This window comes from Lissotriton helveticus, chromosome 5_1, assembly GCF_964261635.1.
Source record: "Lissotriton helveticus chromosome 5_1, aLisHel1.1, whole genome shotgun sequence".
Classification (NCBI taxonomy): Eukaryota; Metazoa; Chordata; class Amphibia; order Caudata; family Salamandridae; genus Lissotriton; species Lissotriton helveticus.
Window position 1 is genome coordinate 1,938,845,981 of NC_136065.1, and position 72,089 is coordinate 1,938,918,069.

General features: G+C 47.4%; 1 long non-coding RNA gene across 1 annotated transcript; it reads right to left on the reverse strand.

Moving 5' to 3' along the window:
* Positions 1-29,322: 29,322 nt before the first annotated feature.
* Positions 29,323-43,829, reverse strand: LOC144756067 (uncharacterized). Its single transcript, XR_013595065.1, has 2 exons — positions 43,378-43,829; positions 29,323-31,049 (listed from the first exon to the last, which is right to left on the reverse strand). It is a non-coding gene; the product is annotated as an uncharacterized LOC144756067 (long non-coding RNA).
* Positions 43,830-72,089: the final 28,260 nt, after the last annotated feature.

Genomic DNA, 72,089 nt, shown 5'->3' on the forward strand with positions numbered 1-72,089 from the left:
ACTGGAACTTTCTGTCCCATCTTTACATTCAAACTACAAACAGATTTTCTGTGTTCAAGTAGTTCACTTCTGTGACCCAGTAGTGTAACACAGGCCCCTGCAGCCCCTGCGGTGCAGAGAGGGGGGCTCTCAGGGGGCCCTCTCAGGACAGTACTCTGATCGGAGAGCTCCCGAGTGAGTCCTGAGGGGGCCCCTCACCTACCTTGCAGGGAGGCACCCTCAAGTTTCGTTATGCTGGTGCTGTGACCGGTTCTGAGCAGTTCTGTACTTGTGATATTTCTGTGCATAGACTTTATTCATAATGTGAGCAGGAAGGTGGGATGGACCTGGGAGTCTGCAACCAAGGACAACACAAAACAAGGTTTACAAGAGATATCCAGGCTCTCCCACTCACCTGCCTGTAAGCTGGGTAAGGGCAGGCCTTCGGGAAGACAATGAGCAGGAAAGAGCAGGGGGAAACACCCTGGCTTCAAAGGGATCCAGTACCTCCTCTTCTTACCACTTTTCGGTGTGACCCATCTCAACGATCCCTAGAAAGTCTGAAAAGAGCCCTGAAATCCACATCTGTTGCAATGGCTCTCTTCAGCCCTCCAACCTAGGTCCAAGTTGAAGTTTCTAGCTTACGCAAAAGAAGCTAGTATTGTCAAGTTTGCACTCTGCAGGATCCTTATGCAGTAACAATGCTCCACCTCCGGACCCTCCGAACACCCCGATTATAATACACAGGGTGTTCAGACGATACGGTGAGGGAAAAACCCCAAAAAGGGGAAAAAACCCAAAAGAAAAAGATAAGAAGGGAAGGGGCAGCAAAGGAACAGAAGCTGTAAGAAAAAACATACAATGGTTAACATAAATTTATAATTAACCCCTACTCTCTGTACATTCTCACTAATAAGCAATACGCATGATTCACCTGTAAGAATGACTTGCGCCAGCCTTCCTACTTAGTCTTCTGACTTCCCATGTATTCTGTACAAACACAATAACAACAGGTTAGCATATGGAATCAAACCCTCCCATAGGAATTACCAGTGTTCTCATGAAACCTACCCCTTCTCTCTTAACTGAGGCTCTAAACAAAAAGGGATCTGTAAGAAACAAATAAAAAGCCTTTTGCATGAGATTATTGTGCCATTTCTTAGTATGCAAGCAAATGAGTCTTTGCTTAACCATAAATGTTTTCCTAGCACAAATGAATAACCCAAATACGGCAAGGCGTAGTTATATCACTACTACCTTCCGCTATGGTATTTGTAATCCTCTGAGTTTAGCAGATCAAGTACTCGTCATGTATTCATGACGGTAATGCGGAGGTATTTGACTCCACCCCCTGCATTCCGCCACACCATAATGATGATAACAAACAAAATGAAATAGAAAGAAGTTTGTTAGTCTAGGAAGCCAAGCGCCAGATAAGTCAAATGTACGGAAAAGTAATCACTCCTCGCAGCCGCGAGGGAAATCCAATCTTTGGAAATGTGATAGTCTAAATGTACACAGAGAACAAACAGCAAACACACGCGCATAGCAGCGCACGCTCCTTTACCGGAATGGCGTCTTCCTTCACGCACTGGAGAACAACGATCATCTGACCGGCCAGGGAAACCAGGGAGAAAACGCCAGGAACCTCAGGACAGCCGTCCTGACACAAGAAAACATGGAATAACAAGCACCGAGCCTCGGAACCCGCCCTGATTTCACCACTACCGCCGGGGCATCTGGGTAGTGTAGTCGTAAGCCTGAGCTTCATGGGAATTGAAGTCTTTAGGCAGGCGCGCTCGTTCCGATCCTGACAAGTATGGTCATTCATTCAAATGTGCCATGAGTACTTCACAAGCGTTTATCACACATGTGAACAAACACACACATGCAACACTCATACCTTGTGTAAATAAGCAAAGGGTCCAGTTGCAGGGAAGTGGCAGACACGTTGAAAATGCAGAAGATGGCAGGGCCTTGCCCTAAAAGGTGGCAGGAAGAAATGTCTGTTCTTCACCTAGAATTGGTATCACTGCCACTACTACCTGTCATCCACAGCCCATTGAGGTGACAGAAGTCACACTCAGCGAAAGAAAGATGCCATCTGACCTAAGAGCTCTGGTGGCCTTAGTGCATGTGAATGATTGTGTGTGTGCTGAGGTAGAGTTCAAAAACACTACAGCTTTCTATGGTGAATGTGAGGCAGGGGTACACGGTTTCCGGAGTCATGCAGGGGCTCTTTCTTCATTACAAAAGATGGCCTGTTGCTTTTTTCTTTTCTTTTTTGCACTTCCTTGTGTTCAATCTGTTGATCTCCTGGTAGTGATGTGCTGAGAACCACAAGACAGTGAACTTATCTGTCAAACAGACAGGGCTTCTTGTTGTTTTAGCTTTGCAGCTGATACAGCTGGTTTTGAAGATGGAGCTGGCTGACAAGGAGAGCCAGTGGAGTTCCATCAGGATGGGGATGATGTGGTCCTTTTCATTGAGGCCATTGATGAGGCATGCTGGAGCCTGTATGGGGTTCTTGTGGAGGACTGTGATGGTGTGAAACTGGGCGTGAGTACGAAGGCTTAGACAGCAGTTCTGAAGTTGCTTTCTGGGAGGAAGGTTTTGACTTACTTCACTGGAAAGAGGTGGTACCAGATCATCTTGATTTTATTGGTGATGTGTTCCTTGCGTGTGATATCTGGAGTTAACGATATGTTCAGGTTGTGTTGTCAGTATATTAGTGAATTTTGATACTGTTATTGGTGAGCAGAATCTGAAGGGGCTCCGTGAAGATGAAAGGGGATAAATGGAACTCTTGGGGATCATCTGTGGCCTGGATGTGACATATAATGTTGCTGTTTTCATGATGTAGTATGATCTGAATTCAGATTGGTAGTCATGCAAGAGATGATTGGCACTGATGCCATCATGTTATTATGCGTAGACTTCTTTTCAATGATCTTGAAGGTGGATGGTGGATGAGTGATAGGGTGGGAGCTAGAGAGGCCATCAGTCTGGTGTAGGTTTCTTCAGGACTGAGTGGATCTGGCCTGCCTAAAGAGCTTCTGAGAAGATGCCTTGAGTGAAGGAGGCTTTGACGATAATGAACAGCAGGTGAGAAACCTTGTACGGACAAGGTATTGTTGAAGGATGGCATCTTCAAAGGGAGGTGATGATTTTGCTGAGGTCTGTGAGTGACAGGCTTGAAGAATGACCACTGTGAAATGCAGTACAGACGGGGTAGGTGTCAAAGGCGGAGCAGGCTTGATGTTGTGGATGTATTTTCCAACCTATATATATATTCCTTTATGCAGGACAAGAGATTCCTGGCATTGCATTTGTCTGGCGAGTGTGGGATTGGAGGGTCAGGTAGAGGGTTTGAGTCAATGTTTGTTTATTTTGAAGGACATTCTGCTTCTGTTGGCAGCTTCATTGATGATGTTGGTATAGTATTTGGCTTGGCTATATGAATAGCCTAAGCATTGCACAGACGGGCTTCAGTAGTGTGAGGGGTATCGGGGTTCCTATTTTCTTTCCTGTCAGCGGATCAAGCATTTGTTGCCTGCAAGGTATTTGGAGTACCTGAGTATTAAAGGGTGCAGTTTGCATGTTTGTATTTTAGTTGGAGCGTGGATGTTCACATTGTTTTCCAGAATTGCACTAAAGTCGTTTAGAACTGTGTTGACATCAGATGTGGAGGGTTAGTGGAAGAGATGAGTTTGATCTTAAGTTTGTCAATGGTCAAGACTTTGAAGGATCTGAAGGTTTGTTTTTCTCTTTTGGGTTGAACTCGGAGTGGGATCATGAAGATAGAGGGGTAGCCAGCCAGTTCAGGGGTTTGGGTGGTTTGCATTTGACAGTTGGTGATATTGCGATGAATAGGTCAAGGATTTGTTGCAAAGAGATAGAAAGTAGTCAATCCAGTTCAGGGATATGTGAGACATGTCATTTCTGTGGGCTCTTTTTATTATGTATAGTCTTTCTGAGGTGTAGAGGTGTAGTAAGGCAGATGAAAATACTTAGATTGAACCAGACACAGCTTGGCAGAAATTCCTGATGTCCTAGGCACCATTCTGGCCTCCAGACAGCCATCATCATCCAATGCCTCAAGGTCAGCCACCCATCACTCTCTTAAGGACTTAAGTGGGTCCAGTGTGTTGATCACCAATGCTTTATTCAGCCTCAACACTCCTTACTTGATTTGAGCTGTTTGAAATAGGCAAAATCCAACAACAATGGAGATATACCAAGGAGCAGTTTTACTAAAAGTTCATGCAACACAGCAAAGCAAGTTGCTGCACTGCATTGCAGGAACATGAGAGAGCTAAACAGCACCCTTTTTGCAAAGATATGGCGCTGTTCATCTTTCTCCCTGTGCTGGTGCCCTTGTGGCTGCCTAGCACCAATGCAGGCAGTCTCAAGCCATGTTACAAGAGTGCCTGCGTTGTGTGCAGGATAGTTTTTGTGCAGGATAGGCTACCTACCGTCACAATAACAAACCTTATAGACTTATTCCTCTTTGGATGTGTGCTACAGAGAGCATTCTCTTGATTATGTTTTTTTACATCTCCCACTTTTCTCTTCCAAAAGATTGAAATGTATGTAATTGTGATGTAAAATTGGTTCGCTAATGGAGCTGGCATACCACACATCGTTTGTGGTAATTTTCAATTTCAACATAAATATCTAACCAGAACACCTTCTGTAAATGTATCTGCTGGGTTTTCCTGCCCCTTATTGTGTGCTGGTCATGTGACTCTAAGCAAGGTTTAATACTGTGTTCCTGATCACTTTCAGAACCAGCAACTGTTATGAAGATCCGGTGTTGTAAATTAGCATGATCTTATTGACTCACCATCTGATCATCTGGAAATAGTGCCCGATTGATGTGGGGATGTATAACTTTTTTCTCTGGCATAAAAATGGTGTATTGCAGAATTTGTACTCTCTGAGTGGGATATGCTTAAGAGTCTCCAAGGTTACAAGTCATTGCTGTGGACTTAGGGGCCGATTACAAAGGTTGTCGGAAACCATTGGAAAAGATTCTGAGCGAATCGGATTCAGGGAGTCTGACCGACCGATTACGATGTTTCCGAACACCATTCGGTCGGACCCCCATTGACTATGTTCCGACCGACTATACAGGCTCCCATTGAAGAAAGGGGTGGGTGTGGAAAATCATGCACCCTGTAGCAGGCACCTCATGGTGCCTGCCACACTGTGGATGGTATTGAAGAGCGGCCCCATTCGGAAGGCTCCAGTGAAGGGGGCCTGCAACGGGCCCCCCCAGTCAGATGCTGACAGCCGATCCATGTCGAAACAACCAATTTAGAAAAGCTGTCCGTATCCGAAATCGTAATACGTCGATCGGAAACGTGGTCCGTAGACCGGTATGAGTTGGCTCCGAATGACCCGGTTACTGGTGGATAAACCAGACACTCACTGGTGAATAAACCAGACACTCAATAGTGGATGAAACAGACACTCACCAGTGGATGAACCAGACACTCACTGGTGGATAAACCGGACACTAACTGGTGGATAAATCAGACACTCAACAGTGGATGAACCAGACACTCACCAGTAGATTAACCAGACACTCAACAGTGCATGAACGAGACACTCACCAGTGGATGAATAAAGCACTTAACAGTGGATGAACGAGATACTCAACATGGCATGAAAAAGGCACTCACTAGTAGATGAATGAGACACCAGTGAATGGATGAGACACTCACCAGTAAATGAACAAGACACTCACCAGTGAATGAACCAGACACTCAACTGTGGATGAACCAGACACTCACCATGGATGAACCAGCCACTCACCGGTGAATAAACCAGACACTCACCGGTGGATAAACCAGACACTCACCGGTGGATTAACCAGACACTAACTGGTTGATAAACCAGACACTCAGCGGTGGATGAACCAGACACTCACCAGTGAATTAACAAGGCACTCACCGGTGGATAAACGAGACACTCACCAGTGGATAAACCAGACACTAACTGGTGGATAAACCAGACACTCAATAGTGGATGAACCAGACACACACCAGTGGATGAACCAGAAACTCACTGGTGGATAAACCAGACACTAACTGGTGGATAAATCAGACACTCAACAGTGCATGAACGAGACACTCACCAGTGGATGAATAAAACACTTAACAGTGGATGAACGAGATACTCAACAGTGCATGAAAAAGGCACTCACTAGTAGATGAATGAGACACCAGTGAATTGATGAGACACTCACCAGTGAATGAACAAGACACTTACCAGTGAATAAACCAGACACTCAACTGTGGATGAACCAGACACTCACCATGGATGAACCAGCAACTCACCGGTGAATAAACCAGACACTCACCGGTGGATAAACCAGACACTCACCGGTGGATAAACCAGACACTAACTGGTTGATAAACCAGACACTCAGCAGTGGATGAACCAGACACTCACCAGTGAATTAACAAGGCACTCACAGGTGGATAAACGAGACACTCACCAGTGGATAAACCAGACACTAACTGGTGGATAAACCAGACACTCAATAGTGGATGAACCAGACACACACCAGTGGATGAACCAGACACTCACTGGTGGATAAACCAGACACTAACTGGTGGATAAATCAGACACTCAACAGTAGATGAACCAGACACTCACCAGTGGATTAACCAGACACTCAACAGTACATGAACGAGACACTCACCAGTGGATGAATAAAGCGCTTAACAGTGGATGAACGAGATACTCATCAGTGCATGAATTAGGCACTCACTAGTGGATGATTGAGACACTAGTGAATGAATGAGACATTCACCAGTGAATGAACAAGACACTCACCAGTGAATGAACCAGACACTCAACTGTGGATGAACCAGACACTCAACAGTGGATAAACCAGACACTCACCGGTGGAAAAACCAGACACTCACCGGTGGATAAACCAGACACTAACTGGGGGATAAACCAGACACTCAGCAGTGGATGAACCAGACACTCACCAGTGAATTAACAAGGCACTCACCGGTGGATAAACCAGACACTCACCAGTGGATAAACCAGACACTCACCGGTGGATAAACCAGACACTAACTGGGGGATAAATCAGACACTCAGCAGTGGATGAACCATACACTCACCAGTGAATTAACAAGGCACTCACCGGTGGATAAACAAGACACTCACCAGTGGATAACCCAGACACTAACTGGTGGATAAACCAGACACTCAATAGTGGATGAACCAGACACACACCAGTGGATGAACCAGACACTCACTGGTGGATAAACCAGACACTAACTGGTGGATAAATCAGACACTCAACGATAGATGAACCAGACACTCACCAGTGGATTAACCAGGCATTCAACAGTACATGAACGAGACACTCACCAGTGGATGAATAAAGCGCTTAACAGTGGATGAACGAGATACTCAACAGTGCATGAATTAGGCACTCACTAGTGGATGATTGAGACACTAGTGAATGAATGAGACACTCACCAGTGAATGAACAAGACACTCACCAGTGAATGAACCAGACACTCAACTGTGGATGAACCAGACACTCACCAGTAGATGAACCAGCCACTCACCAGTGAATAAACCAGACACTCACCGGTGGAAAACTCAGACACTCACCGGTGGATAAACTAGACACTAACTGGGGGATAAACCAGACACTCAGCAGTGGATGAACCAGACACTCACCAGTGAATTAACAAGGCACTCACCGGTGGATAAACAAGACACTCACCAGTGAATGAACCAGACACTCAACTGTGGATGAACCAGACACTCACCAGTGGATAAACCAGACACTCACCGGTGGAAAAACCAGACACTCACCGGTGGATAAACCAGACACTAACTGGTGGATAAACCAGACACTCAGCAGTGGATGAACCAGACACTCACCAGTGGATAAACCAGACACTCAACAGTACATGAACGAGACACTCACCAGTGGATGAATAAAGCGCTTAACAGTGGATGAACGAGATACTCAACAGTGCATGAACTAGGCACTTACTAGTGGATGATTGAGACACCAGTGAATGAATGAGACACTCACCAGTGAATGAACAAGACACTCACCAGTGAATGAACAAGACACTCAGCAGTGGATGAACAAGACACTCCGCAGTGGATGAACAAGACACTCAGCAGTGGATGAACAAGACACTCACCAGTGGATGAACAAGACACTAACTAGTGGATGAACGAGACACACAACAGTGCATGAATAAGACAAGCTACAAAGGATGAAGTTATCACTCTTCAGAAGGTAAAAAAGACACACAACAGAGGATAAATGAGACACTCAGCACAGGATTAACGAGACATTATATAGGATGAACAAGACACTCAACAGGGAGTGAAAAAGACATAGCAGAGGATAAATGGGACACTCAACAGAGAATAAACGAGGTACTCAACAGTGAATGAACAAGACAAGCAACAAAGGATGAAGTTGTCACCCTTTGGAAGATGTACAAAACACAGACAACAGAGGATGAATGAGATACTCAACCCAAGATTAACGAGACCTACACAGGATTACATAGAAACTCAACAGTGGTGAAAGAGACTCAACAGAGGATAAATGAGACACTGAACAGAGAATGAATGAGGCATCAACAGGGGATGAACGACTAGTGTCAGAACTGGGTGTTTGTGAGGTGTCAAGTGCTCATATAGTAATCGCATGTGTGTATTATAGAACAGGGCATTGGCCCGCGGTGCGTTCATTGGCGGGAAGATACACCCTACTCCCCTGGTACAATCCTGATATTAATGAGCAATGAATAATTGTATGAAGCACACACTATTTAAATTAATTACACTTCTCCTGTGTTTCTTATTCATGTGCTATTGAGTATCTCAGTCATTTGTTGCAGAGTGTCTCATTCATATTATGTTGTCTCGTTTTGTCTCTGTTATGTGTCTCATTCAGCTTCTCGTCTCATTCATCCTCTGTTGTGTGTATCACTTATCCTCTGTAGTGTGTCTCATTTATCCTGTGTGGTGTTTCATAAATTCTCTGTTGTGTCTCATTCATCCTATGGAGTGTCCCATTCATCCCCTGAATAATTGTATGAAGCACACACTATTTAAACCAATTACACTTTTGTTGAAAAAAACAATCAAAATTGTGAATGAGCAAAGGAGATTTCTTTACTTGTCTTCAATGTTGTTTCATTTTCTTCAGGTGACCTTCCTTTAGCCAACACATATTTAGTCATTTCTGGGAGATATCCCTACGACTTCGTCAGGGTTGGTCTGTTGAAAGGATTCAGTGGTCAAACCTCCTGACTAGAACGAACTACTCGCCAGAGTACCCCCAAACAACTTAAAAGTGACATTAGCACTAGACAAATATCCAACATAACTTCATTGGGAACGAAGGGTCCAGGTTAGCAGCTAAAGAAAGTAAGCAATGTTAGGTTTCAGAGGCGGGTTAGCCCTAAATGCAGTTTTTTAAACTGCAATGTTTTTCCACATACACAACACACATTACGTGATGAACTGCCTCTTGCTGTTAAATTCATGTTATGCTACTGAGCTCTGTATAACACTTTATTGCTATTAGTATGGCCTTGCAGTGCTGTTGGGTAGCTCCATGGCCTTCCATCGAGGACTAGAGACAGAGTTCTGTTTGTTTGAGTTATTATTATTATTATTATTATTATTATTAAGTGTTCTTATATAGCGCTCGATTACCCGTAGGCATCTCGGCGCTTGCCTTGGGAACCCGTCCTGGTTTTTCCCTGTGAGATACACGTACTGGGCATCCCCAAGGTGAAAGCCAGGCATCCCGCCACGGGGGGCCATAGTGGAGATTAAGCAAGCTAATGCCCAGAGCTGCAGAGTGTTAACCTGTGACTCGAGTAGGCACCGAAACGAGAATTATCAGGTCCGTGGATATTTGGGCTCAAGACCCTGCCGCGTCGGGAATTGAACCCTGGTCCAGGGTCTGACCTCTGCTTCAGGGTCTGCCGCCTCTAACCAGTGAGCCACACTTCTGTGGTTTTAGTTAATGGCCTGCATTTGTGTATATGTTTTGGTTGTATGAGTGTTATCGTGGTTGGTGTTGTTTGGGTGTGTTCACCAGAGGTCATCTTGAAGGGTTGTATGAGCTCTGCCCAGCTTAAAGTATGCATATGAGGTAGGCGAGACACTGTTCCTGTGTGTGATGAGCATAGATTGGGAAAGAGTGCTTGATTACGAAAAAAACTAGGGGGGGGGCGAAAAATTCCACCCTGCCAGTGGATTTTGCTGAGTTTTGCCCAGTTCTGGCAAAACTCCGCCAACCAGCTCATGTTGGAGTTTTTTCTCACATGCTGCTCGCAGAGGCAGAGACCCGGTCTCACTTAGAAGGGAGAGCAGGGACTCCCTGCAGGAGGGTGAAGTGAGTGAATGCATCTGCCTGCTGGGACCTCGTCCCTCTCCTTGAAATAGGGAATCTACAGAGAAGACAGTGTCACCACCTTGAAGGAAAACATTCTTGTCGAGTCCTTACAGCTGCAGCCACCATAGAGCAAGCTAAGAAGCAACAGCCCCACACTGCTTAAAGGAAAACATTCCTTGTTCTACATTCTAAGTTAACAAGGATAAACAATAATAGACAGACTATACAGAATCAAGACGTAGCATATCTTCCCCATTAACAACAATAACAAGAGTTAGTTTACTTTTACACATACACAACAAACCCAGTCCTTAATTTGAGCCAGTGGTTTCCTGTGCTTGCACAGTCACTTAATTGTCTTCACTGGTACTTATTAGTCTGCCACATGATGGCGCTGTCCATCTAATTTTGAAATGTGCACAACAACAGTTTTTTAATACACAATAAAAACGAGTAATATGTGCTACACAAGCCATTCTTACAGCTTTTGGAATAGTCTGAATTTTCACTTGTACGAGTGTGAATTTAATAGTTATATTGGTATCATCATTGGCAGGGGCAACCGGTGGTGCAAGCTGTAGTGACCTCCTGACGGTGCCCCTGACAAATTTTTTTAATAAACTAAGCACTGTCCAAACCAGACACAAGCACACGCCCTGGGTATCAAAGAACCACACACACGCGTCCCAAAATGCAATACTACAATACATAATCTCAGAGCTTGTTTGGAGGAGTACACTTTCAAGATGACTTCCTTGTGGTGCTCTTTCTGGAAAATTCTCCTATCCTGATGTCTCCTCCATCTTTGAAAGTACCAGGGTTACCACAGCTCTTTAGTAAACACTGAGCAGTGCCAATCTTTCGCAGCACCATTCTACCAGAAACAGTAGAAGTAATCAACAACTTCTCCTTGTTCCAGCTCTTTCCATCTTCTGACACAGTCTTTGACACACACTACTCTTTTGGGAGATGAAATAAGGGACAGCCTTTTGGTGCAAGCTCTGGGCAACTTGACTCTTACCAGATCTTCTACATGCACATGTATGTCTCAACCATGAACACCCTCATATTTCACTGGATCTTGCCCTTTACTGTGTTTCATGCCGTGCATTTTCTCCATTGGTCGACCCCTCTTCATCCACAGCCTATTTGTCATTGAGAGAGGCACTCCTCCACTCAACAACACAAAAGGAGAGACTTTGGTGTCATTGTTCGGGGTGGTGGGAACTTTTCAGTTCCTGGTTCCAATACAGGCCATTAGCCATGTTCAGCTGTAGGTTGTTCTTAATGACTCTGTTGCACTGTTCCTTCGGGCTATTACTCCTAGGATTGTATAACAAGGTGGTTAAATGTTTTATACCAGAAGTCAGAAAACTACCTTGAAGCAAACTGAGAACCATTGCCCATGACAATCTCATCAGATGCACCTTTCTGAGGAAATACATTCTCTAGGAATTCTTTGAGTTTGCCATCCCTGTTGCAGTTGGCAAAACTAACTTCAGTCTAACGGAATGATGATCTACAGCCTCTAGCCAATATTTGTCTACACCCTCCGGGACACTAAGAGAACCAATTGTATCAAAGTTGAACTTAGACTAGGCTTTCACTGGCACTGAAACTGTCTACAGAGGACTTGGAATGATGTCACCTCCATCTTTGAAAGTACCAGAGTTACTGGAGCTCTTTAGTGAACAATGAGCTCTGCCATTCTTTCGCAGCACCATTATACCAGAAACAGTAGGAGTAATCAATAACTTCACCTTGATCGAGCTCTTTCCATCTTCTAACACAGTCTTTGACACACATTATTCTTTTGCAAGCTGACATAACCAACTTGTGACTCTGTGCTTACAGCACGCACCTCTCAATGCCTGACAAGGTGTTCCACCGATTTGTCAAAACATGGCCACCAAAACAACTCTCTGACCCTTTTTTTCATAGCTAACATCTCCATATGACCCTCATGTGCAAATGAACTACCTTTGCCTGCAAGGAAAAAGGTACAGCTGGGATATCCAGTGTTCTCAGGAGTCCATTGACAATTCTTGTGAAATGTGGAAATAGACATCTACAGATGAATCTAAACATCTGGAGGCTGGCCACCCTCTGCCCATATTGGACAACCATCTGGAGGTACGTCAACTACTCATCCTCTGTGATGGCACCCTTAGTAGTGTTAGATACAACACTAACAAGAGCTTCATCGTCATCGAGCTTACTTTCACCAGCATAATCGAGCTCTAAGATGAACCTTTAGAGGCAGTCTACCATAAGGTTTCTGACTCCTGGAATGTACTCAATTTGGTAGCAGAACTCTGGTAACCTAAATTCCCACTTGACAATCCTTGGAGTGGATCTTTTGGCGCCCTTAGTGGTAAATAGATCGACTACAGGTTTGTAATCAACTGAGATCTTGAGCTCAGTGCCCCGAAGGTATTGCCTAAATTTATCACATCCACCAAAAGGCCAGAGCCTCTAACTCCACAACCGAATATGAAGGCTTCTCTCAAACCTCTACGAAGGAATGCCACTACTTCATCCTTACCATTCCTATGCTACGCAAGAACGTCTCCCAGAGCAAAGTGACTGGTATTTCTCACCACTATACTTGAAAATTGAATGTCAAACAGCTTGAAAGGGGAAGACTCCACTACATCCTTTTTAACTTGCGCAGACTCAAACTAAGTAGCTTATACAAGGAGCGCATCTTGTAAGCATAAGCCGTAATTAATTGGGCACAGAAAGGATCAAAATAAGGATCAAAAGTTCCCCTTGCTGTTTGACATGGTAGAATACACAATGGCCTGAACCAAATTTTATTTTAGTTTTAGTTTAGTTCAACAACTTCAGTGGATAGTTTATAGATAAGATAGCCCATGACAACCACGCCAAATGTGTATTTTTCTACTTCCAGGTTAATACATGTTTCCTTTAATATGGCTAAGCCTGTGCTATCCTCTTTTCATGCATGTCCTTATCCTCCACATATATCAGCAGGTCATCCTGAAAACAGATAACCCCTTCCATCCTTCTGAACAGCATTTACATCAAATGTTACAATATCACGGAGGCAGAGTACAGGCCGAAGACTAGTCCTTTAAAATTCAATTCAGTTCATGACATTTATAGACTCACACATACCTCCGAGGAGGTGGCCCAGCACTGGCAGAACGCTCGCGAGAGGGAGGGAGGAACTAATGATTACACGGCCACAAGAGAGGTATCAACCAGAAGGGTTTTAAGATTGAGTCAATGGGCTGCAGTGCAGACTGAGCAGCTATGTGTTCTACAATCTGGAGGCCAGAAATGTGAAGGAGAGCCCACTTCTTCTGGCTTTATGTATGCAGGGAACATGCAGTAATTTGAAGATAGAGAGGGCATTTATGAGTAAAGTCTCTAAAGACCAAAGTAAGTGCCTTAATCTGGATTCCTTGATGACAGGAAGCCAGTGCCCAGCCCCAACAAGCCCAGCAGAGGAATCGCCATAATATTCAAGGAAACCATCCAATGCTCTTGCATGAAAGATGACCCCAACACCTTTCATGGAGCACCTCAACTTCCTACTAAACATCAACGCCAAGACAACCATAAGAGGCACTCTTGCATACAGACCACCAGGACCCTGGCAAGCATTCTACGATGCTATCAGTAACACCATCGCCCACCTCGCCATCGACTCCCTCGACTACATTATGCTAGGCGACCTCAAATACGACATCCAGGACCCCAGGGACTCCAACTCCACATCCCTACTGGAGAACCTCAACAACATCAGACTCACTCAACTAGTCTCCGAACCTACTGACAGAGCCGGACACACTCAAGACACCATCTTCTCCTCCAGCGACATAATCAAATTCACCCACACCACAGAACTCTCCTGGACGGAGCATTAAATCATCCATTTTACTCTCTCGAAGGCCCAGTACACCACCACCAAGAACCAAAGCACCACCCACCGCAGTAACTGAGAGGCAATGGATGCAGACTGTCAGCACCACACCACTGACACATCAGTCAACATCAACCAGGCTCTCCACAACTTCTCTGACTGGATCAGCAAATTAGCCAACAAAGTCACCCCCCGGAAACAGGCAAAAACCAACAGATCGCCAAACCAAGCCAGCTGGTACACTCTGGAGCTCAGAACCACCAAGTGAAACTTCTACTCGTGACATGATAGCTTATCACCAAGGACCCCTCCGACTGAGCCGCACACAAAACAGCACTCAACTATTACAACCGGCACATCAAGGAATACACAAGAGCAGCCATCACGGGCCGCATCGACGCCGTAGCCAACCACACCAAGTAACTTTTCAAAATCATCAAGGAATTCTCCAACTCGACTGCCACAGAAAACACTGTACGTCCCTCCCAACAACTCTGCAACTCACTATCTGACTACTTCCACAGCAAGATTGCCAACATCTGCAACAACTATAACCCCCAAACCAACTCACTCAGCCTCGACAACCTCATCCAACCAGAGAAGCCCAGCCATAACTACTGGGTCACCACTCGACGTCTAGAACACCACGACCATCATGTCCTCCATCCATTCTGGGGTACCCACCAACCCCTGCCCCACCATCTCTCCAACCTCAGATCCAACATAATCAGCCATGAACTCACCAACCTCCTCAACACTTCCATCTACACAGCATCCTTCCCAGACAAATGGATGCACGCAGACATCAGGCCCATCCCAAAGAAGCAGTCAGCCGATCTCAGTGACCTTAAAAACTACCGACCGACCTCCCTGTTTTTTTACACCCAGCCAAAGTACTTGAGAAGGCCATCAACCGACAGCTCACTAACTATCTAGAACAAAACCACCTACTCAACGCATCACAATTAGGTTTCCGGGGCAACCAGAGCACGAGACTGTACTCATCGCTTCAATTGACGACATCAGAACCCTCTTTGACCAAGAAGAAACAGTGGCTTTGTTTCTCCTTCACCTGTCTGCTGCATTCATTACCGTTGCCCACCACATCCTCATCGACAGACTTAACAACATAGGCATTCAACAACTCGCCTGTAGTGAATATATCCAACGCCTTTATAGTTCTGAAGAAATCCTTTTATTCGAATACTCAAATAGGTGATACAACAGGTGAGTGCCAGGGAAACAGCCTTCGCTCTTACAGCTCCACAGCCACTGACCATGGAACCAGAATCACACATAACTATAAATTCCATAGTACTGGCACTGGCACCACTAGCTCCACGAGCACTTAAAGTAACACACATAAAAATCATAAATAAACACATAACACATCCCCCCCTTATAACAAAATTTAAAAAAAACATAATAAACATTTGACTACATAACATACTCTTTAAGCCAACCAGGTAACACTCTAGTTCTTTTTCCAAGTTCAGACCAAACCATCCTAGAACCATCACCTCCCGATACCACCACACCGGAACTACTATCTACAACCCTTCCCCCCCTCCTCACCGGAAGAGGACACAACAGCATGGTCACCAGACCGCTCACATGGGTCTCCCACATCGCTGGCCAACTGGGTTTGCAAACAACTATTCTCAAAATGATCTTCAATCCAGTCAAAATTATCACAATTAACCAACTCCTGAGAACCCCTAACATCATTCTGCTCAGGATTAATAGCAACGCTCTTGAGATTCCATACTTTGCCATCATCTAGTCTGACTGAGTTCCTCAAAATCTCTATTACTCGTCTAGGTGGATCATAACAGCTTTCACCTTTAGGTACCTTAAAAGGTCTCTTAACACATACCCAGTCACCAATTTTAACACCAACATGCTTGGTGCCGTGATGTTTGTCAAAAAATTCCTTACTCTTTGCATGAGCACAATCCAAATCATTCTTAACATCCACAGGAGACCATTGTGCGACCTTACCCTTTAACAACCAACTTGGATTAAATTTGCACCTAGGTGACCTACCTCTCATCATGACAAATGGAGATAAGCCAGTAGTAGTTTGAGATGTTATCCTATACGACCACACAGCTTTCTGCACTTGAACCTTCCAATCTAAATTCTTATTAACCGCTGCCTGAAGGATCCCCTTAATAACCCTGTTAAACCTTTCCACTGTGCCATTGCCACTTGGGTTATATAAGGCTGTAGTCCTATGTTTGACACCACATTTCTCAAAATACTCCTTAGCCAATTTAGACATGAACTGCACCCCATTGTCAGTCAAAATGCAGACAGGCAAACCCTCCATAATTAAAATTTTATCAAGGAACTTGAGAACAGTGTTTGTGTCAATCTTATCAACAAATCTAACAATGGGCCACTTAGTGAAAAGATCAATAGCTACTAACCCAAACTCCTTCAACTCACCAATAGGTCAACAATATCCACTGCAACAGTATCCCAAGGAAGATCAGGAATTAATCCACTACTCATTGCAGGTTTCAAGGTTTTAAGTGTCTTATCCGCCAAGTTACATACCTCACAACCTCTCATAAAACGTTCCACCTCCTTATCAATCCCTGGCCACCAAAACATTCCATAGACTAACATTTTGTTCCTTACAATCTCAAAATGCCCTTCATGGCACAATTGAAGAATCTTCTTCCTCAATGAAACCAGCGGAACAATTTTATCACCTCTCAAAAGTACGTCCCTCTCCAAGGACACCTCCATGCGAACTTCCCAGAAAGCATTCAATTCCTCCTATATAAAGTTCTTCCTAGGCCAACCCTTACAAATATACATCATAACATCTTTCAAAACCATATCCTTCTCCTGCTCTTCCATCCACTGAACCTTACTAATGGCAGGTGTACCAGAATCATGCACCAATGCTACACTAAAATTCCCCCAAGGATCATCCACGCACTCTTCAAGAGGAGACGGTAATCTCGATAGACAATCTGCTATGAGGTTTTCCCTTCCTGGTAAATAAACCATTTTATAAATATACTCCTTCATGCGCATGGACAGTCTAGCTAGTCTTGCCGAAGCTGCTGAAACACCATCACAAGACAAAATGCGAATTAAAGGCCGATGATCAGTACGAACAATGACCGGTTTACCCCACACAAAAGCCCAAAAATGTTCCAGAGCCCATGCACATGCCAAAGCCTCCCTCTCTATAATCGGATATCTTCCTTCCGCAGGAGTAAGTGCCCTCGATGCAAACAAAATTATCCTCTCTTTTCCATCCACACCTTTCTGCGATAACACTGCTCCCAGACATTTATCGCTAGCATCCGTAGTCAACAAACACTCTCCATTTGGATCAAAACTAGCTAACGCATTCACCTTCTGTAAGTCCGTCTTGACCATCACAAACTCCTCCTCACTAGCTTTGGTCCACTCAAATTTTGTATTTTTCCTGAACAAACCACGGATATTGTATACCTTAGATGCAAAGTTGTTGATAAACTTAGCGCAGTATTCTGCCATGCCCAGAAATGCTCTCACTTCCTCTTTGTTAGTAGGTGTAGATGATTGTACAATGTTCTCAACCAGTGAAGGTTTAGGACAAACCCCTTCTTCACTAATAATATGGCCCAAATAAGACACACTCCTCTGGCCAAACTTACACTTAGACAACTCCACTGTTAATCCAGCTGACTGCAACGTATTCAAAACCTGACCCAACTTCAAATCATGTTCATCCTTACTTGCTGCAGCCACTAAAATGTCATCTTGAAAAAACAAAACCATGTCCATATCCCCAAATAATCTATGCATGAGACGCTGGAATACAGCCGCAGCTGACGCCAGTCCGAACGGCATGCGCCTAAATTGATAACAATCAAATGGCGTAATAAATGCCATAAGTTTCTTAGATTCAAATTCTAATTCCACCTGATGGTACGCGGCCGAAAGATCAATAGTTGAAAACCATGTGGCACCCCTCAATGAAGACACCATCTCGTTGATTTTAGGAAGGGGAAATCTCTCAATCACGATATTATTGTTCAGGTGCCTCAAATCAATGCATAAACGAATTTTCCCATTGGGTTTCCGAGCAACCACAATGGGAGAAATCCATTCAGATGTTTCCACTACCTCAATTACTCCTTTTGATAATAACCCCTGCAACTCTTTCTTAACCTCATCCCTGATCAATATAGGAATAGGTCTGGCTCTGTGTACCTTAGGTTCCGCATTCGCTTTCAACACAATCCTGTGTTCAAAACCCTTTAACGCACCTAGTTCCCCACCAACCACTTTAGGAAATCTTTTACACATTACATCGCTAAGTTTGCTGCATTCATCCATAATTAGCACTTTCTCTATGCTATTTGGGTCCAATATTATGTTCAGGTTCTTTTGACCAAACCACCCAAGTACTGATGGCCCCACTTTTGATACATACAACTTTCCTCTAGTAGATCTACACTTGAATAAAAAGATAAGCCATCTAAAACCAAGCATTACAATACTCTCTCCAGTATAACTAACCGGAGAAATGTCCGACACACACAGTTGATCCCCAATTCTCCTAACAAATGTTTCCTACCAAAAGTCTTCATTCACAATGGTGTAGGGAGAACCAGAGTCTGCCTACACAATGACCTTCACACCTCCCAAGGGGATGTATGACGTTACAACGCATGCTTTTACCACGCATGCTGTTACAACGCAAGTATTACTACGCTAACCTTTACACGCATAGCGCTTAGGGGTGCTGGATAGTGAATAGTTTAATTTACTATTCCAACTCCAGTCCCCGTGGACACTAGGGAAGGTGTTGGATAGTAAATTAAAACTATTCCCTATCCTAGAGCGCCCCCAGTGCAATGCGTTGTAATGGTTTTCGTTGTAAAACCTGCGTTGTAAAAGCACTGCGTTGTAAAAGTTTCGTTGTAAAGGATGTTTCCTCTCCCAAGGATATCTCACACACAGGTTTACCCTCTAAGGATCTATCCATGATATTAATGACATAATTTCCTCTTGATACATTCATCATAATCCACTTCCTCTTCCAATTCGCCACCATCCGCATCCCAAATACATTTTACATTCTCTCGTCTCTTACACATTTTACTAAAATGTCCCATCAAACCCCACACTTCTTCTTTAATGCAGGGCAATATCTACTAAACGCTAAATGCTCTCTACTGTCACAAAGGTAGCATCTCCTCTCATCCATCTACCTATCTTTACTCTGAAATGTTGTAGGCTGAACTGTTCCTTTGCTCTGCCATTGCTGATGAAAACTCTTAGATGGCGCCTGAATTTTACATATCGCTCCTGATGTCTTGGCTAGATCTTTATCAGTCTCCTTAACAATCGTTGCACATCTGCCGGACATCTCAGATTTTCTCATTATAGCAATCACGTCATCTAATGGTGCATCCCCATTAACCCATAGTCGGTCCTGTAAAGTAGAATTGTTATTGTGCATGACCAACTGGTCACAAATCAAGTCATCGTGTAATCCACCAAATTTACAGTCGATCGCTAGTTTCTTCAAATCATTCATCCATTCATCCACTGTCTCTTCCTTCGTCTGCTTCCTCTGGAAAAACTTGTGCCTTATAACCCCGATACAGACATTTGGTGCAAAGTATTTATCCATATCTCTAATAGTGTTTTCAAACACATCCAAATCCGGGTCCAGCTGTTTACTCATTCTTGAATGTGTTTTCAACCCAATAGGCCCTAAGGAATGTAACAGAATTCACTTTTTCTGCTCAGCCTTCATCTTTTTCGCCTCATCAATAGCTTCATTATAATTAATGAAATATTCCTTCCATTCAATCCATTTCAAAGTGGGTAGTGAACCAGTTGCCCAAAATGGTTCAGGAGCGCTAATAGAAAAGTTCTGTTGTGCCATGTCTTTGCTTCTAAACTCAGAACAGTCACATTCTTCCATGCACCAAGTGAAAAAAATAAAGACTACTTCTTGCACTAACAATTCCCAGTGACAGATATATCAGGTCACAAAAATAAACAAAAATACAACTTCTCCCCGACTTCCTCACCTGTTGCTTACACACTTTTATCAATGCGTCAGTAAATGACTCCTTAATCGCTGGCAATCCGCTTAAAATAATCAATTAATGATTCGAAGTCGATAAATATCTCAAAGACATCTCTTCCAAACTTCTTGATGCCTTCAAAATGGCCGCCGTGCAAGGTCACGCTGCGTGACCCTGCGTTCTGACGTCATTCTACTGAGACGTTCAAGCTCAAGTCCAATGACGCCAAGACACGCGTCACCAATCTGTGAAGAATCTCGCCACAGCACGTGCCGAATCTCACCGCTGCTCGAAAGACGCAGCCGAAGGAAAAATACAACGGTCACTGTACAGACTCAAGAAATAAGGTAAAGCTTACCAACGAAGTTGCCTATGATGGATGTGTAGACCAATTTTTTTTTTCCAGATGAAATCCCACCAAGTTTTGTTCTTCCGTTTTCTATCCTTTTTTTTTCCCTTTTCAATGAACCACAATAAATATTGTCAAATTCCTCGATTAAATCGCTTAAATCCACTGATTTTCCCTCGTCGCCAATTTGTAGTGAATATATCCGACGCCTTTATAGTTCTGAAGAAATCCTTTTATTCGAATACTCAAATAGGTGATACAACAGGTGAGTGCCAGGGAAACAGCCTTCGCTCTTACAGCTCCACAGCCACTGACCATGGAACCAGAATCACACATAACTATACATTCCATAGTACTGGCACTGGCACCACGTGCTCCACGAGCACTTAAAGTAACACACATAAAAATCATAAATAACCAACATAACATCGCCCTCTAGTGGATCATCTCATTTCTCTCAGGACGCACCCAGCGCCTCTGTATACCTCCTTTCACCTCTGCTCCCATCATATGCGGTGTGCCCCAAGGATCATCCCTCAGCCCCACTCTCTTCAACATCTACATGATCCCCCTTGCGGACATAGTCAGATCCCATGAACTCAACATCATCTCCTACGCCAATGACACTCAGCTCACCAAAGACCCCTCTAACACCAAAACCAACCTCCAAAATGCCATGACCAGCATAGCTGCCTGCATGAGTACCAGCTGCCTCAAACCGAACTCTGTTAAAACTTAGGTACTGACCTTCAGAAAGAACACCTCTGCCTGGGACCACAGCTGGTAGCCGGAAAAACTTGGACACAAACCGACTGACCACCCTCGCAACCTCAGCAATATCCTGGACAGCCAACTGACCATGACAAGTCATTGCAGTTGCCTCTTCCTGTATCCACACCCTCCACATGCACTGCAAATGTTTCAGATGGATCCCAGTAGACACCAGAAAGATCGCCACACAAGCCCTTGTCACAGCCGCCTCGACTATGGCAACACGCTCTACACTGGTATCTCCACCTAACTCCTCAGAAGACTCCACACAATACAGTACACGACAGCCAGATTCATCCTGGACCAGCCCAAGTGTGCCCACATCTCTCCTCACCTCAGAAACCTCCCCTGGCTCCTTGTCCAATCAAGATGCCTGTTCAAGATGCTCACACACCCCTACAAAGCCCTCTACAAACAAGGACCTTCTTACATCAACCAACTGCTGTACCTCCATTTTCCCTCGAGACACCTGCGCTCCTCTTCACTCGCCCTCATGCATGATCTTGCATCCATCGCACCCGCAGTGGGGGTCACACATTCTCCTACATCTTCAACAGCGCCTCCAAAGCCTGGAATGATCTCCCCCTACAACGCCGAACTGAACCCTCCCTGGCAGTCTTCAGAAAGCAACTCAAGACCTGGCTTTTGAAAGTAGACACACTAACCTCGGCACCAAGATACCCCTACGGGTGATAGTGCTGCGCTTTAGAAATTATTGATTGAGTGATTGAGTGAAGATGGCGCAAGTGAGGAGAAACTGGTGAACTTGAGGGATATTCAACATGAGGCGTGCAGCAGAATTCTGGGAAATTTAGAGCCATTGGATTAGAAAAGCCGGGAGGCCTAAATATAAACTATAAGCATAGTTCAATTTTATTAGAACCAGAGTGTGGCCAACCGTTTTTCGGTAGTCCACCACAATGAGGTGGAGCATTCTTCTGAGAGATCTGAGGGTGGTAATGCAAGTGGCGAAACAGGGTCCTAATTCAGGACTCAAAGGTAAAATGTGTGTTGAATTTTACCCCAAGGTATCATAGTTGGAGGAGGGGCAGCACCCAGTACAGGTGGCCACCAGAGACTGGCCTTGGGGAAAGACTTAATGCCAAAAAAAGGACCTCTTTATTTTCTGAGTTCAACTTAAGATAGCTTCCCTCCATCCATTCCACCACAGCCTTCAGGCACAGATTGAAGGAGCTCAGAGTTGCAGTTGGGGGTTTTCATGGAAGGCCAAAAGGAGTTGGGTGTCATCCGTGTAGGAGACCACACGTACCCCTCAGGACTCCACCAGTTTAGTCAAAGGCTCAAGATAGATATTAAAAAGAGTGAGGCTAAGTGCGAAACCCTGAGACCCCGGGAAATGCTCCTTCAGGAATGGCAAATGAGGGAACGTGGCAAGATTGTCTATGTAAGACTTTCTGATGGTACGCTGAGGACATGTCCACTGTAGTGTAGACTTTTACTCTTTTCAGCCGTGACAGCATCTCTGCGATCTTTGGTAAGGTGTGTGTGAAATTAAAAGTAAAAATGAAACTACAGTCAGATGTTCGGACTCATAACATAACTCTAGTCTTCTGACAGAGAACACATAAACATCTAGTAGAAATACACAGAGCACATGGTTACATCAAAAACCTCATACATGCAAGATAGAGAATATCATATATTTTCTCCTTTCACAAGCAGGAGTAATCAATTGACACTGAGACCATTTCAGTCCTACAGTTTGCAAGTTACCCGTTTAACTCAAGAGCTTCTATGAAGCGAATGATCTATTCCATTATTCAAGTCATCATGAAGACTTGTCTAACGAACATTTTAGTTAAATGGTACCCTTCGATATTCAGTGTGCATGGTTCCACGATGACCAACATTTTACGTTTACAATACCCTGGCCATGCAACGTTCCTCCTTATTCAAATTTTTTCCACACTTGGCTACATTCCACCCCTGACCATCAGCAACACACACAGCATTGCCTTTGACATCCACTACTTGTATTGGATCCCTGAATTTGGAAGACCATTTTTTCAACAAAAGAGGATCCTTAATGCAACATAATCACCCACACAAATCCTAAGAACAGTCCTTTTCCCCCACAAATCTATCTGCTCACATCGTGTGACATTACATTTTTCACTACTCCCCTTTGCTTTATTGCTTAACAATATCACATCACATTTGTGATCATGTTCCTTAGCTGTACAAAATGGGCACATCTGAAGCAACTTTCCTTCTTCTAATTACTTCAAATGGAATGTCACCAGTCACTGCATGTGGAGTTGTCCCATACACCCAGAGCAACTCTGTTACCACAGATACACAACCCTTTTTGTACTTAATGGCACTCTGCATGCATTCTACTAGTACTTTATTAAACCTTCTCATTGTATTGAGGGTGTGCATAGATGTTTGATGGCCAACCTGTTCAAAAACTCTTTCATAATGGTTGAAGTGAATTGTACACCATTAACTGTCAAGATGTCACTCAGAACACCACCATTTCTCTAGCAAAACGTTTTTGAAAATAAAACACAATCACACTTGAGGTAGCTAGTTCTGCCAGGCACTTGACTTCCACCCATGTTGACAGATTTTTTTTTTAAAACTCTTTATTGATGACTGCGATCAGATATTGCAATGTACATACAGGTTTCGCACAACTTATACAGTCTTTTCTGTTTTTTCTCCTCCCTTTAACTTTAAACATCTGACTCATTGTCTCTCATGATAATGGTCCATACGATTCGTCTATGACAGCGTGGACAACTCTATGCAATAGTACTATTTCTTTCCAAGTAAATACAAACTGTCAATGCTCGATCATTCCTCAGCATGTATAGATCTGCGGCCTCATAATTGAAGGCATCGCCAGTCCCCATCCCTCCCAACACCCCACCCCGTTTCGTACGTCTCCTGACATCTCTGCACAGGCTATGCTATATTCCTGAGCCTAGTAATCGCGAAGGGCTGACATATCTAAATAAGTGTGCGCATCATCCACTGGCCAACCTGTACACACCCTGGACCAGTCTCCATTCGCGGACACACCCTCCCCCACCCGGCCATCTCTGCTACGCGGTCTCCGTCTGGGAGGGCGTCAAGTCCATGTCCTCCAGCTCCAACAGCATCCGTTCCCAATCTTGTGCAATCGGGTGTTTCCGTAGCCCCCGTTCCTCTTCCCTCCTGAGAATTGCACCCTCAGCTCTACCCCACTTCAATACTTCGGATCGCCAGACCTCTACAGTCGGGGGTCGTGCAGATTTCCACCTCATAGTCAGTGCCCTGACCGCCAGTAATAATGCTACGTCCATGAGCTTCAGTGGGGCCTTATGTCCTTTGGGCCTTTTCCTGTGTCCAAGGAAGCAAGGCAGCGCCCCCTCTGGTATCTGCATGCCCGTGGCAGTGTAGAGTATGTGTCGGACCTGTCCCCAATAGCCGTCTATGCGTGGGCAGGACCACAGCATGTGGAGAAGGCCAGCCTCCTCCGCATGACACCGGGATAGCAATGGGAAGAGGCAGGAAACATCCTGTGCAGCCTTTGGGGGGTAAGGTATGCCCGATGTAGTAACATGGCTTGGATACATTTAAACTTCACATTTCTGGACACTCTTCTAGGGTGTTCCAGAACAACCTTCCAGGCCCCATCTGTCATAACCTCCTCTGTGTCCAACGTCCAGGTGGTCCTGAGAGAAGTAAGGGGCGTAGCAGCGTGCTCCCTAATGCCAGTGTATAACCACCTCACTAGGTGTCCCCCAGTCCCCATGTAGTGAAGTAGGTGCACTAGTTCGTGTTGCTCTGGTTTGCTACGCTGTGGGGCCCATGTAGTACGTATGTGGTGTGTCACCGTGGCATGTAGGATGTATAGTCGTGGTGGGGCTCCCGTGGCTTGCACAAAGGAGGCGTGATCTAATAGCGCGTCGTCACCAAACAGGTCACCAACTCGGTCTACCCCCACATCCGTCCAGGGCTGTAATCTATGGTGCGTCAGCCGACCTTGTGGCGTTGGAATTCCCAGCAGGGGGATGTTATCAGCATACGGTTGGGTCGTTGACGTGTATGCCAGAGCTTTCCGCCAGCATATCAGGGCGGTATGCAAAAGAGGGTGGCAATCTCGGGTACTTTGGCCTTGGGAAGTAGTAAGGAGTGCAGTTCCCCGCGTGCCATCTGTTCACCGGTAAAACCGATTTCGTGCAGATGTCTACCCGCCACCCATTGTGATAGACATTGCAATTGACTCGCGTAATAATAACAGCGAAAGTCTGGCACACCCAGGCCTCCCCGTTTGGTTCCCAATTGAAGTTTCTTGAGGCTTATTCTCCGCCGGCCAGAACCCCAGATTAGGGCGATCAAGAGTGTATTTAATGTATTAAAAATATTTTGTGGGAGGAGAACCGGTAGGTTTACAAAATAATAAAGCAAGCGGGGGAGCATGACCATTTTAGAGACGGCTATCCTACCCATGACGGACAGTGGCAGAGATGTCCAGAATTGCACACTACTACGAAGGCCGGTAATGGCCCGCCGAATATTGCCTTCAATCTGATCTTCCGGTCGTCTATAGACATGTATGCCTAAATACTTAAACGTAGTCTGTGCTATTGGAATTTGGGAGGTGCCAAATAGTATGTGGGTTGGTCGTTGTCCCTCATGGAAATAAAACCCCACTGATTTCGCCGGGTTGATCGCCAGGCCTGACACGTTTGCGAACCGGTCAAAGATGGTCGCTGAGGCCGAATGATTCTCCTCCAGATCCCGGAAATACAAAAGGATATCGTCAGCGTAAATTGATATCAAATTGGGTGTGCCACCGACGAAGATGCCCTTCTCAGCCATCCCGGTCCAGAGGGCGATTGCCAGAGGTTCAAGGGTCATGACAAACAACAGGGGCGACAGCGGGCAGCCCTGTCGAGTGCCACGATGTATGTTATAGCTAGGAGGCTAGGAGACGTGTCGACCCGTGCACGCCCGAGCCATTGGGCGTGTGTACACCAGCCGGATCCATCGTATCAGGGAGTGAGGGAGGCCAAAACGTTTCAAGACCTCAAACATAAACGCCCAGGACAGTGAGTCAAAAGCTTGACGGAGGTCCAGAGCGGCACAGCCGGCCTGAGGGAGAGTCGGCGGCGTCGCAGCCCTGAGGGCGTGCAGTCTCCTCGTGTTTTGGGACGTGCTCCTCCCCGGCAGGAATCCACACTGGTCCGGATGAATTAAGGCCAGAAGGTGGGACTGTATTCGCAGAGCTGTGGCTTTACTGAGTATTTTATACTCCGTAGAGAGCATTGAGAGGGGTCTGTAATTGATGAGGTCAAGGGTGTCCCGGCCGGGTTTAGGGATTGAAATAACGGAGGCTTGCCTCGTCGTTCTAGGCAGGTGACAAATTTCATAGGATTCCTTATAGATGTTCTCCAAGACGGGGACTAGGGTCGTAGAGTAAGTCTGGTAAAACTCTACCGGCAGTCCGTCCTGGCCAGGAGTCTTACCTCGGTTAAGAGATAGGATGGCTATTTTGATTTCCTGCTGCGTGATGGATCCGCCTATCTCTGCCTGCTCCGCTCGGGACAAGACTGGGAAAGGCAGGTCCCTCAGAAAGTTTATCATCTCCTCTTGATCCTCCGTGGGGGGAAGCGTATAGCGAACTAAGATGATCCCTAAAAGCATCATTTATGGCCAATTGTGTAGTCACCAATCCTCCCGTGCTGTCCCTAATCCGTGTAATCACTGGGGTCTCGGGACTGTCTCGTACCAGCCGAGCCAGTAATGCACCCGACCTGTCTGAGTCAGCCTGTTGTCGTCGCAAGTAGTCTTTGTAGTCAATAACACTCAGTGTTTCTAAAAGTTCGGCGTGCTCAATATTGCTCAGTCGTAACTCCCCTTTGCGATCAGGGTTCTCACCCATTGCCAACTCTAGTGCCTGTAGGCGAGTCTCTACGTCGCACAGCTTCCTGTGGATCTCCTGCCGGGCACCCACTACCTGACCAATTGCCGCCCCCCCTTATCACGGCCTTCATAGCGTCCCACACCGTCAAGTTCGAGGTCACTGAATCCCAGTTTTCCCGAAAGTAATTGTCTAAGGTGACCGACAAGGAAGTGCGGAAGGGGCCGTCCTCCAGCAGTAACGGATTAAGTCTCCAGGTTGGCACCGGAGATGGCACCCGCCGCCAGTGTAAGTCAAGTGTCAGAGGCCTGTGATCGGAGAAGGTTTTAGCCAGATAGTCTGAGGACGTGCATTTAGACACCAAGGAATTAGTACACAGAAATCTATCCAATCGGGTATGTAAGTCATGTACCGGGGAATAGTAGGAATATTCTGTGTGTCGGGTAGAGTGTTCGCCATATATCTGTCAGACTCCAGCCCTGCATCCATGTCCTAAAAGAGTCTGCCAGTCTGTGAACACTTGTCGTCTGGAGGGGGGTTGCGACCTATCAAGGGCTACATCTAGTACCATGTTCCAATCCCCCCCTAGAATCCAAGGGATATCCCCCCAGTCAGCCAGTGCTCGTCCCACCCTCGCAAGGAATGTGTTGTGATCAAAGTTCGGGGCATATATGCTGCCCAAAACTACGAGTGTGCCGTCCAGTTCGCCTTTCACTAGGATATACCTACCCTGGTCATCAACCCTCCTTTCCAGTTCCACAAAGGGAGTACCGTATCTCACCCAGATGGTAGCCCCTCTGGAGAAAGCGGAATATGTTGTAGAGAATACAGTTCCCCTCCACTTCTTCCGCAGTGTGAGTGTCTCGGAGTGCGTTAGGTGGGATTCCTGTAGGAATACGATATGGGCATGCTGTCGGAGCAAGAATGCATGCACTCTGTGTCTCTTTTGTATGGCGCCAAGTCCCCGCACATTCCAGGTAGCCAGCCTATACTTCCCTACAGTGTCAGCCATATTCGGTGATAAGCGTCGTAAGAGACCGTGCCCTTAGCTGTAGCACAAGTTCTATCAGTAATAAACCAGGAGACATACTTCTGCCCACCCCAAACTCGAACTCTTGTGGCGCAGCTAGAGAACATTGCTGTGCCCAACCATGAAATGTAAACCATAACAAACCAAACAGTGGTGCATTCGCCATTTGGGGGTGGCGTAGCTTGGACCCTGTCCATTTAGTCTTGCAGTGCTACGCTGTCGGCTCAACAGCGCCGCCGGGGAAGTCTGTGCACAATCTATATTTCTCTCAGCGACCTCCAGAGGGGAGGAGGGGAAGGGGGGACAACGGGGGGGAGGAGGGGAAAGGGGGAGGAGGAAAGGGGGAGGGGGGAGAGAACGAGGGGGGCCTCGCATGCGCGTCTCTCTCACTCTATGTGCAATCGGGGGTCTCACTTCGCAAAGGCCGTAAAGAACCAGACAATAAAGTACAGCTATCAAGGGCCAAGCTCTCAATGTCTTAGCGTGGATTCAACCTCCAAGTGTCACAGAAGGAAGCGCCTCCCAAAATACAGAGTGTCCGCATCCCCCACCCCGTACCCCCACCCCAGTGTAAGTCACCATCAAAAGGATATCAGTAGGAGACAAAGTCTTAGGGCTCTCCAGGTGGAGCCTTTACTCCAGACCATTGTCCAGTATTTCATCCGCCGCTCTCGGCGTCACTGTTGGGAACAGTATCACGCTGTGTTCTGAGTCTGAATGTGGTGTACTGTCTTCCGTATCCGTGTTAATTAGTTCGTGTTCATCGCGAAAAGAGCCCACCATGCTGACCACTGTCATCTGGTCTTCCCTTTGTTGTGCGATAGAGGGCTTGCGTCATCTGGGTGTAGAAAAGTCAGCCCATAACGAACCGGATGCCCAGGCTGCTGGCGCAAGGCGCCTCTTAGTTTCCATCATAAATAATTACCAAATGAAGAGACTGGCACTGGAAGCAGGAAGACAAGGAAAAATGTTTATTTCTCATGAGGAGAGCATGTCATTTGGGACACTCGCATAGTGTCTTCGGGAGGTGCTCTAACAAGTTTCTCTGAGGCTTCGTCTTTTATACACAGGTTTAAGGCACACACACACCCTTCATTACAATCAAGACATTGTGAAGTATGAAGATATTCCAACACGTGGCTACAGTAGGGGCCCTTCTCCTCCATGCAGTAGGAGGGGGCTGTCACGCAGCTGAGTGTTCTGCTGATTCCATTGGAATGTGTGTGCCTGATCGAATCTCCGGGGGTGGGGTGGTCGTGATCAATAGTGGCTCCTTTCAAGAGAGGCGAGTGCATACAGTAGTGGGCAATAAACTGTATCCTCGGGCTAAGGAATGACCAGCGGTCCGTGTAGACATTCAGGCTCAGAGGTCGGGGTCATCAAAGGAGGGGTATTCATGGAAGGAAAGGAGGTGTTGGTCAGGCGCGGGGTGTGATCCCTAGAGACAGAGTCATGCGGGAGGGGAGGTGCTCATGACTTGTACATGTGAGAGCGGGGGGGCAGTCAGGGTGCATGGGGGAAGCTTGCAGGGTCAGGGAAGGGGCTGATGATCGATCGTGAACAAGGAGACCATGATACCTAAAATGGCTGTCGTGTACGTGTGTGCATGGGTCTATGCTAGCGGGATAACACAGTCAGTGTTTTAGCGATATCCGTTCTGCTTACAACAAGGGGTACTGTGAACACAAATGAACGCCGCTTATGTACATACACATTGCTATTTTCAACAGTCGCCGCTTTTTTTACATAAGCGAGTTCAATTTCTACATAGTCGATGCGATAGGCAGAATGCACTACATGTCAGTTTACATTTGTTGGGTTCTTCATACAAGCCTAGAGATCGGCATAATATTTAGTCGGAGTCAAGAAAAGAGGTTCCGAAACATTACAGAATCAAGTTCAGACTTTTTCTCCGATGACATTAATTAAGAGTAATCTGATACCTTCGGGTCTTATCAGTACTTTGGGAAGCTAGATACATGGGTGACCGACGAAACATTTTTATAAGCAATAAAAATTGAGGGAGGAATGCAATTCGATGTAAACAACTAGTCAAGGGGTGGGTAGAAAGTTCAGGAAGGGGGGGTCTTAGTGAAAAATGTCTTTTTCAACGACGAGCCACCACTGGTAGACTCTGGTAGTCCGTTTTCTTTTCGTTGGCGCTTTTGAGCACCGGCGGTGGAGCTATAAGTCCAGCTCGGAATCATCCTTACGCGTTGCAGGGTGCGATCAGTCCTCTGCTGTTAGATCACAGTCCTGTTCCCTAACTCATTTTCTTAGGGGTGCCTCATGCTGGGCACCTGCGTGTCTTTCTTTTTCCGTGGCAAAATCCCATTCCATAGTCAAAAGTTTATATGAAAGAGTTTGTTGAATAATCGAGGGAAGAGAGGGCGGAGTGGGGCCAGATCTTCGAACACACCAAGAGACCAAGGGAGCAAAGGACAATGAGCAGGCAGGCCCATCAGTCGGACTCAAAAGGGGACGGGGACTTCAGGCACGAGTGGGTCAGCAAGTCGAGGGCTTCAAGGTAGCCCTTCATTCTTTCATCTGCCGAGTTTGAGAGTTGTGCCTCGTCCCGCGTCTCGTTGCTCTGCGGCTCCACCTTTGGTTGCGGTCACATGTGCTTCATGATCTGTGGCCAGGCTGTGCGTCACGTCCAGCTCCTCTCCTCCGGTTATTATATCTTTAAATGAGTATAAAAGCAAAGTTTTAGAAAGACTGGCAGGAGAAGACATTTATACATTTCAATACCGTCCCCACTCCTCTGTAGGTGGGGAATAAGTTCATCGGTCACAGTCAGAAGTCGTCACCTATGGAGTCTGTAGAAGGGCATTGCTTATTGAATTCATAGACCTGCTTAGCGTTCATTCGCGACATATGATGAGAGAAGTTGGACTTTTATACACAGTGTATTACATCAAATTCAAAATCGAGTCCTTATGTAGAGACTCGTCCTTCCCTTTAACCCAAGTATCGACCATCTTACATCTCCCTTCGGGGTCGGCTAACTCTTGCAAGCAGGGGCGTTATCGTCATGAAGAAGGGGGAGGGGGTGCACGTAAAACATGCTCTTCTTGGGGAGTGAACGTTAATCAAGGTCGTCAATTTCGCTTTCGAGGGTAGATGACATGAAGCTGGGGTTAATCGGGGGAAACGGGGACGCTTTGGGCAGGGAGCTGGGGTCGATCGGGAGAAGTGGGGTACTCTGGACATCCACACTTAAGTGCAGAGGAGCGAAGTAATCTGTGCATTGGGAATTGCATTTTTAGCGAACTGAGAAACAGGAGGCCATTGACGTTATAGTCCCCCTATAAAGGCCAGATTAGGGGACGTTAGTCGTCTGACCCGTCCTTTCTTTCATGACCAACTCGGGTTCTATTGTTTTGCAGAAAGGAGAGGTAGTAATATGGCAAGTTACAGTCGTTTTAGTTCCTGTCAATTTTTCCAAACACCTTTGTGTTCGAGGAAACCCAATTAGGTGTTGTGCCGGGAGGGGCACAACGTTACCATTACAAGAAAAGAGGGAACAGGGGGGTTTTAGAGAGTGAGAGAGAGAGAGAGAGAGAGGGAGAGAGAGAGAGAGAGAGAGAGAGAGAGGGAGAGAGAGAGAGTGAGGGGAGAGAGAGAGAGAGAGAGAGAGAGAGAGAGAGAGAGAGAGAGAGAGAGAGAGAGAGAGAGAGAGAGAGAGAGAGAGAGAGAGAGAGAGAGAGAGATCGCACTCTAAATGGTCCATTCTGTACACGCATGGCATGGAGCGAGAGAGAGAGACGTGTACAATAATGGGCCATCCAGTGCACACAGAACAACAGGGATTAAGTACTACGGAAATACAGACAGAGGGATGACGTAGATCCATGCATCACGTATACACAAACTCAGGCGGAGAAGACAGTACATGTATTATGTACGAAAATCCAAGACAAAACATAAAACAGTTATTGGCCAAAATTATCCCTTTCTGTATGCTGTGCATTCTTAGCATCCTAAGCTCTTTTTACCTTTTTCTTCTCTTTTAACCGTCGGCTGCCCTTACTGGTGGCTTTGATTGTACACACTTACGCCTTTGGCAATTGGTCATGAACTAACCTGGTCGGGCTAATGCTCACGGTGGTTTATTCGAGTCATTTTTAGCAAATGCGTTTCCAGGCTGAGACAACGGTTGGTGTCAGTTGGAGAACAATGGGGCAGCTTGGAGTTACATGTCTAGGAGGGTGCGAAGAAGGATGCAGTAGATTTTAAATGTACCTCACCCCAAAATATTCCTTAAACTTTCCCTATTTAATTAATTGTGGGGTGCTTATTCATTAGCGCACGTCATTTTAGTTGTACTATTCGGGGTGCCAAGCGAAGTTATATTTTGTGGTTTCCCCTTCAGGCTGCCCTCCCAGGCGCTAAGTTCAGAGAGAGAAAATAGTCATGGTTTGCTTGTTGCGGTTAGGTACCATAATCAAACCCTTTTTCCCGTCTCTTCGTCCGTTAGATCACCGTTTTCATACATTGATCGATATTCCGATGTGACCTGCAGAGAGAGGGAAAAAGAAGGGGGCAGGGGCTACATTGATAGACACATTAGCGTGCATAAACCCAGAAAGGCTTTTACTTACTGCATACTCGGCCTATCTCCACGGGATGCAGTCCCTGCCAACAGGGCGTTTTAAGCCCCGGTGGACCGTGTGACTCTTTTTATACAGGTAGCACATAAAGTATAGGCTAAACACCAGGATTTTTAGCGGTTGCTTTTTGGCTGCACAAAAAGGAAAAATGCACACAACGAAAACTTGGACCCTTCATGTTTGCAATATTTCTACGTACTATACCTTTTAATCCTTTAAACAGTGGTCATTTATTCGAAAATTACCAATTCACACGTGACAACTACGTTTGCTTTTTCCAAAAATCTTTAATAAGAATGTCGGTGCATAAATATGGGCCTACAACCCCGTGGGCCGGCCACGGAGCAGGCTGGAACTGTAGATGTGGGGATACTTTATTAGTAAAAACTTTAGTGGAGTCGGTGGTCGTTTATTTCATAATAAAAAAGTGCGAAAAGCGTAATAAAATCATGTCGAGACTTCAGTGTGAGCGAGTGTCATAAGTGTTGGTCTTCGGACTTTCAATAATCATGATGCGTCAAACTTAACAACAATTCATTGTCCGAATGTTCAATCAGTACCCATCTGATGTCAATTTACTGTCTGAACACATAATCAGTACCCATCCAATATCAATTCATTGTCCGACCATATAACCAGTACCCATCCCATATCAATTCGTCTCCCGAACTGACAGTACACATCCTGAATCAATTAATTGTCCGAACATATAATCAGTACACATCCTATATCAATTCATGTGGTAAAAAAAAAAACCTTCATACGTATCTCATGACACCAGGGCTGAACAATCGGGGTACAACAAGGAGTTGAAAGTTTCATTTGCATCGGCGCCATTTTGGGTGCAGTCAGGCAGAACCAGGCATAGTCTAAATCTCTACTAACTCGTGGTTGGCCCAGAGCTTCTTTTGGCAGTCCAAAAGTTCCATTAAAGGGTAAAAGAAGGGATCGGTGGTCTGAACCATCAATCAAAAGGGGAGGGAGGCAACAATGTTCCTACCGGGTCATACTGTGCTTTCACCGGAACTGATCCGAACTGTAGTCTGCAGGATTCTAGTCATTCAAACTGAGGCTGGCGACAGCATGGGAGCGCCGACGTCCTGCGGCTACATTTCCATCGTTCCGTGGGCAATCATGGCAGTCATTCCCCATCGGGGGTATCTGCGGGGGTCGGGGACTCCCGCGGCTCCTCTAGAATCTTCAAGGTCGTGGAGAACTATGATAGTGGAGTCAACAAGTGACCGGGCCATTCCTTCATGCTGGGCCCGCTCTTTGCCAGGTCGATCGCCATTTTGAGAGTTCGGCAGCTACCGGCGATCGCAGGGTCAAATGAGCGGACGGGCTCCACCCTGCCGGGCGAGGCGTTGCAGCATCGCCACAGTGGAAGAACCTTTTTCCGGGCGCCTGGAGCGCTGAGGGTGCAGCTGGGAAGCCTCCACCTGGGGAGGCGGGAGAGACTTGTTCGCACAGTTTCTCCCTCCCAGTGCACCCCACGGCGTCTCGCTTGACATTTGTTATGGCCGAACCAGGCGATGAGGACGAGGGGGGGGGGGGTCGGAGGCATGTGCAAGACATCCCCCCCCCCAGTGTTGTTGCTGCCATTATGGAAGAAAAAAGAAACGTCCCGTCCGTCTTTGGGCCGTGCCTCTGGTTGATGGTGGCCGGACGCTCCTTGCCACGGCCCCAGGAACGGGTCCCTTGGTCCATCCTTGGGACAGACCTTGGCGCGTGGCGCCTCTCCTGGGCCTTTCGGGTAGTGTCCTTTCCACTCCCAGGCCCTCCATGGATGCTGGTCCAGACTGGGAGAGAGAGGGGGGGTCGAGGACACGGACATTCCCCCCCCTTGCAACTCTCCAGGGTTGTCGTAGCAGTCCCTTCGGCCTCGGCCTCTCCTCCGGCTGCACCCTATGTGATGATCTCCGGCCGATGGTTGGCAGCAGGACCCACCCTATATGTGTTGCTTCCGGCTGGGCGTAGCGTAAACCTGTTGCACTTTGGAAGTTTCCAGAATGGGGGCGGATGTCTGTTGCTTTGTATCTTTCTCAGGTTGCCGTTATTGGGCGTGGCAGGCGGTGGGACAGACATGTTTGGGGCAGTGAGGGGCGATGAAGCCTCGTTGCCTTGTGGCCGTTGCAATGCCACGCTTGGTTTCTCTTACTGTTTTCAGGTTTCTTATTACGGGCTTATTTCTAACGTTTCTTGTTTCTAGGACAATAATAGATTTTATCATTAAGTATTGTTATCGTTTCCTTGTTCGTTATTTAATAAAAAGTTCATCAGTGGCCTACTGATTTCGTTCTCCTATTCCTTTCTTTCCAGGTTGTTTCATGCTAAAGTTTCTGTTAACAGGATACAGTGATCACTTCGTTATTATTGTATATGTCCTTTTCACTAGGGGTGCTCTCTGGTCGGGCCAGATGACCTACCTCTAGTAAATGGTCCGGGTGAAACTGGCGTATCAATCAGTGGGGAGTAGATAGGCATGACAGATTACAACGGGGGACAAAGGTCCGCATTATCTACCCTTCACTACTTGCAAAAGATTTTTCCTACGTTATTTGCAAACAGGGAATACCTCCAAAAAAAGAACCAATTTCCAAACAGTCAAATGTTCGGACAAACAATCAATCAATGAGGAACGAAATAGGTACGACGGGTTAAAAGATTGCGTTACCTACCCTTCACTATCGGCAAAGGGAGAGAGAATATTCCTATTCTTCCCCGTTTGCAGGCAGAGAAGATCCTTAAGAGAACCAACTTCGAACAATTCAATGCTCGATTCAAACAATCAATCAATGGGGAGAAAAATAGGTATGACGGATTACAATGGGGACAAAAGTCTGCATTACCTATCCTTCACTATCTGCAAAGACTAAACAGAGTATGGCGACTCTGTGCTTGTTTGCAAATAGAGAATCTCTCAGAGACAATCAATAAGTAATACTAGTATTTTCAAACAATCAATCAATCAATTTCGCAATTTGTCGTGTGTCACGACCTTACCCGGACCGGACCATGTGGACAGTTCTTCGCCTTCCTTTTTCCAGCGCCCGATCGTTCTCTTTCTCCATGTTTTTACCGCAGCATTCCTGTGGGATTCCAGTCAGGACAACAGGTCATTTGAGAGAGGTCCGTTCGGAATCGGTGAAGTTCATTCAATCGGCAGCCGGACGAGGGCCCTCTCATGGCAGGTATACTCCAATCATTTAGATGTTCACCTCATCGTCTGGACCTCTCTTACCGGACCTTATGTCGCTGATGGACCCCGTGTTGGGACGCCAATTGTAGAAAAGTCAGCCCATAACGAACCGGATGCCCAGGCTGCTGGCGCAAGGCGCCTCTTAGTTTCCATCGTAAATAATTACCAAATGAAGAGACGGGCACTGGAAGCAGGAAGACAAGGAAAAAGGTTTATTTCTCATGAGGAGAGCATGTCATTTGGGACACTCGCATAGTGTCTTCGGGAGGTGCTCTAACAAGTTTCTCTGAGGCTTTGTCTTTTATACACAGGTTTAAGGCACACACACACCCTTCATTACAATCAAGACATTGTGAAGTATGAAGATATTCCAACACGTGGCTACAGTAGGGGCCCTTATCCTCCATGCAATAGGAGGGGGCTGTCACGCAGCTGAGTGTTCTGCTGATTCCATTGGAATTTGTGTGCCTGATCGAATCTCCGGGGGTGGGGTGGTCGTGATCAATAGTGGCTCCTTTCAAGAGAGGCGAGTGCATACAGTAGTGGGCAATAAACTGTATCCTCGGGCTAAGGGATGACCAGCGGTCCGTGTAGACATTCAGGCTCAGAGGTCGGGGTCATCAAAGGAGGGGTATTCATGGAAGGAAAGGAGGTGTTGGTCAGGCGCGGGGTGTGATCCCTAGAGACAGAGTCATGCGGGAGGGGAGGTGCTCATGACTTGTACATGTGAGAGCGGGGGGGCAGTCAGGGTGCATGGGGGAAGCTTGCAGGGTCAGGGAAGGGGCTGATGATCGATCGTGAACAAGGAGACCATGATACCTAAAATGGCTGTCGTGTACGTGTGTGCATGGGTCTATGCTAGCGGGATAACACAGTCAGTGTTTTAGCGATATCCGTTCTGCTTACAACAAGGGGTACTGTGAACACAAATGAACGCCGCTTATGTACATACACATTGCTATTTTCAACATGGGTTGCGCCGACGATGTGGGCGAAGTTCTTCCTCTACGATCCGAGCCGTTCCCGGAATCGCCGGACGCCCCCCCCTGAGTTGCCTCGACGCCCACCACCTCCAATCACTCCTCCGCATCAGTAGGGCTCTCGAAGAAGTGGGTCTTGTTGTCATAGATGATCTTGAGGTGGGCCGGGAATAACAGGGCGTACCGGAGATTTGCCTTCTGGAGCTTTTTCTTGACGGCAAAGTAGGATGACCTTTGTCGTTGCACTTGATTAGTATAGTCCGGGTATAGTGAGATTCGCTGGTTTTCATATTCAATGAGCGATTTCTCCCGGGCTTTCTGCAGGAGCATATCCCTATCCCGGTAGTTTAGGATCTTGTCGATCAACGGTCGCGGTGGCTGTCCCTCCCTAGGCCTTCCCGTAGGAATCCGGTGTGCCCGTTCCACACAGAAAAACGGCGATAGGCCCTCCGGGGCGGCATGATTGCGGAACCACTGCTCCATGAACTTCGTTGTGCGGGACCCCTCACTGCGTTCCGGAAGCCCAATGACGCGGATGTTATTGCATCGGTTATGCCCTTCAGCATCTTCCACGCGGTCCATGAGGGTCCTCACTTGCTCCTGCATTTGCTTGATAGAGTTAGTGTGATCTGCCACCGTCGGAGTTATCTCGGCCAACATCACCCTCTGGTCCTTGACTTTGTCAGCCAGCTTGCCGTGGTCGCCTTTTAACAAAGAGAGATTAGTAGTGAGGGCGCCCAGTTGTGTTTCCATAGCCAGTCGAGAGTCTCTGATCTCTTGCAGGTTCAAGTCCAACTTGTCAGTGTAGGAAGGTGGATATCTGACTATGGTTACCCCCAACTTTTTGCCTAGTGTTTAGCTGGTTTTCGACCTAGTTGGCCTGGGGCCCTGCTATTTAGGACCCCAGACTAATTGCTCTCTCTGTAAAATGGACTCCATGTACCTTAGGTACATACCTAATTGGATACTGGGTCACCTTATCAGTCCCTGTACAGTATACTTTAGGTACCCAGGGCATAGGTGTACCCAGGGCCTACCAGGGGCTGACGCATGTATTATGCCACCCCTGACTGGCCATCTAAACAGACACAACTGGCTGGTAAAACAGCTGGGGCAAGGTGGTGTAATCACCCTTTGCTGTAGATATAGTTACCTATATCTAACACCACAAGCATTAGAAATGCAATATGTCTCGCATTTTTTTTGAGTTAGAGCTATTGGTGTTGTAAATGGCAATGTCTTTGACACTTGTGTTATGGGGTGGATGTATGTGGTTTGAGTGAAATTATGTGGGTGGGATTGGAATTGTTAGTTGTGTAATTGTGTGGCATGGAATTGCGTGGAGTGGATTTGTGTAGTGTAAATATGGTGTGCAGTGGAATTATGTGTATATTAAGTGATGTAGAGCACTGTGGTGTAGATAAAAGTTGTGTAGAGTATAGTGGCATAGAGTGGCGCTGCTTATTTTGTAGTGGAGTAGAGTGGTGTAGATTGTAAAAGAGTGGCTTAGAGTGGTGTAGTATGAAGTGTAGTGGCATATAGTAGATTGTTTTAAAGTAGAGTGAAGTGGTATAGAGTGGAGTGGTAAAGAGTAGAGTGGATTGGCGTAGAATACAGTGCCATGGAGTGCAGTTTTGCAGAGTAGAATAGGTGTCCCCAGTACTTCAGTATTCACTGGCCTTTGTCCTTATATACAAACATGCACAGACAATAGAGGGTAACGCATGTACTCACTACTAACACTACTTCATGCACACACGACAGGAGCGCCTACATGCATACATGAAAGTAGATGCAGACATGCATATATGAGGGGATGTGTCCTAGGAATGCAAATTTCTGCCTTTTGGTTCTGGAACCTCCGGTTTGAATCCCAGCCTCAGTGCTAGACTCAAAATCGTATGGTTGTTGGCAAATCACTTAATCTTCCTGTACCTAAAATGTGTTACAATGTATTTGTGTTATCCACACTTGATGTACGCTATCTTGTACATCATCTCCAGACCCTTCACATAATGGTATTTATAGAGTGCTCTGTTTCTTCACTGCTAAGTTTGCGCTATACAAGTACCTACACATGCATACATATGATTTAGGCTTCTACAACCACACGCGGCAGAGGCTATAACATGCATAGAGCAATGAGGCTGGCTGCTACGTGGGTACATAACTGAAGAAGTAACATATATAGAAGGCTGATGCTTCTGATTGCAATCATGACTCCCAATGCTAAATGCATACATGAGTGAGGCTGTTACATGCATACCCAATGTACCGCAATTATATCTGGACCTACTATGTGCACACTTGATTTACACTGCTATGTGCATATATGACTCAAGCTGCTATGTGTACTCCTAACTCAAGCTGCTTAAAGAACACATGACGGAGGCTGCTACATAGACAGAGGACTGGGTAAGGCCGAACAGAGGGTGCTACATTCATGCAGCATTGAGGCTGATTTATAAATCAATCATAATCAGTGGAATCTTGTACATCCTAGACTTGGCACCAAAACCTCTTCACATACTGAAGGTAGGTGTGAGCCTCGAGGCCAAAGAGCCGGGTCTGAAAGGGCTGGACTGGTCGGTGGGCTGGTCACAGGTAAGTGGGGGCTGGGCCTAGCCTATTTACTACTGCAAATAATGTAATAATACGGTCTGATGGTTGGTTTATCAGACCCAAATACTGAGTGTCTCAGGTCCATCCCTGCCTGTCTTGAGTGTGTTTGAATATGGGGTGTCCCGTAATTTGGGTCTTGTCTCAACTCACCTGCAGATCAGTGCTGCCCCCTGCCTGTAACAGGAAGTTCTTACAGCAGCTTTGAACGCAATAATAACTTAAAAAGTATTAATGTAGAGTTATTTGCAGTGTTTAAATTAGGAGAAATTCTGGAAATATCTGTATTACTAATGAGGAGAAAAGGGACGAAAGGGTTGTGAGAACTAAAAGAAGGTGGGGGTTGTGCAACATATTTAATAGGTTATTGGGGCTTTGTAATGGGCAGCACTCACATCATCCATCAAGTAGCCATCTTATATACATTTCATACAGGTACGAAAACAGATTTTGGCGCTTTTTTTTATTACGGAATGAAGGTAGCACGATTGGCACTGCTACACTTTACATAAAATAGTTTTGCACAAGGGCAAACATTTAGAAAATGAATACATTCGATGTTTTGTGTGTTCCTAATAAAAATAACAGAAAATCTATAGTTTATTCATTTTTAAAACATGAAAAAGGAAACTATGTTGATTATGAATTACGTTAAAGCATAAACTCTTAAAGCCTCATAAATACTGTAAAATTAGTTTGCTTAATTTCTTTACTAGTGGATATTCACTAATGATATATTTTCCTTTGTTAAAACAAAATTATTTAACATAAAATCATTTGCAATCAAACTATGAAAATGTTTCGTAAACTATTTACCTCATTTTTGCAACGGTGAAAAACACATTTGTGCAATATGGAATAGAGTAAGCGCTAAGAATTTCTGTATTTCACCAAAAGACAGCTGTGCAAATGAGCACTTGCGCTGTTTGTTGTGCACCAGTGCCCAGTGAATGTCGAAAAGGCCCCAGGGGGCTCACTGTGTTGGAAGAGCTGTGTTTAGGGCAACAGAGCTGGAACCTGCAGTGCTGGCGCGTCACTTACCTGATTGTACGTTTCTGTTTCTGTTTCTTTTGTACGTTTCTGTTTCTGTTTCTTTTGTTTCTTGGGTCAGTCCTCCTTGTGGGTCATTGCCAATTTGCCAGGATGTTAAACAAGCCCTTGTCATTATTCGCCATGACAATGCCAATGCTTATGGCCACCAATGACCCCTCACTGTCCAGACTTCAGCTGGTGCAAAGCGATGCTGCACGCCAGGTAAGTAACCCCCCGGCTCCTACTCTGAGAACCCGACATTGGCTTCGGTCAGGAAATGCCCTGTTTTTAAGGTCTGCTGCCTCAAGTCTTTGATGGGCAGAGCCCCCACGTGCATAGAGGATAAATGACGTCATTACTGCTCTTCCAGAACTCTTCGGTCTAGCCATAAAGCGAGACTGACCGTTCCCCCCCCTGCTCTTCCAGAGTCGGAGGTAGATCTCACTCTTCACCGCCCCTCGGCTTGGAATCAACTTCCGTCCCATCTCCGCAGTTGTCCAGATTTTGTTTAGTTTAAAAAACTCTTGAAGGCCTGGTTATTTTAGTTGTGGTTGTGCTATGTTGTCTAAGCGCCCAGATACACCAGCCGATATGAGTCATTGCGCTATATCAAGTGAAACAAAACATATTATTTAATTTTCCAAGCAGTGAGTGAGCCCCCTGAGAAGGCTTTGCGAACCTGAAGGGGTCCCCAGACCCAAGGATAAGAACAAGGTCAGACTTTTATTGTGTTTCTATTTGCAGATATCAGGGTGTTGTAGCGTGTATGTTGCGGGTATTAACGCACGGGCAGTGTGTAAGGCTTCCGCCGGGGCTGTGCTGGCGAGGGATTTGCAGTCTGGTTGAAAGCAGACCGTTGTAGGGTTAATAGTTACCGTAACAAGCACTTTACAATTCATAACACCCTTTTATAGCGCTTTCTCACGCCAGACACATACAACAGGTGCTAGCACTGTGCAAATCAACGAAACTGCTTTCAGCGACATTGGAATGATGAAACGTGTCCAGCCCCTCTGATAAACACGTGTACCCTGCGAGTTCTGTGCAACAGGTGGTAACCCACTAAACTGTAAGGACAGGAAGTCAGAGTTCAGTTTGGCAGCTGCCACCTTTCAAATGTGGCTTTATTGCATGCTTCTGCTAATGCTTACTAACGCCTCCGACCCTTTGCATCACGAAGGCTCGCCCTAAAAATGTCAAGTTGACCCGCTCTTCTGCTTCAAGGTCTTTTACTTGCACCTCAGATGCACAGCATATGATTGTACATTCTTAAGTCAACACTAGTTGTATTAAACCGGGCCTATAATGCATGCAGCACTAAAAACACATAATAGAGTCCTGACACAAACAACACTGCAAAATGCTGTTCTGCCTTAGATTACATCAGTCTTATAGTTAAGTGTCCATTGACCATCTTTAATTAGCTGGTCATTAACACCGTATCCCTCATTTCTAGGTGGCCGAATTTCTTTGGCTAGTAAAACGTCCCAGGTGAAATACCGTTATTGAATGTTTACAGTAATACCACTGACAATTCCAAGCTAGTTTTCCAGGTTAGAATAGAAGTACTGTGCTGTTTCATTCTAACTGACTGGTAAAATCACACATTTTCCTTTTTATGACATGCTTTGCCCGCTGAAATTTCTTCTGGTTATACCGAAGGAATTTGGATGGGGTACCCTGCCCCCACACCAAATCCCCTCCCCCAGAATGTAAACACCGCTGATTAAAAATGTGCCCTTTTGATGGTACCATGCTGCATGCTGGGCCGCTATAGGAACATCCTTATATCTCACTCTCATTCCTGCCTCAACCTTGTTTCCATTGATGAGGCCATATTGTCTCACAATCGTCTCTCTCATCCATATTGATCTGAATCCAAAACCCCTGGCACACAGAGAATGGGAAATTCAGAAAGGAAGGAAAACTCTGAGTTGGAATTAAAGGATACGTTTTGAGGCCAGGTGTTACAGGACTGAAGTTTTTGCTTTCTTCAACATATAGGACAGTGGGAAGGTCTTCTTTTGAAGAGATTACACATTTAAACAAGGTATACCTAAATTGGCATGTAAAGCACCACCCTAAGGCAAGAACGGAGGAAGCCAGAATGCCACAAAGAAACAGTCTCAGACCCACACGTTAAACAAGTATTGACAACGTCAAACGTTCTGGCTTTTGCTTTGTAAAAATATTTCAATCAATTTCAACAAGAGACACAGATTAGACAGCACATGTCACCACCGAGCAAGCTTCCCTGTACAAGCAGCAGAAATTAACAAGAACTAGCTAAAAAAAAGCTTATTTGATTTAGTTGCTCGCCGTGAAAAGGATCCAAAAAAAAAACCAAGCTTGCCTGCATTAACTAGCTGCTTGCGCACAGACCTACAAACATTGAGAGATCGGAGACGACCGAGGCCAACAAACACAATTAGGCAAAAGACAATCATTAAAGACCAAAACACACTGAATGACACCACTGAGAATTCCACAAGGGTTGAAAAGCAAACAGGAACATGTTATTTAAAAAAAAGTAGGAAAGGAGGGATTTATGATAAATGCTATACTGACCGTGGGTGTTCTTGTCTCCTTTGCTGGAAGTCTGTGGTAGGATCCAGGGTGGATTTGGGGCAAAGAGGTTGTCGTTGGCCTGCTTCTTTCCAAAGAATCGGGTCAGGGTGCCTGATGTGGAGTGTGTCTTCTTCATGGCGTCGGGTGCTGGGCCGGACCTGGGGTGCTCCGGGCCTGCTGCTCTAGCAGGGCATGCTGCGGTATGGGGCGCACGGCGGCGGTGGCTCTATACTGACGGGCGCAGGTGAAACGCGTTGGACTGGCCCACCGGGGGAAGGAGAGCAGGGAACACCCAGCCCTCTTCCTGCAAGACAAACTCGCACAGGTAGGATGGACGCGCCTCTCTCGCTCTCCCAGGGATCTACCCTGCCCTTCCCGAGGACGAAACTGCCCTCCTACCGGTTAGAGCTGTCAAGAGGAGCTGCTGTCCTGTCTGCTGCCAGAGAGTGGACTTTGGAAGGGTGACGCACCAAGGAACACCTCCGTGAAAATATTTCACAGGGTCCAATGCACTGCCCTGCAAATTCTGGCCGCAAAGAGCGACCAAACTGTCCGTATGGAGAGGGCACCGACAAGGGAGCTGCTGTGCTGTGTTGTTCCACAGATTCCCGGAGGGTAAATGTACTAAAAGCGATGTCAAAATGGCGTGTGGACTGGGGTTCCGTTATACAAATACTGGCCACACCGTCACTACTGCAGGTTGGAAATAAGGCTGTTCTCGGTGTGCCTGCCGTCTCACAGATCGCCTGGCCTTTCAGAGTGTAGAAATGCCATGGCAAAAGTAAGGGTGAAAGTAACAAAGGTGCTGCTTTGCTTTTCACCACGAAAGCCCTGGTAACATGAGAGTTAAGGTAAGCCGATGCTTTAAAAATCCTGCTCGGCACAATGAGCAAAACAAACAGTAGAGGATGTATAGCTTACTCCTGCGGTGATGTGTGGTCCCTCAAGTGCACCTTTATGGTCAGCCTGTGATGTGCTGCTGTAGGTTAGCACGTGTGCCTCGTGCTGGTTCACTAGTGCTGCAGCCGTGTGTCAGTACATCAGTGCAGGGCTGAGCAGAGCAAACAAGCGCCATTACTCATCAAATCTAAAAACACACAGCTACTGGCTTCCGGGCAGTTTATTGCAGAGTTTAAACACACACAGGTATCTGTTGACTAAGAACCCGTCCTTCCGAGGCGGAAGGCTCGCAGCCGGCAGTGATGTCTGCTGTCCCTGAGAGCAGCGATCCGGCGTCAGCGATGAAACTCCCAAGCAGCAGACAGGTGACGAGCAGACTCCTGTCAGTTCACTTCGCTCGCCTTAACTTTCCCCTAACCACACCCTCTCTGTAACTACAGCAACTGCCCGGGCCACATTCTTAGCTGCTATCGCGGCCTTCCACAACGAGGCATTGTTAACAAACGCAGGGGGAAACTTCATTAAGAACCAGCACAGATTGTGGGACAGGGACAAGGCTTTCAGCAGCCAAAGCGCCTCTCTGAACAGTCCCACGACTCCCTTCTTCAGCCGCTTATAATTATTAATGAGGCTGAAAAAAGGCTTGGCATAACATTAGCAAAAAAAAGCGCAGTCATGCATTCACACGAATGTACGGCTACAGACCATGACCCGATGGTGCCCTAAAGTTGATGACGTGCATATTTTTGTTTTTAAGTTCGAAGACGACAGACGGCACTTGGAACGGTAAATAAAACAAAAATAATTTAAACATGTGTGAAAGTGTTTTTATAAAAACCTGCATGGTATATAGCAGCTGTTGGGCGAACAGAATCGCCCTTACCCGTAACTAAGCCTCCGCTGCGGGCTTGGTACGGCGGGGTTCGGCCGGTGTAATGCCTCTCGCAAACGCTACTGCTGACCCCGGCTCCCCCGACGCCAGCCTCAGGGTGGCAGAGATAGCTGCCCAGAAGCATTACGCGAGGAGAGGGAGAAGGGCCGCCGTTTGCACAGGCTTTGGGCGGGGGGCTCCTGCAGCAGACACAGCCCTGGAGGCCCAGTGTGCAAGCACCAAGCGCCGCCCGCAAGCAGCAGAAGTGATACCGCTGTCCAGGCGGGTGGGAGCAGGCCAACCCCGAGTAACAGAAACGCGTCCCAGACAGCCCCCCGCGCGCGGTGCCGCACGAGCACCACGGTAGCGCCCGGCTGCAGGAATCATCACGGGCCGCGCGCTGGGACACCTTAAATATCCCGACCTGCCCCGCGCTAGGGAACACGGCCCTGAGAGCCGCGTCACCGCAGCTTAGCAACACTTCGGCGTCTCATGCATGGAGAGTGATGCGCAATTTGACAGCGTAGAAATACTACAGCGCGTAGTCCCCCTAAAGGAAAACATAATTGACCACAGACCACCGGCGAACTGCTGCACGTACCAGTGCGACACACCGCAAAAACGATCCCGTTCCCCAGGTTCAGGCATGAGTAGTGCACGACGTGAGAGCACACGAGACGCCCTCGCCGTGAGCGTGCACGCAAGCTGAGGAGGATCGCCGGAGAAGACATGGAGCCTGATGCCGATGCTGAGACTGACCTGCTGCGGAGGGAGAGGGACACGCAGAAAGAACACGGTGAGGAGGGGGGGGATGTGTGTGTGCGCGTGTCTGTGTGTGCGGTGTGGGGCTTAGTTGTAGGGGGAGGGGTGTGTGTGTCTGTGCGCTCCTGTGTTTTGCACGCGTGATTGAGAGGCTGACTTGCTGTGCGCGTCCACATAACCGAATCTGCGCGTGCCCCGTTCTGTCTCCTTCAGAGCTAACTCAGGGACAATAGGTCGAGAGAGCTCGACCTAAAAATGGACACATATATTCCTATCAGTCACTCCTATGGCAGGCCTTATCAACCCTGAAGGCAGAGTGCTTGGAATTATGTGAGATGGTGCTCTGGCATGAGCTGAGCCTGTCTGCAGCTTGCGGAACCAGGTCCTTATAGCTGTTCCATGATAACACTATACCATATACTCTTAAGTGCATTATAATCCTCGCGGTTAAATGCTAACTTTGGTATAGCATTATCAAAACATGTCGAGTAAGGTGTCATACGTATTGGAATACTACCCCCTCGCCAATTCTGGCGACGGGGGTAGCATTCCACCCTTCTAGAGGGACACGACATGTATGTAACTGTGAACCCCGGTTAAAGTTAACTGGAGCCTTGGCATCACAAAATGGATGCTGCCACCACAGACACAAGTCTGACCTCCTGCTGCTGGGAGTCCTTCCAGCGAGGGAGGCTTGGACAAAGGGTTTCCTGCCTTGGGAGGTGCTAGCACCACCCCAGACAGGATTTTGTGTATTGGGTAGGATAGGCCTGAAAGGAATGAGACATGCCTGGGGCACACAAGGTGTCCCGTGCATACACCGGTTCAAACCAGTTGCTGGGCATCCCTGCCCCAGCTCTGGCGCGAAACCGTACAAAGGATAGGGGGTGTAACCACCCCCCTTCCTGGTCCCACCCAGGGGAGGGACCTAGTCACCAGTACAGCCCCCTTTAGCAGGATAAAAGTAGGAGCTGGTCTCATTCCAATTTAGATTAATCCTGAACTACTCTACAAGAAGAAACTCTGGACTTCGACGTTCTGCTCCACAGAAGACTGAAGAAATCTCCCTTGTGGGCAAGGAGTGTCCACCCTGCAACTGCAGGCACCATCAAGCGTCCAGCGGCTTCACTTTGTCGTCTTCCCTTGAGGATCCAGACTTCAGAGCCCGACGATACCCGGATTCCCAGACCTCTCCGACCTCAACTCACATCTGCAGCACAGCTGAGACCCGTGGGTGCGACGAGACACGTGGGACCGGCCATCTTGAAAGAAACTGCACTTCGCTTCCAGCACAACTCCCGAGGTAAACTCGACCAAGTGCTTTGGGGATTGAGAAGCCCTAGCCCCAAGCAGCTCCTGCACCGAAGATCAGCCCTCCAGCTTCCACGAGATCTGCGTGGGGCCCTTCTGCCTGCTTACGTAAAGTTAGGATAGTGTAGTCCCAGCGATCCTACAGCCTCTGGACAGCTCCATTCCTTCTATCGATTTCCTTATACCATTTACTTAGTATATGGTTTGCCGTGCTCCTAGGGCACCATTGTAATTTTGTGCAACTTATCGTATTTTTCCAAAGAGATTGTCATGTGCTTAGCCCTCTGACCTCATAAAGAGTTCAGAGGTGTTCGACATTAGAAAAATCCCTTCCTTTGCTCGCTTCAAAAAAGAGGGCAAGTCCTTTCTCATGGGTAAATTCCTTGGCTAAACTCATTCCGTCAGCCACCTGAGAGACTGAGAGACTGTTGCCCTATCCTGCGCCATTGTACATCACTGTATTTGACTTTTTGTATTATTTGTATAATATTCATTGTACTTTATTTATCCTTGTTGTATAGCTTCTCACATCCCCCAGGTACAGTACCCGTCTGCTACCCTATCCCACCTTCATTCCTTGATTCTCCGTAAGCCCTCCTTTGTACCAAGTTTTATAGTTTATCATGTGATATGACCCTGTATTACTCTACTGTATCTGTAAAGCGCTCTGATACCCTCATGGGTCATGTTCGCGCTCTATAAAACCTTAAAATAAATAAATAAATAAATAAATGTATTGTTTATTTTCATAACAACCTGTGTGGTGTCCTTTCATCTGGTATTCAAGGGGTTATATTGTGGTAAAACAGCTGGCTTCACATGCCAAAAGAGTTTAGCCTAAGACTGCTTTGTCCATGCTACCATTAGGATAGCTGGTCTATAAGGTTGACTTACAACCAATCACCATAAGGGTTGTTTGGACTGATACAAGGTGATCACTAGAACTAGTGAGCATCATATATCAGGCCACCTTCTCACATTGGTGTGCAGCGGTTGGGATTTGAGCTTGCTGTTGTTTTTACCAAATATAATCTTGAAATATCATTTGGAAGATCACATAAGGTACCATAGGTACATATAACAAGCTTAGAAATACTCTGAGTTCTACTGAACCAGCTGTTGTAGTAGAAAGGGCCTAGCACACCCTGACTACAACTCTTAGCAAGGGATCAGTAGGAAAACCCATAGTGTAGGTAGGTGCATCACTTACACCTCACTATAAAGCATGTCTACCCATGGAGAGACTTCAGAGACTCCCCTAGTGGTTAGTGACCCTTCACAGGTCCTTTCCAGATATGCAGCTCTCAGTTTCCAGGAGATGAGACAATTGTGTACCTCCAGGAAATTCAAACAGGGTTCTAACCCTACCACTCATTTTCTGTTAGGTCTCTTAGAGACATATGATGCTAGAAGGGCTTCTAACACAGGCCCCTCTCATCCAGATGGGAGCATGCCCCCCTTAGAAGGTACACCTGGTAATCCAGACTCTAACCTCCCTGAAACAGAGAATGTAGCTGAGGAGGAAGAGTCCTCTGGGGATGAGGCAGACAAAGGTCCAGTAGTAGTCAGCAGACTCACCAGGGCAAACTTAAGCCTACATGAAGGTGGTACTGGGGGAGCCCCAAAACCATCCTCAAGCAGGCCTAACCTTGGGAATAGACGAGTTAGATCTCACTCCAGAGGCTCTAACAGATCTATTCACACCCATGTCTCTCAGGCATCTTCTCAGAGAGGGATGACATCCCCTCAAAGAAGAGAGCATGAAGCAAAGATGAGGGAAGTGAATCTGAGGATTGAAAGGTAAGAACTTGCCCTTGCCAAAGAGAAACTTGCCTTTGCCAGAGAGCAACAGTTGAGTGGGGTAGTCCCCACTGGTGGCAGCAATATCCCTAGGGATAAAGAAAGGGGTTTTGATAATAGAAACCTGAGCAAGATAGTGCCCTCCTATAAGACAGGAGATGATATCCACAAGTGGATAACTGCTCTGGAGAGGGCCTGCAAAGTACAGCAGGTACCCCAGAGTCAGTGGGCAGCTATATTGTGGCTCTCCTTTGAAGGTAAAGGCAGAGATAAGCTCCTCACTGTTAGAGATGAGGATGCTAATGACTACCAAGTCCTGAAAAATGCACTGATTGATGGGTTTGGCTCAACAACTGAACAGTACAGGTTGATGTTCAGAGACACCCAGAAAACTCAGGCTCAGGATTGGACTGATTTTGTAGATTGTGCTACTAAGGCTCTGGAGGGCTGGTTATTGGGTAGTAAAGTTACTGATTACACAGGATTGTACAATCTTATAATGAGAGAGCAAATCCTAAATGACTGTCAAAACCAGCTTTTGCACTAGCACCTGGTAGACTCTGATCTGACCTCTCCACAAGAATTGGGTAAGAGGGCAGACAAATGGATCAGAACCAGGATTAGGCCTAAGAATCAGGGTGGTGACCAAAAGAAAGAGACTACCAAGCCTCAAGAGAAAGGTGGGGATAAATCCACAGAGAAGACTTCCCCAGGGCCCCAAAACTCCAAGAATGGGGGTGGGTCCCAAGACACTTCCTCTACCCAGAAGAAACCTTATTGCCATGTCTGCAAACAGGTAGGCCATTGGAAAACTGACAGCAGTTGCCCAAAGGCCAACAATAAGGAGAACATACCCCCAAGTAATACTCCCAAGCCTCCTGTTACTACTAGTAGTAATCCCCCAGGTGGTGGGAGTGCCCCCAAGAATTTGGGTGGCTTTACTTTGGGAGTTCCTGGGGACTCTGGCCTAACCAGGTCCCCTAACTTAGATACTCTTGTCTGTGAAAATGGAATGGGGTTTGCCAACTTCACTGCTTGTCCCAACACTTTGGACAAGTACAGACAGGAGCCCCTCATCACTGGTCTGAAGGTTGAGGCCTATAGAGACACAGGGGCTAGCATCATCATGGTGACTGAGAATCTAGTCCCCTCAAGGCAACTTATACCTGGTGCCACATACCAGGTGACAAACATTGATGGAGTGCAGAAAAATCATCCCATGGCAGTGGTAAATCTCAGCTGGGGAGGTGTCACTGGCCCCAAGAGAGTGGCAGTGTCATCAAACTTGCCTGTAGATTGCCTACTGGGGAATGATTTAGAGATCTCAGCCTGGGCTGAGGTAGAACAAGAAACCCATTCTAAAATGGTAAATCTTCCTGAACAGGTTAGGAGGGCTGTGCCAGGCTCAGCCCAATCTCAAATAGATTCCTCCCCTGAAAAGATTAGCAGGGCTGTGATGGTAACAGCCCATACCCAAACTGAGTCCCTTCCTGAAAAGGTTGGTGGGGCTGTGATGGCCACAGCCCAAACTCAAACTGATTCCTGTGTTGTGAAGCCTGAAACTATGGATCACTCCACACACACAGAGAGCATCGAGGAGGAAGAGAAATCTCCCTCCCACCAGACATTAGGAAAGGATCAGCCTCCTCAGGGAACTGATCTTACCCCTTGTGAAGAAACTGCCCCAGAGGTAGTCAGGCCTAGCCTGGCAGAGCCCCTGATGTCAGTGGACCCTTCCAAGGTGGGACCCAGTCTGGAGCAGGTAACCTGCCCCTCTCTACCCTGCCTCAGTCAGCCCAGGGCTACAGAGGTCAAGGAGGCCAGTGAGCCCCAAAGGGCCCCCTGTCCGATACAACAACCCCATCAGCAGATTACGGACACCAAAGCTAGCAGCCCTAGCCAGGTGAAAAAGTTAGAAACTCCTGAGGGATCCCCCTTAAACTTAGTTAGGGACCTCCCCCAGATGGACTCTGTTGGGCACAGCCAAACTTGGGACCTAAGGGCCCCAGACCTGACTTGTCACTCCAGTAAGCCAAACAGAGGGACCCAGCCTCCAGCTTTAGGTAGCCAGAGGTTGACCCTGAGAGCCCAACACAACTCAGTCGTGGAAAGAAAGGCATATATGGTGGATGATGATTGGAGGAAGCTGAGCCCAACATTAGTGGAGCCTCACTTCAGTACTCCATCTCAGCACCAGCCTTTTACTTTGCCAAAACACACCCCATGTAGAGATTCCCTATGGTGGAGACCCTCATATACCCTTAGGGTGAGGGATTGCTTAGTGGACCATGAGATAGGGGGTAACCATGCCAGTACTAGTACTTCCTTATATGGCCACTTAGACAATAGAGCCTTACCTGGACAAGGATAGCCTTATCTCCTTTCGTTTGGGGGGGGGGGGTTATGTAGGAAGGTGGATATCTGACTATGGTTACCCCCAACTTTTTGCCTAGTGTTTAGCTGGTTTTCGACCTAGTTGGCCTGGGGCCCTGCTATTCAGGACCCCAGACTAATTGCTCTCTCTGTAAAATGGACTCCATGTACCTTAGGTACATACCTAATTGGATACTGGGTCACCTTATCAGTCCCTGTACGGTGTACTTTAGGTACCCAGGGCATAGGTGTACCCAGGGCTTTGTGCCTACCAATCATGGAGATCCTTTTGTGATAAGAACCGAACTTGAGAAGTTTTTTCGTAAAATACGTCTGTTTTTCTTTTTTAAAGACAAAACCGATAACTCTCAACTTGGCGATACAATATCTATGAATACAGGACTACGTCCAATTTCCACCTTCACTCCTTTAAGTCATCAAGTCCCATCTCTTGTTACCACCTTTGAACAGGCAGTAAGACATGATGTCTCACAATTACAAGACAGTGACCGTCAGATTTTTCATAACTTTTCTAAACTAGAACAACAGGCCCTCAAGCGTCTCTCTCAAGATTCGTCCATCATTATAAAATCTGCGGACAAGGGGGGAGCCACGGTAATTATGGATGTGATCCAATACCGACAAGAATGCTTGAGGCAACTAAATAATGATAAATTTTATCAACGCTTGACTGAGGATCCAACTCCTCATCTACTTACTGAAATCAAAACTCTAGTAGATGAAGGTAACATTGAGGGTTGGATTACACCTCAGGAAGCCAGGTTTCTAGTGACAGAGAAACCAACCACTCCTGGCTTCTACTGTCTACCGAAAATTCACAAAGCCACCAGACCACCACCAGGACGTCCCATAATTTCAGGGATAGGTTCTCTTTTAGAACCCCTGTCAACCTTTGTTGATTTTTTTCTGAGACCGCTGGTCAAAAAGATGCCTACATACTTAGAGGACACAGCGGATGTCCTGAGACTCCTTCCGACTATACAGTACAATGTAGAGACTGATCTGTTGGTCAGCTTTGACGTAGAGTCACTCTACACCTGTATACCACAGCAAGATACATTAGACACCATTAGAAGTCTGCTGTCGGCAGAGGATCTTGACAGTATCACTCCTGTCAACTTCATCTTATCGTGTGCAGAACTGGCGATGACAAAAAATTTCTTCAAGTTTGAAGATCAACTGTTCCTCCAAATCTCCGGGACCTCTATGGGGAGTGTCTTTGCCCCTAGCCTCGCCAACCTTTATATGCACCAATTTGAACAGAATCATGTCCTCGACCACAGCAACCCTTTTCTTGACCATCTGGTGCTGTGGAAGAGGTATATTGATGATGTTCTGGTGGTGTGGCGGGGCTCTGTCTCTGAAATTCAAGCTTTCCATACTTGGCTTAATTCATGCAACCAATATCTAAATTTCACACTTGAGTACAGTCATGAGAGAATCGCATTCCTGGATTTGTCCATTTTTCCAGAAGCAGGTGGGCTTCAAAGTGAGCTTTTTACCAAACCTATGGCGAGAAACTCACTCCTTCTCTTCAATAGCCATCACCCACGCTCCTTAAGGGAAAACCTCCCGGTAGGCCAGTTCCTTCGTGTTAGGAGGAACTGTTCCTCAAGAGCTCTGTTTGATAAGCATGCTACTACACTAGCCACCCAACTTCAGGATCGGCACTATCCAAAAAACCTTGTTAAAAGAGAATGGAAACGTGCATCGAATAACAACCGCGAGGCACTGATTGAAAGACGGCCCGCCAAACCACCTTTGGAACGACTTACGTTTGTCAGCACGTTTAATGCACTGTCTAATACCATCCAAAAAACAGTTCGTAAACATTGGGGGATTCTCAATACTACCGCTGCTAATATCCCTGCACCTTTATTTGCATTCAAAAGAGCACCGAGCCTACGAGACACTCTAGTCCACACCAGGCCTCGGATTTGCAACACTGACAAGTCTGGGAACCTATGGGATCTTCCACCGGTTTCTGGCCATTATCCATGTGGATCATGTAGTGCTTGCCCTCAGACAGCTAAAACCAAGACAGTTGACATAGGATCTGGTAAAACGTGGATCCTTAAGAAACACACAAATTGTAACACTGACAACGTTATATATTTAATCACCTGTCCATGCTCCCTAAAATATATCGGCTACACCACCAGAAAAATTAAAATACGAATTGGGGAACATAAGAGCACCATCAGGTGTCGGAAACAGGCCACTAAACTCACTAATCATTTCCTTGAGGCCAAACACTCAGCTGATGAAATGAAGTGGCTCATTCTTGAGCAGCCTTATATCCCTCCCCATATCAGTGACACATCTAAGTTCCTATTCAGGAAAGAACAGAAATGGATTTTTCATTTGGAAAGCCATATCAAGGGACTTAATGATGACATACCGTGGATATCATTATAAATTTACCAAGCATTTGTCCACAAGAGTAACTCTGTTGAGATTATAGTATCCATCTACTTCTCCAGTTAGTTCTTGGAGGTATTATCATATATGATGATTATGTCTAGATTTCCTCCATTTCTCATTTCAAAAAAGATATTTAAGGCGCCCACCTAGATGTTTCTCCAGATATGATGGGGTTCACTTAGGTGGTAATACTTTCAGGCGACAACCCTGCTTAAAAACATATAAAAACATATAAATCGTGCAGTATGTCCTCTAACAACTCTTGTTATTGTGACTTGTCACCACAGCACGTGCAACTATATACAATTTGTGTGTCTCTTTATTGTTTCCACACTGCAAGTAGCATTATACATTTACAACAATGATTTCAGGCGCATTACGAACACTATATTAGTGCACATTTATGTCAGACACTTTATTTTCAAAGCGCATGCTCGAAAGTGCGCTACTAACACTGCTTGTAACAAGAGACTAGTGCAGCCTAAGGCGCATGCGCATGATGCGCGCGTCTTGGGTTGACACATGCGCTTTAAGATCAATAGCGCGTTTTGTGTTTCCTCCTCGATTGTAACCACGCATGACTCCAGGAGGTAGCGTTTTTCCAAAACGCGAGCGCGCCTCCACCACACGCCCACTTCTACTCAGCTGAGGCTCGTTTATTAATTTATTCGGGTATAAAAAGACCGGCGTGCCGCCCTGTCAGTCACCTCCACTCCCTCTCGGATGTCGGTGTAGTGGTACCGACGGACAGGTAGGACGCCATATTTTTTGCCCAGAGAGCATGCTATTTTTCTCATCTGTACTTCCTCATCTTGATTTCAAGGACTTTGATATTCTATGCCTTGCTAATAATTGAATTTTGTACATTGAATTGCCATATTACTTAAGCTTAAAAAAACCACTGTCCCATCATGGCTTATCCTGTATTGCTAGTGCCATGTGTTCAGTTGAGGTTGAATCTCCATTTTTATAACTAGGTTTGGTCAGTGCAAATTTGAAAACTGTAACCATTTGGACCATATTACCCCTGAAATTTTAATGGGGTTTGCTATGAATTTGTTTTCATTCTGACAGAGCGGGGCCTCCCTATTCCCGAGTGGGTGACCGGGTGAGGTGAGGCACACTCCCACATAAAATAGGGTAAGTGTTAAATAAGTAAATAATTTTTGTGATGTATATACACTAAATCCAGCAATATTATTAATAATTGCTGTGTTACGGGGAGACCTTCTCTACCGTATTGTCTGTATGCCTATTGTGTCTTTAGTATACATGTTATGAATTGTACACTTTCCTCCTTGTTTTAGGAAACACGGTATGACTGGATCACCACCAGTATACATCTGGGCTCAGAGTAACTGGTAGGACTTATCCATTATTTACAGTGCACAAATTCACCGTTATTGTAAATTTATTTTACTTTAATTTGCAGTCGCAGTATTCACTAGGTCCTGAAGAAAGCTAGGACCATCATGTCCATCTAGCTGAAACATGTCGACCACACCACACTGTGCCCTCATGTAGTTATTTTGTCAAAACTACTGGGCCCTGTTTTTAGATTTGACCTTAGTACCATACTTATTAAACTTACTTTTGGTCCTTTGAGTCTATTTTAGTCTCACTTTCACTTATCACGCGCACTGCACTCCATTGGCATCACCAGTGAAGCACTGTGGTCTAAGATTACATCAATAGAATCCATCTTTGCATCAACTTTAGGTGCCTTGGTTAAGCATTGGATTCACGATACATCTCCCACATGACGATACTCCACCAGATGGGTGGGCTGATGGGAATTTTTTCTAGCCCAGTGCCATCACTATAGTGTTGTTAATGGGTCTTTGACTCAACACGGCATACTCACAACTATCTTCGACCAGGCCACTTCTTTTGTGTTTTTGATAGTACCCAGGGCATACCAGGGGCTGAAGCATGTATTATGCCAGCCCTGGCTGGCCATCTAAACAGACACAACTGGCTGGTAAGACAGCTGGGGCAAGGTAGTATAATCACCCTTTGCTGTAGATATAGTTACCTATATCTAACCCCAAAATGGACACATATATTCCTATCAGTCACTCCTATGGCAGGCCTTATCAATCCTGAAGGCAGAGTGCTTGGAATTATGTGAGATGGCAGGCTCTGGCATGAGCTGAGCCTGTCTGCAGCTTGCGGAACCAAGTCCTTATAGCTGTTCCATGATAATGCTATACCATATACTCTTAAGTGCATTATAATCCTCGCGGTTAAATGCTAACTTTGGTATAGCATTATCAAAACATGTCGAGTAAGGTGTCATACGAATTGGAATACTACCCCCTCGCCAATTCTGGCGACGGGGGTAGCATTCCACCCTTCTAGAGGGACACGACATGTATGTAACTGTGAACCCCGGTTAAAGTTAACTCGAGCCTTGGCATCATAAAATGGATGCTGCCACCACAGACACAAGTCTGACCTCCTGCTGCTGGGAGTCCTTCCAGCGAGGGAGGCTTGGACAAAGGGTTTCCTGCCTTGGGAGGTGCTAGCACCACCCCAGGCCGGATTTTGTGTATTGGGTAGGATAGGCCTGAAAGGAATGAGACATGCCTGGGGCACACAAGGTGTTCCGTGCATACACCAGTTCAAACCAGTTGCTGGGACATCCCTGCCCCAGCTCTGGCGCGAAACCGGACAAAGGATAGGGGGTGTAACCACCCCCCTTCCTGGTCCCACCCAGGGGAGGGACCTAGTCACCAGTACAGCCCCCTTTAGCAGGATAAAGGTAGGAGCCGGCCCCATTCCAATTTAGATGAATCCTGAACTACTCTACAAGAAGAAACTCTGGACTTCGACGTTCTGCTCCACAGAAGACTGAAGAAATCTCCCTTGTGGGCAAGGAGTGTCCACCCTGCAACTGCAGGTACCATCAAGCGTCCAGCGGCTTCACTTTGTCGTCTTCCCTTGAGGATCCAGACTTCAGAGCCCGATGAGACCCGGATTCCCAGACCTCTCCGACCTCAACTCACATCTGCAGCACAGCTGAGACCCGTGGGTGCGACGAGACACGTGGGACCGGCCATCTTGGAAGAAACTGCACTTCGCTTCCAGCACGACTCCTGAGGTAATCTCGACCAAGTGCTTTGGGGATTGAGAAGCCCCAGCCCCGAGCAGCTCCTGCACCGAAGATCAGCCCTCCAGCTTCCACGAGATCTGCGTGGGGCCCTTCTGCCTGTTTGCTGCTCGACACATTGTCTGGTCACTTGCCGGCTGGCTAGTGCCCTCCTAGACAACGAACCTTGAAATCTTCACTGCTGGTCTGGTTGCTCCAGACTGGCCCTTGCTCCCTTCCAAAATAGGAGCACCCCGGGCCCTCCTGGTCCACTCCAGACGCCGTTTCCACTCACCGCGTGGGTTGCCTTTGCCAAGGCCTGTTGACTCCAAATCCGGATTCGACACCGCCGACAGCGAGAGCCTGCGTGGAACAGCTCGTGCCTCCATCCTGGTAGTCGAAGACACCACCTGGTCCACGTGGCTGCAGAGACAAGCGTCCACTCTTTACCTGATCACGACGACAGCTTCTGGTTCCCTCCTGGTTCCACACCGGTCACTGGCTAGTGACTTTGAACACTGTCCCCTCTGCTTTCAGGTCCTCTTCTTCCTCGATCCACCAGTGGATCGCACCGGACATCTTCCTCCTGGCCGCCTGCAGCATTTTTTCTTCCAGGCTCCATAGACTTCAACACAGAAACCCGACACAACTTCGCACCTATGCACCCGCAGCCCGTGGGTGAGGTAACAAGAGAATTTCGGTGCTCAAGGGTAGCTTGACTCTCCTAGTGTCCAGATTCACAGTCGTTTTAGTCCTAACTAGTCAGGATTGTCCGTACTCACCTTTTTCTTGAACTGTACGTTGTTACGCATCTCGCGTGTGAGTTCACACTCTGCACACGCGTCCCGTGGGCCTCCTATTACTTGCCTAAAGTTAGGATAGTGTAGTCCCAGCGATCCTACAGCCTCTGGACAGCTCCATTCCTTCTATCGATTTCCTTATACCATTTACTTAGTATATGGTTTGCCGTGCTCCTAGGGCACCATTGTAATTTTGTGCAACTTATCGTATTTTTCCAAAGAGATTGTCATGTGCTTAGCCCTCTGACCTCATAAAGAGTTCAGAGGTGTTCGACATTAGAAAAATCCCTTCCTTTGCTCGCTTCAAAAAAGAGGCCAAGTCCTTTCTCATGGGTAAATTCCTTGGCTAAACTCATTCCGTCAGCCACCTGAGAGACTGTTGCCCTATCCTGCGCCATTGTACATCACTGTATTTGACTTTTTGAATTATTTGTATAATATTCATTGTACTTTATTTTTCCTTGTTGTATAGCTTCTCACATCCCCCAGGTACAGTACCCGTCTGCTACCCTATCCCACCTTCATCCCTTGATTCTCCGTAAGCCCTCCTTTGTACCAAGTTTTATCGTTTATCGTGTGATATGACCCTGTATTACTCTACTGTATCTGTAAAGCGCTCTGATACCCTCACGGGTCATGTTCGCGCTCTATAAAACCGTAAAATAAATAAATAAATATATTGTTTATTTTCATAACAACCTGTGTGGTGTCCTTTCATCTGGTATTCAAGGGGTTATATTGTGGTAAAACAGCTGGCTTCACATGCCAAAAGAGTTTAGCCTAAGACTGCTTTGTCCATGCTACCATTAGGATAGCTGGTCTATAAGGTTGACTTACAACCAATCACCATAAGGGTTGTTTGGACTGATACAAGGTGATCACTAGAACTAGTGAGCATCATATATCAGGCCAACTTCTCACATTGGTGTGCAGCGGTTGGGATTTGAGCTTGCTGTTGTTTTTACCAAATATAATCTTGAAATATCATTTGGAAGATCACATAAGGTACCATAGGTACATATAACAAGCTTAGAAATACTCTGAGTTCTACTGAACCAGCTGTTGTAGTAGAAAGGGCCTAGCACACCCTGACTACAACTCTTAGTAAGGGATCAGTAGGAAACCCCATAGTGTAGGTAGGTGCATCACTTACACCTCACTAGAAAGCATATCTACCCATGGAGAGACTTCAGAGACTCCTCTAGTGGTTAGTGACCCTCCACAGGTCCTTTCCAGATATGCAGCTCTCAGTTTCCAGGAGATGAGACAATTGTGTACCTCCAGGAAATTGAAACAGGGTTCTAACCCTACCACTCATTTTGTGTTAGGTCTCTTAGAGACATATGATGCTAGAAGGGCTTCTAACACAGGCCCCTCCCATCCAGATGGGAGCATGCCCCGCTTAGAAGGTACACCTGGTGATCCAGACTCTAACCTCCCTGAAACAGAGAATGTAGCTGAGGAGGAAGAGGAAGAGTCCTCTGGGGATGAGGCAGACAAAGGTCCAGTAGTAGTCAGCAGACTCACCAGGGCCAACTTAAGCCTACATGAAGGTGGTACCGGGGGAGCCCCAGAACCATCCTCAAGCAGGCCTAACCTTGGGAATAGACGAGTTAGATCTCACTCCAGAGGCTCTAACAGATCTATTCACACCCATGTCTCTCAGGCATCTTCTCAGAGAGGGATGACATCCCCTCAAAGAAGAGAGCATGAAGCAAAGATGAGGGACGTGAATCTGAGGATTGAAAGGGAAGAACTTGCCCTTGCCAAAGAGAAACTTGCCTTTGCCAGAGAGCAACAGTTGAGTGGGGTAGTCCCCACTGGTGGCAGCAATATCCCTAGGGATAAAGAAAGGGGTTTTGATAATAGAAACCTGAGCAAGATAGTGCCCTCCTATAAGACAGGAGATGATATCCACAAGTGGATAACTGCTCTGGAGAGGGCCTGCAAAGTACAGCAGGTACCCCAGAGTCAGTGGGCAGCTATATTGTGGCTCTCCTTTGAAGGTAAAGGCAGAGATAAGCTCCTCACTGTTAGAGATGAGGATGCTAATGACTACCAAGTCCTGAAAAATGCACTGATTGATGGGTTTGGCTTAACAACTGAACAGTACAGGGTGATGTTCAGAGACACCCAGAAAACTCAGGCTCAGGATTGGACTGATTTTGTAGATTGTGCTACTAAGGCTCTGGAGGGCTGGTTATTGGGTAGTAAAGTTACTGATTACACAGGATTGTACAATCTCATAATGAGAGAGCAAATCTTAAATAACTGTCAAAATCAGCTTTTGCACCAGCACCTGGTAGACTCTGATCTGACCTCTCCACAAGAATTGGGTAAGAGGGCAGACAAATGGATCAGAACCAGGATTAGGCCTAAGAATCAGGGTGGTGACCAAAAGAAAGAGACTACCAAGCCTCAAGAGAAAGGTGGGGATAAATCCACAGAGAAGACTTCCCCAGGGCCCCAAAACTCCAAGAATGGGGGTGGGTCCCAAGACACTTCCTCTACCCAGAAGAAACCTTATTGCCATGTCTGCAAACAGGTAGGCCATTGGAAAACTGACAGCAGTTGCCCAAAGGCCAACAATAAGGAGAACATACCCCCAAGTAATACTCCCAAGCCTCCTGTTACTACTAGTAGTAATCCTCCAGGTGGTGGGAGTGCCCCCAAGAATTTGGGTGGCTTTACTTTGGGAGTTCCTGGGGACTCTGGCCTAACCAGGTCCCCTAACTTAGATACTCTTGTCAGTCAAAATGGCATGGGGTTTGCCAACTTCACTGCTTGTCCCAACACTTTGGACAAGTACAGACAGGATCCCCTCATCAATGGTCTGAAGGTTGAGGCCTATAGAGACACAGGGGCTAGCATCACCATGGTGACTGAGAATCTAGTCCCCTCAAGGCAACTTATACCTGGTGCCACATACCAGGTGACAAACATTGATGGAGTGCAGAAAAATCATCCCATGGCAGTGGTAAATCTCAGCTAGGGAGGTGTCACTGGCCCCAAGAGAGTGGCAGTGTCATCAAACTTGCCTGTAGATTGCCTACTGGGGAATGATTTAGAGATCTCAGCCTGGGCTGAGGTAGAGCAAGAAACCCATTCTAAAATGGTAAATCTTCCTGAACAGGTTAGGAGGGCTGTGCCAGGCTCAGCCCAATCTCAAATAGATTCCTCCCCTGAAAAGATTAGCAGGGCTGTGATGGTAACAGCCCATACCCAAACTGAGTCCCTTCCTGAAAAGGTTGGTGGGGCTGTGATGGACACAGCCCAAACTCAAACTGATTCCTGTGTTGTGAAGCCTGAAACTATGGATCACTCCACACAAACAGAGAGCATCGAGGAGGAAGAGAAATATCTCCCTCCCACCAGACATTAGGAAAGGATCAGCCTCCTCAGGGAACTGATCTTACCCCTTGTGAAGAAACTGCCCCAGAGGTAGTCAGGCCTAGCCTGGCAGAGCCCCTGATGTCAGTGGACCCTTCCAAGGTGGGACCCAGTCTGGAGCAAGTAACCTGCCCCTCTCTACCCTGCCTCAGTCAGCCCAGGGCTACAGAGGTCAAGGAGGCCAGTGAGCCCCAAAGGGCCCCCTGTCCGATACAACAACCCCATCAGCAGATTAGGGACATCAAAGCTAGCAGCCCTAGCCAGGTGAAAAAGTTAGAAACTCCTGAGGGATCCCCCTTAAACTTAGTTAGGGACCTCCCCCAGATGGACTCTGTTGGGCACAGCCAAACCTGGGACCTAAGGGCCCCAGACCTGACTTGTCCCTCCAGTAAGCCAAACAGAGGGACCCAGCCCCCAGCTTTAGGTAGCCAGAGGTTGACCCTGAGAGCCCAACACAACTCAGTCGTGGAAAGAAAGGCATATATGGTGGATGATGATTGGAGGAAGCTGAGCCCAACATTAGTGGAGCCTCACTTCAGTACTCCATCTCAGCACCAGCCTTTTACTTTGCCAAAACACACCACAGGTAGAGATTCCCTATTGTGGAGACCCTCATATACCCTTAGGGTGAGGGATTGCTTAGTGGACCATGAGATAGGGGGTAACCATGCCAGTACTGGTACTTCCTTATATGGCCACTTAGACAATAGAGGCTTACCTGGACAAGGATAGCCTTACCTCCTTTCGTTGGGGGGGGGGGTATGTAGGAAGGTGGATATCTGACTATGGTTACCCCCAACTTTTTGCCTAGTGTTTAGCTGGTTTTCGACCTAGTTGGCCTGGGGCCCTGCTATTCAGGACCCCAGACTAATTGCTCTCTCTGTAAAATTGTCTCCATGTACCTTAGGTACATACCTAATTGGATACTGGGTCACCTTATCAGTCCCTGTACAGTGTACTTTAGGTACCCAGGGCATAGGTGTACCCAGGGCATACCAGGGGCTGAATCATGTATTATGCCACCCCTGGCTGGCCATCTAAACAGACACAACTGGCTGGTAAGACAGCTGGGGCAAGGTGGTATAATCACCCTTTGCTGTAGATATAGTTACCTATATCTAACCCCAAAATGGACACATATATTCCTATCAGTCACTCCTATGGCAGGCCTTATCAATCATGAAGGCAGAGTGCTTGGAATTATGTGAGATGGCAGGCTCTGGCATGAGCTGAGCCTGTCTGCAGCTTGCGGAACCAAGTCCTTATAGCTGTTCCATGATAATGCTATACCATATACTCTTAAGTGCATTATAATCCTCGCGGTTAAATGCTAACTTTGGTATAGCATTATCAAAACATGTCGAGTAAGGTGTCATACGAATTGGAATACTACCCCCTCGCCAATTCTGGCGATGGGGGTAGCATTCCACCCTTCTAGAGGGACACAACATGTATGTAACTGTGAACCCCCGTTAAAGTTAACTCGAGCCTTGGCATCATAAAATGGATGCTGCCACCACAGACACAAGTCTGACCTCCTGCTGCTGGGAGTCCCTAAGCGAGGGAGGCTTGGACAAAGGGTTTCCTGCCTTGGAAGGTGCTAACACCACCCCAGACCGGATTTTGTGTATTGGGTAGGATAGGCCTGAAAGGAATGAGACATGCCTGGGGCACACAAGGTGTCCCGTGCATACACCGGTTCAAACCAGTTGCTGGGGCATCCCTGCCCCAGCTCTGGCGCGAAACCGGACAAAGGATAGGGGGTGTAACCACCCCCCTTCCTGGTCCCACCCAGGGGAGGGACCTAGTCACCAGTACAGTACCCTTTAGCAGGATAAAGGTAGGAGCCGGTCCCATTCCAATTTAGATGAATCCTGAACTACTCTACAAGAAGAAACTCTGGACTTCGACGTTCTGCTCCACAGAAGACTGAAAAAATCTCCCTTGTGGGCAAGGAGTGTCCACCCTGCAACTGCAGGTACCATCAAGCGTCCAGCGGCTTCACTTTGTCATCTTCCCTTGAGGATCCAGACTTCAGAGCCTGACGAGACCCGGATTCCCAGACCTCTCCGACCTCAACTCACATCTGCAGCACAGCTGAGACCCGTGGGTGCGACGAGACACGTGGGACCGGCCATCTTGAAAGAAACTGCACTTCGCTTCCAGCACGACTCCTGAGGTAATCTCGACCAAGTGCTTTGGGGATTGAGAAGCCCCAGCCCCGAGCAGCTCCTGCACCGAAGATCAGCCCTCCAGCTTCCACGAGATCTGCGTGGGGCCCTTCTGCCTGTTTGCTGCTCGACGCATTTTCTGGTCACTTGCTGGCTGGCTAGTGCCCTCCTAGACAACGACCCTTGAAATCTTCACTGCTGGTCTGGTTGCTCTAGACTGGCCCTTGCTCCCTTCCAAAATAGGAGCACCCCGGACCCTCCTGGTCCACTCCAGACGCCGTTTCCACTCACCGCGTGGGTTGCCTTTGCCAAGGCCTGTTGACTCCAAATCCGGATCCGACACCGCCGACAGCGAGAGCCTGCGTGGGACAGCTCGTGCCTCCATCCTGGTAGTCGAAGACACCACCTGGTCCACGTGGCTGCAGAGACAAGCGTCCACTCTTCACCTGATCGCGACAACAGCATCTGGTTCCCTCCTGATTCCACACCGGTCACTGGCTAGTGACTTTGAACACTGTCCCCTCTGCTTTCAGGTCCTCTTCTTCCTCGATCCACCCGTGGATCGCACCGGACATATTCCTCCCGGCCGCCTGCAGCATCTTTTCTTTCAGGCTCCATAGACTTCAACGCAGAAACCCGACACGACTTCGCACCTATGCACCCGTGGGTGAGGTAACAAGAGCATGTCGGAGCTCAAGGGTAGCTTGACTCTCCTAGTGTCCAGATTCACAGTCGTTTTAGTCCTAACTAGTCAGGATTGTCCGTACTCACCTTTTTCTTGAACTGTACTGTCCATAGACGTTGTTACGCATCTCACGTGTGAGTTCACACTCTGCACACGCGTCCCGTGGGCCTCCTATTACTTACCTAAAGTTAGGATAGTGTAGTCCCAGCGATCCTACAGCCTCTGGACAGCTCCATTCCTTCTATCGATTTCCTTATACCATTTACTTAGTATATGGTTTGCCGTGCCCCTAGGGCACCATTGTAATTTTGTGCAACTTATCGTATTTTTCCAAAGAGATTGTCATGTGCTTAGCCCTCTGACCTCATAAAGAGTTCAGAGGTGTTCGTTATTAATAAATATATTGTTTATTTTCATAACAACCTGTGTGGTGTCCATTCATCTGGTATTCAAGGGGTTATATTGTGGTAAAACAGCTGGCTTCACATGCCAAAAGAGTTTAGCCTAAGACTGCTTTGTCCATGCTACCATTAGGATAGCTGGTCTATAAGGTTGACTTACAACCAATCACCATAAGGGTTGTTTGGACTGATACAAGGTGATCACTAGAACTAGTGAGCATCATATATCAGGCCAACTTCTCACAGTCAGCCTGCTGATCCCTGCCCGAGGCTTAGTCAAGGGGGGTTAGTACAGAGCCGTCTTGCATAGCCCCTGGGGCCGGTCCTGTGTTCGCCGGACCGTCCTTCCCATGCAGTGCCCGAGCTCCCTTTCGGACCATGGTTGCCCCAGTCAGGCATGCCCAGCCACCGGGCGTTATCGTCCGCGTGGGGGGTACTCCAGGCAGCTCCTCGTCCTCTCTAGACGTCCTCCTACCGGATCACCAGGTGTTATGATCGCCTCTCTCCCTCTCCCATTCGCCGCGTCACCTCACTCCGCACCCCCATCGAGGTCGCAGCACGAAAGTCCAGGTGGTTCTGGTGTCCCCCCGGCATCTGCAAGCGGCGTGCACGTCTCAGAGGTCAGCCGACGGGCCCCGGCAGCTCCATCGTCGGCCTCGGCAGCCCCCAGAAGGATTCGGAGATGCGGAGAGGGAGGACTAATCGGGGGGGGAGGAAGAGAGGAGCAGGAGGAACCCGGGCTCGAAATCCAGGATCGCCCTCAGGTGGTGGCCCCCTCTCGTCCTCACGCCCCCCGCCGGTCAAGCGAGCAGGGTTGTGAGGTTCACCGTCTCAACTCCCCCCCCCAGCACCCTGCTACGCGGTACAGTTCAGGGGCCTTGTCGCATGAATGCACGGCTTCTGGGCTCTCCTCGCGCCCCCACCCCCGCCCCCGTGTTGGTCACCAAGGCCAGGGGGGGAAACCATCCGTCGGGCGTCTTACCCAGCTAGTGGGGCCTCAGCTCTTCTCAGGCGATCTGGTGGTCTGGTGGCGTCACAGCCTCCTCTGTTTGGTCCCCGAGGGCAGCGGCAATGAATAATCCTAGTGTCTCTCGCATCGCAGTCATAGGAGGGGGGGAGAGAAGGGAGAGGGGAGACAAGCCAGGGGGGGGGGCAAGACGGAAAGTACGTCTTGGTATGCCACCCGAGGATCACCAGCTCCGCACCTCCACCTTTGGAGCTTCCACTGCAGGGACCCGCGCCAGTGCCCAGGTTCGCCTCACTCCCTCCTCCTCAAGGCCCACCGGCTTTCCGCCACATCGATCGCGGTCCTCGCCGTCTCCGGGCCCCCTTCACAGTCAGGTCCGCCAGGCTGCAGAGTAATCCCTCCAATGTGGGGCCGCGAGGCAGGCCGGCGAGAATCACGGGCGTCTCGGCCGCATCTCGCGGACTTCCGGTCTGCCGCGACCGAAGCTTCTCGGCGGCTCTCCCAGCTACAGTCCCCGGCTGGTCATGCGGGGGAAGGCCGCACTCGTCGCGGGCGCGATCTCCGGCCGCCGGCACTCTTCAAACCCCAGAAACGCTCCGGAGCCTCCGCAGGTCCCCACAGCACAGGATCTACAGGCTGCGGTTGGTGTTTGGGCTCCCCAGAGGCCCTATCAGGATATGAAATGCCCGGCGGCACCGGAGCACTAACAGACTCCGTCCGCCATCATGGCTCTCTAGCCACACCCCCACCCATGTTGACAGATGATCAACAAGAACAATACAATATGTAGTGATATGTCTTTAATAGATCTTAGATTGTAGAGTTTTCTGTGATTCTGTATTCTGAATGTGTAAGTTAGAATGCTTTGTGGTCAGTTATGGTGTAGCTGTGGACGTGCTATCACCTACATGCCTGTGCTGTCCCAAGGCTGTCAATAAACCAATACTTCAAATGGTATTTGTATTCTTTACACAATACTTCTTCTGATGTGGAAGTACAAGAAAAGGGCCAAGAAAATCAATGCAAATCATTTGTCAGACCCTGTCAGGATGAAATACAGAAGACACAGCAGGAACCTCAGAGATAAGATGCTTGTCACTAAGATTGCACTGTATACAAATGTGAACTAAATGCTCACCTCTCTATCAATTCTGGCCACCATTGTCAGGGACTGTCCGGGACTATGTGGGGAACACTGTCAGGGACTTGGACAAGGACTGGGAACTGGGTAGAAGACATACACAGAAAGGAGGAGTACAGTGCTGCCCAGGATCATACAGGGAGTCAGAGGAGAAAAAGGGATCCAAAGGGGAAGCCTGTACAAGTGAACAAGATGGGTAAGCATTCAGACTAACTACACCCAGGACGGACGTGCAAGACATATTTAATACAACATTAACAATAAAGGGGGTGTGGGGTAAAGCACTCAGGAGCTCCACATGTTAAGACTGAAGCTCAGTAAGTTTCTTACCCGCAATTGCTGTTACAGACACTGACTGCAAATACCCACATGTAGAATATGCATGCAAAGGCAGGGTCTGAGGAGCTTATACCTATAGTGATGTTATAAATGTAACTCAAAGACAAAACTCACAGTGAACAAGAAACACCACCTAGGTAGTCAGCTGAGCCCATGGATCCTGGCGATCAAACAGGAACGCGCAAGGCAGTAACAGCAAAGGGGTAGAACTAAACACAAGCACAATAGACAAGGAGCTAGCAAGGAGGAGTGCTTAACAGGAAAGGAAGGAAATGACAGGGTACACTTGGCAGAAAGCAGGTAACAAACATAAAAGGTAACAGAAGTAAGACAGCAGAATAGAAAGGCAGCAAACTAGAACTGGAACCATGGAAATGGGAAGCAAGGCAGGGACTGGAAACGGATATACAAAAGGGGAGGCTACAAGGGTATACTAGAATAGTGCAGGTTAAGGAATCAAGAAAACAAAGTAGCATAGAAGGCAGTGCTGGGGCAGGAATAAGAAGTGAGCTAAGGCTCAGGAGTCAAGGCAGCACTGCAGACAGTGCTGGTTCAGGAACAGGGAACTACCAAAGCTTCAGGAGTCAAGGTAGCACTGCAGGCAATGCTTATTCAGGAACAGGGAAATTACTAGAGCTCAGGAGTCAAGGTAGCACTGCAGGCAATACTGGTTCAAGGAAACAGGACATAGCTACAGCTCAGGAAACAAGGAGTCAAGAGAGCACTGCAAGCAGTGCAAATCAGGAACAAGAAATAGCTAAGCCCAGGAACAAAGAATAACTATAGCTCAGGAACTCAGGAAACAAGGTGGCACTGCAGGCAATGCTAATTCAGGTACAGGGAATATCTATATCTCAGGAACTCAGGAAACAAGGTAGCATGCAGTGCTAATTCAGGAGAAGGGAAACTGCTGCAGTTCAGGAACAAGGAATACTAAGGTTAAGGGGTCAGGGTAGCACTGCAGGCAGTGCTAATTCAGGAACAGGGTAAACAGCAGCAGGTCAGGAACAAGGCATAAATAAAGCTCAGGAAACACTGGCAACAGGAATAGCAAAAGCTCAGGGACCTCTGGAAACAAGGATTGGTTTGACCGGTAAACAGCTACAATGACCAACCTTTGCCTGAAGGGAGCTGGGGCTTAAAATAGCTCACAGTAATCACATGCAGCTTGTGTGAGCAGGCTAGCAGCAGCCAGCCACAGGTGAGCTGAATTCCTCCACCCATCCTTGGCCTGCAGGGGAGGAGACAAAGCAGTGAGCAGGGAATTCTGGGTAATGGAGTTTCAGGCATGAGTAGGTTGGCTTTCACAAAACCCGGCATGGATTGGGAATGGATGTCAATTCCCAAATAGTGCCCAAATGGCTGGAAGTCAAGATATGCATGCAGGGGAGTGTCAGGAAGCATTTTAGAACACTGGAGAGTCCCACAGTTCAGCCCCCTGGTGGTGGACACGAGAACACAGGGAGCGAATCGTGACAACCATAACCCATCCCTAATCCTTCATTTAGTGGCACCCATACCAAAATTACTAATATTCTAGTCTAAAACATGTAGGCAGCACAAGCTTATCTCCTGTCACTAACAAATCTCTTTCAAGAGAAACACACCAGCCACTTTATAAAATAATGGCATTGATGTGTCTACCACTTTTCCTTGGCACATCCTTTAGTAACATGATCTATAACCACACGGAATTCAGGATCTTCCATTAGTTTATTCCTCCACTCAACCATGTCAGAACAGTCCACCAGATCCTCCACCTTAACAGTAATGCACTCCTTTACCTCATCACCCACCACCACTTCCAGGGGGCGTGACTAACTGCCAAGCATGGCGGACGCGAGCTAGGAAAGCTCTGTGCCAAACCCGAGACTTTGCCAAACTATCCTGTTAGAATGGGGCATTTCTGAACTTTGAACACCTACAAGTTGTAGCGGAGCAGCTACATGCTAAGCGGACTGCAGGCGGAGACCTAAGGCGGCCCCCTTCCCGTGTGAAACGAGTCGGACCTCTGCTGCTGCGTGGTGAGCCCGGAGGAGAACTCGGACGGGAGCCCCGGAGCGCGGAGGGACGTGGGGCCACATGGAGCGGCCAAAAGGAATTTCTCCACCTTCCCTCCGCTTGACACAAGTTAGAGGACCGTGACGGGCGGTGACAGACACGCAAGGCCTGTCGCCGCGGTATCTGGTGCATCGGGCGGGCCCGGCTGCGCTGAAGGATGGAGGAGACCTAAGATGGCACCCGGGAGACGGAGATAGCAATAGCAGCAGGGAGCGGAGACGTTGCAGGGGGGGAACAACCTTTACAACGCAACTTTTACAACGCACTACCATTACAACAAAACTTTTACAACGCAAGATCCATTAAAACGCATGCCATCACAACGCAACCATTACATCGCATGACACTACAACGCATACCATTACAACGCATGTCATTACAACGCAGTCATTACAACGCATACCATTACAACGCATACCATCACAACGCATAGTACCCTTACACTATCCAAAACTTACCCTACTGTTGCACCCCCTGCAGTTAGAATAGTAATTTTACCCCTACACTATCCAACACTTACCCTACTGTTGCACCCCCTGGAGTTAGAATAGTAATTACACTTCCCCTACTGTTGCACCCCCTGGAGTTAGAATAGTAATTTTTACCCCTATGCTATCCAATACTTACCATACATACAATGTAATGGTATGCGTTGTAATGGAATGCGTTGTAAAGGTAGTTTTTAGACAATTTGTTGTAATGGCATGCGTTGTAATGGAATGCGTTGTAAAGGATATTGCGTTGTAAAAAATGCGCTGTAAAGGCATGCGTTGTAAAAGTATGCGTTGTAACGTCATACATTCATTGCAGGGCCGTGGCGCCCGAGCTTGCAGGCCGAGGTGTGCGAGCGAGGCACATACGGAGGCACACACATTGTGGTAGGAGAGCGCCATTGAGGTCATACTCGAGGGCTGTGTTGTGTGACCTGCGCCCTTCCCCCATTGAAGCCATTGCGATCTTGGAGCTGCGCAGACCTTGGGCAGTGGAGGGAAGGCGACTGGGCCACGTTGCTGGCATTAAGGCGTATGGACTGTGAGTCCGCCTACTGAGACCCACGGATGCCTAGAGACTGCTGTGAATGAGAGGGGGCACTGAGAAACACGTAGAGGTGTGCAGAGAACTGGAGCATGGAGTGCTGAAGGGCTGTGGGACTTGTGCCTGGAGAACACTGATCCGAGGAGGTGTACAGGCCAGACTGCTGACAACTCACGCAGGTATAGTGGTGAGGTGCTACTCGGGTGCTAGGGAGAGCTGTCCTGAGTGTATTGCGCCCTTCCCCCTCCACAATATCGAGCCTCAGGCACATGGGCTGACTGTGAGGAGTGTCCCCGGGCAGACTGTGGCACTGATGTTTTGGGCACTGGAGATCTGTGGTGCTATGGAAGAACGCTGCCCTAGGATTTAAGAGAGAGGAACTACACTTGCACGATACTCCAACTGCGTGCATGCAGTGCTGGCGACCTGGGGGATCGTGTGCTGCTGCCGGTGGTCACTGACAGGGGTACGGAGACAGAGTGGGGGATCACCTACAACTCCAACTACAGATTAGGGGCCATCACGGAGCAGAACTATATCGGAGTCCTCACCTCACGCTATTGAATCGGGACTACTGGTGGTCTCAGCTGACTTAGTGATTGAGTATTACAGGGTCCACGAAAACAAAATACACTCGGTGACATGGGGCACACTAGAGCGAAGCAACAGGACATGCATGCATTGGAAACTAAAGGTACAGTAATGTCGAGTGGCCTGACGTAAGACTCGGACGTGGACATGGCCCCCCCCCCCCACAGATAAAGCGCAACCTATAGACAAATTAGACCTCATATTAAAAGAAATACGGGACTCGCGCTTAGCAATGGAAACGCAGCTGGGCTCACTCTCTACTAGCTTCAATCTGTTAAAGGCAGACCACAAAAAACTGGCGGAAAAGGTGAAATGCAATAAAATTGCCATCGGTGACTTGATACCTTAACAAACGGAGCAAACCACTCAAATGGAACAGGTGCGGCGTCACTGAGGGGGCTCCAGGATAGGGTGGATCATGCAGAAGGGAGGTCCCGTAGAAACAATGTACGAATCCTGGGGATACCGGAGAAAAGTGAAGGACGCAACCCTACACAGTTTGTGGAAAACTGGCTAAAGGAACATGTGGCGAAAGAGGGGCTATGGGCGCTGTATAGCGTGGAGAGAGCTCACAGAGTGCCACCTAGGCCTCCTCTGCATGGAGCGCCCCCGAGACCCCTGATTGCCTGTATTCTGAACTACAAGGATCGCGACACGATTCTAAGGGCGGCACCAGAAAATACTCCTATCCGATTTGAGAATAAAACGATCTCCTTGTACCCGCATTTTACGCTGGCAGTCCAGAAGGCCAGGGCCACGTTTCAAGAGGTTAAGAAGAAACTGAGAGCGAACAGCTTGAAGTATGCCATACTCTTCCCGGCCAGATTGCAAGTGATTCATGGGCACAAGTCAATCTTTTTCGAGCACCCGGAGGAGGTAGCGGACTGGCTCGAGATCACTTTCTCCCCCCCACCACGCAGGACTCCCTTCCACGGGGTGGATCTACGCGTTCCTCGCAGCGACGGGATGCAACATCAGCTCCGGAAGCTACTGAACACAGGGGGGCAGACTCTGTGATGACTCCATCGTGGAACAGATCACAAACAGTCAGAGGGACGCTTTACTGATGGCGGCAGCACTGGCGGAACATGATGCCAGGACCTAAGCTGTTTCTACTCACTCGTCGGGAGGGGCAACGGCCCGATCGGAGTCCGAATACAGCCTAACATTGTTCCCTTTAATAAACGCACAAACGGCGGACAATTACTGAACTGATGGAGAGGACCAGACAGGAGTGGTATCGTATAATGTACTGCCTAGTAGATTGCTCCGCTGTTGATGTAATAAGTTGCCCTGTTCTATATATCATTGCATCGGCGTATAATGGGTTTGTGTTGGAGCAATGCAGGTATGGTACGTGACCAAGGCGAATGACAAATACGACTATGGCGGTTGCCTCCCCCTCCCTTGGCGACTGCCCTGTGGTATGACTCCAGTAGGGTGCTGGTTGAACTGTCCTTCGCTGTTCATAGGGGACCCGAGTATTGGGGGTTTTTACTGTTTTTGTGGGCTCAGCGTTAGCTAATATGATACTGTCCAGACTCAGTAGTTCCTGTGGTCCTGGGTGACCACCTTATA